Here is a 72,089-nt window from a genome sequence, read left to right on the forward strand (position 1 = left end):
TGCCTGAGGCACCATCAGAGTTAATGGGAGCCCCAAATATCCCTCATAGTCTTGGTACCATCAACGGACTCTGCCTAGTCACACTCTACTGCATGGATAAACACCTATCCACTACACACCTCGTACTCTGCCACTTGCCCTTAAAAACCCTGACGATCCTGCTTAACCAGGCATGATAAGCAATATAGGTGCATCTAACACCACTAGCTAAGTTGGCAGGTTGCTTCATGGATCCCTTCAAATAATCAAGGAAAGTTGTGACTAGGGAAGGAGAATGCAAGAAATTGTAGGCCACCCCTGCTAGTCGCCACACTAGAGCCATCCTTGGGCATCCGAAGAGAACGTGCTCTACTGATTCCTCAACCTCCGAACATCCATCACAATAATGGGTAAGACTCAACCCCCTTCTACAAGCACCTCCTTAGTCGGCAGCCTACCCCAAATCACCCTCCAAAGGAACAAAGCAACCCAAGGGTGGATTTAGAGCTTCCATAGCCAGCTTCCATTAGTCGATCACAACGTTGTGACTCTGTACATCACCCTAAGATCAGTGCCCCTCACCTTGGATCAGCAGGTCGAGACACATATGCTTCTATCCAGTCCACCCAACCTCGAAATCGGCATAGCAAGGATCCTCTCCATCGATGCTCCCCAAAGAGTTGCTAAATCGTAGCTTCGTCCCAACTCCTCTCACCTGGTCTCAGGAGGTCACACACCTTGAGACCCAAGTTGTCGAGCTGATCATAGTGGGCCAAAGATGCAAAGGCAGGTCTGAAATCCAGGTATCTGAATATCAATCGATTGACCATCGCCGATCACCCATCTAATGTGAGGCAGCACCTTCAGGACATGAGAACACATATCACGCTAGATGGAGTAATAGTGCCGATCTATCTGAAAGTCTGACGCTCTAATCTAGTTGCCATACTTAGGCTCGAGCACACCATCAGGGCACACCATAATCCCTCAGGCTCGAGCAGGTACTGGGCCACATGTCTAGCTGCCAATGCCTCCCTACTCACCAGTAGAGAACGGATACCCAAGCCTCCACTGCTCCGAGGTTGACAAAGAACCTCCCAAGAACAAGACATGAACACCTCTTCTCCCATCTCGCATGCCCTAGATGTCCCTAAACATCAGCTCCAGTCTTAGTACTGGGCACAAGAGTATTGGCCAAAAGATGCACTGAAACAGAGCTAAGAACAGATCTCACCAACCTCACTCTACCCATCAAGGATAAGGCACTCACCTACCATCCCTCTAGATCCAGCCTCTTGCATATATTCTGCTCCACCTCACCACAATCCGTCCTCCAAAGCCACTTTCCTGTAATGGAACTCCCAGATATCTGCAACAGCCAACCCGCTTGCTCTCCATACATCTTTTCTACCTAGAAAAATGAACGTGCATGGTTTTGTTGCTTAACTCAATATTCCTTTCTTACATCCAGAAAATATTCTCTTTATCCATGCATCTTCTTTTTTTTTTCCTAAAAACATGAAATCTATGCAAAATTTTCTTTGCGCAATATTAAACGTACGTTAATTCTTTTATGATGGTAAACTCCAATGTTGAAAGAATCTACTATAGCAAAAGCGGAGTTCAGTTAACTTAAAGCCGCGAGAACATGCTGCAGAGCCTTGACTTCCAATTTTGTTGAACAATATTAATTATCTCAATTTTCAAGTTGTCATTATCTCACTAATCACAATTATCAAAAGAGATCATGCCAATAAAGATAACGATGTAGATTAATTAGTGGAACGGAATGATTAGAATGCGACCACCATCTCATTTTGCTTGGTTACAGACTCCATTGAGGAGCCTCGTAAAGTTTGGTGCTGAACTGACGTCTCCGAATGATAGATAAGGCCTGCGAACCTCCTTCGAGTCTCTTCCGTCTTCTATGCTCAATTTGGAGGAGATTGGCACGAGGGCGGAGGATGTCGACAGCTCTACGATGGAGTCCTCTATCGTCAAGCGTCAAAATTGGCGTTTTCTAGCAAGTGGGTGTTTTGGGCATGGACTTTGGGAGGCAGAGGGTATGGGCAAGAGAAATGGACCCAAATGGCATGCGGTATCCGCTCTTAATGCTCCGTCTTAAGAGTAATTGGCGTTTCCTAGCAAGTGGGTGTTTTGGGCAGGGACTTCCGGGCGGGAGAGAATACGGACAAGAGCAACGGACACAAATGGCATACAATACCATCACTATTATTGCTCCATCTCAGAGCGGCCCACGCAAAGCGTGAAATGGCTTTCGTACTACTGGTGCAACGAAGCACCGTAAGTGGTCCGGCATCGCCTTACCTTTTTTTTCTTCTTTTTTTTTTCTCCAATAAATGGTTAACCATACGCGCGCGCAAAGAGAGAGCTGGAGGCCGCTTGGGCGGGCCTCCGTCATGCCCGGTATGTTTTACGGGCCAGTTTCATTATCCTAGAGGGGAACTTGCCATGGTCATCAGCTAGTTCTGGGAGGGCCAAGGGATAATGGTTGCATCTATCCTTTGCTTCGAGACATGTGAGCATTGGTGAGGGACGGAGAGGCCTTCCAGACCAACCATGTTTTCCGTGAAGCCAATGGACAGCGGACTAGGTGACTGATTATGTAGCCAGTCACTCTGGCAGTACCCTATAGGCTGGAGATGAGGAGCTGCCTGTGGCACTCTAATGTATTTTGTCTTTTTATTTTATTTGGTATGACCATACTCATCAAGTATGATCCACCTGCCTTAGCAAAAAGAAGAAAGAAAAAAAAAAGAGAGAGCCTATAATACAATCTAGCATTTCTCCACATAAATCTAATCAAATAATGATTGGATGAGAAGAATTCGATATCGATGATCTGAGTTATTGGATGTAATACATTGTCTCTAAATTGCTTAAATACTAAAATTATATGATTTAAAGACCTCCGATATATGTATCAGGTGATAAAAAAATGTATACCATTTCATAAAATTTGGACTATTCAAAATATGCTGAAAATCTCCAAATTATATAATTTTTGATATTTAATAATTTAAATATAGTAGATCACATTCAAGGGCTCAGGCCATTAATTTGGACTTCCATTATCCAATGACGACCAAACCGAGTATAAGTGCATATCCACTCAAATATATGCTAGGCAATGTTGCTCTTTTTTTTTTTTTTTTGGAGAAAAAAGGAGGAAGAACCACACGAAGCTGCTGCTAATTCGGCTGCAAAGATTCGCCAACTAATATCTTCACAGCCAAGTGCAACCAATTCTTTTCCAATTTTATTCCAATTGTAAATCATGAAACACTTTCTTGGGAGATACCGGCTGCACGTCATACTTCGAAAAAAAAGAAAAAAAGAAAAGAGAGAAAAAAAAAAGCTGACCGGCTCGGATGAAATTATCTGCTGTACAGGAAATTGATCATCCAATGGTGCACCATCCAACTACCCATTCCTCTAAAAATAATTATCAGAAGTTGACTCCATGAAAGAATACTAATCCTGTACGAGCTCCAAGATAAGAACACAAAATAATGGTAGATTCCATCTCTTTCATGTGAAAAATCCAGTCTAACATGTCAATATTAAGTGACGATGATTGGACATAGAATAGAAGCCACCTTCTGGACTCTGGAGGGTATTCTGGTAGCGACTGCTGATGCTGAACGTATGGTACATGATTGTGGTTGCTATGGGCCAAATACAGAGTCATATGAGAGACAGCATTGAGGAAGTTTCCGAGTTGCAAGCTTGACATTGATGTGGTGGTCTAAGTTTGATCAGAGGACAAGTGCACCACCTGGTCTTGATCAATCCAGCCTCGGTGGGACATTTTTAGCCCTTTGTATGACAAACAGGCGAGTGGTTGTAGTCTCATTTTCAGTGTTTAAATGAAATAATTTTGCAAAGCCATCATTAGGCTAATAGTATTTTGGGTATTGTCCAACTTATAAGGATGATTTTTAAAAAAAATAAAAATAAAATTTAGTTGAGAGTTTTTCTTTAAGACATTTTAAAGAAGTAGGGGCGAAGTTTGGGAAAGGATCCATTAAAAAGGGTTGAATTGTGGTTTCTGCACTAGGTTTTCCTTTGTCAGATGGGATTTGAATATTTTTCGGATGGAAAAGCAATGGCCTTTAGGTTAGAAAATAATTTGTTTGGCTATGTCTGAATGGGAGCTCGTCTTTATTTCGATGCTAGACTGAAGCAATTGTGCTATTTGGATTTATAATCAAAAGTATGGTGAAGGACATTCATAAAGGCCCATTAAATTTTGTTGCAACAATTTATTAGCTTGAATTGGAGATGGTGCCATATCCAGCAAATAAGGGATTTGCATTATAAACTAAAAGATGCTCACATATTTGACCTAAAAGAGCTACTCTTTCACTATGTGAAGCATTATAATTTCAAAGCTCTAATAATCGCAAATCATACGATTATTTTAGATTTTTTTTAAAATGCTAAGGTCCTGTTTGGAAACGATTAGGGTTGTTAACGAGCCGAGCCGAGCCCGAGCCTCTGCAGGCTCGGCTCAGCTCGTTTCATAAAATTTTAGGCTCGGGCTCGCTTGGCACAGCCCGACTCGGGCTTGAGCTCGTAAGGCTCGTTTGCCCCAGCCCGAGCTCGAGCCCGCCCCATCCCCATCCCCATCCCCATCCCTGTCAGGCATCGTCGGTTCGTCAGAGGAGTTCGTCGGAGGTGAGAAGAACGAAGGAAAGAAAGAAAGAAAAAAAAGAAGAAGAGAAGAAAGAAGGGGACAACCGCGAGCATCGCCGGCACAGGCGTCGGCCGTGGGCACGGCCGCGGGCGCCGCAGGCTCGGCCACGGGGGAGAGACTGAAATCTAAGGTGTAGGGGGAGCCTCGGCGCGGGAACTGCCGGATGGGGCTCGGGGGTTGGGGCGGCGGCGCTTGGTACCTTCCTCGCCGGAGGTGGCGGCATCGGGGGCGGAGAAAGGAAAAGAGGCGTAGGAAGGGTGCCCGGCCGGAGATGATGCGGAACTTCTTGCAGAGGCGGCGGAGCTTCTCGGAGAGCTGGGATCGAGTGTACGGTGGCGGCGGCGTCGTCGTCCTCGTCGTCGGAGGGGATGTTGGGGAGGGGGGCATCAGCTTGGGGCTTGGGGCGAGGAGAACGAAGCCGTGGCCCGTAGAGGTGGGGGTGGAGCCGGAGGTGGGGTTGGGAAGATTTGGGAGAAACCGAGAAGAAAGGAAAAAAAGAAAAGGAAAAGAAAGAGGAGGGAATGGTTAAAGGGTTGGTTCGGGTTAACGGGTTGAGTCTGAACCCGAACCGATCCAATTTGTTTTAAAGAAATTAAATGGATTTGGGTTAGTTCGGGTTAGGTATGATCTAAATCTAACTGGGTTCAATCAGATTGGAATTTAAATTGATTAAGCCTAATAAAATTTAATTGGATTGAGTACAAGTTTAATTGGAACCTAATTAAATTGTTAATTGAACTGAGCTCTCATTTGGGTTCGTGAGCTGCTCGTGCTTGAGCTCGGGCTCAGACTCGGTTTTAAACGGACCTCATTTTGGGCTCGGGCTCGAGCTCGTTTGACTAACGAGCCGAGCTCAAGCCGAGTTTTTACCGAGCCGGGCCCGAGCCAAGCTCGAGCAGCTCGGCCCGTTGACAGCTCTAGGAACGATCCACCAGATCCGATAGCATCGAGAGGAAAAGAGAGTACCAGAAGGGGAGAGAAGGAAGATAGCAAGAGAAATGATCGGGAAAAAAAAAAATCTATGAGGATTGGGGCACTGGATGATTCCAAACAGAGCCCAACTCTATTTAGTATGCAAGATGGATTGGAGGAATGTTAAATAGGGAAGAAAGAATGGATAAGAGAGACAGGATGGAAAAAGATTCCTTCCTTTATTTGTTATAGGAATGAGACGAAAGATGGATAATATTTGAATAACATTTTTATTAAACTATTCTTTGATAAAAAAATATTATTAGGCCAACATATAAACTTATAATCTTTATAATTTATAATTACATAAAAAAATATATAAATATTTAATTTTAGTTTAATTAAATTAAATAATTTTATACATTAATTATATATAAATTTATTTATTTATATATTAATTATATAAATAACTAATTAATTTATAATTTAATTTAAAAAGTTAGTTAATTGTATATAAATACTTAACTAAAAATAATGAATATAAATCGAAAAATAGAAGACCATTCTACTTATCCACTTATAATTATAAAAACTGTATTTTAAAATTAAAAAAATAATTAGTAATAAGATTTAATAGTATAGAGTTACTAGTATAGGTAAAATAAAAAGATAGGGCATAAGCCTCTTGTCACCTAAAAGACAAAAAAAAAAAAAAAATTAGAACTTTGTCAAAATAATAATAATAATAATAATAATAATAATAATAATGAGAAAATTTTGTCAAAGTAAAAACTCATCCTTACATGTTCCATTTATCCTTAATTTGGAGGATACAAATTAGTAGATCGGTCGATAAAAATTTCCACTGTTCTTAAATTTTTTAAACCAAACAGACGATAAAAATTATCCATTCTTCCAACTTCATCCATCCCTCTCATGACCCAATCAAAGCCAAACACAAGATATATGTGCTCATGAACTGCTCCATGATGAGAGAGATGCTTCATATTCTCTCTCTCAAAGTCATGTGGGCAATAGGAATCCAGATGGGCTGGGTCAAGACTGGACTGGCATAGACCGAAAGCTGTCCGATGGCAAGAGCAATAGGGACGTTATGTGGATTTATTGGTACAACATCTGAAGACATCTTTGAAGGTTATTGTCTATACCCTATATTAAGAAGGCTACATAAAAATAAGAACACAATGGTAAAGAAAAACCTATCATTCTTTTCATTTTCTTCGAACCAGAACGAGATAATATTACAGCTACCTTATTTCTGTACAACCCAAACCATCAATAAAATGTCTGGGCTGCTCTTTCCTTAGACTTTCTAAATAACACATTGGGCTTCACCTCATTAGGGTTAACCCGGTCAGTCCCTGTAGTCCTAAGTTCTGCTGTCAACTTTGTACACTGCTTAACCGAGTCAGGGTACAAAAAGGAAGGGCTCATGTTGCCCTCCAAAAACCCTTCTCTGCTGTCCTGACGCTTCCTATCCTCAATCCTCACAACCTCCACCCGGTTTGCCTCCCATCCTGAAGAACTGAGAGTCGATGTGGAATCGCTGCTTCTCAGGGTACTTGAAGGAGAGTAATTGAAGCCATCCGAGTCCTCGGAAGATCTTAAAGGACTGTTCCAACCAATCCGGTCAGACTCTCCAAATAAGTATTCAGAGTACTCATCAGTACTGATCGAGTCCCTTGTGCTCTCAGTGCTACCAGACCCCTCAGACGAGCAGCTGAAAAGGGAAGAACTGTCGCTGGACGAATCTATTTTGGGAGGACGGATTCTTTCATCAAACAGATCATATGGTTGAAAATTGGCAGCATCATCCATGGACCGCTGTGAGTGAAACAGGCTCCTCCGATGTGCAATTGACGAACTGCGTTGTAAGTACATGGAATTGGGTTTGATCTTCATTTCCTTGATCTTTTTTTTCTGTAGTTGCTCATGGGACAGTGCTTTCCTTATTGAACTTGGAGCACGAGGTGAGCACCTGATTAAGGAGTGAATTTGGTAATGTTTAGAATAGAGAAACCCAAATGATTAGAGAGTGGCTCTCCTCAGATGTACTTTACCTCGCATAAAGAAGCATGTATGCGCCTTTTGACAAGACTCTTTCAAGCTCCACAGGTTTCACCTAAACATAACATAAATAGATATTCAGGCACCTTCTTGTTTGTGTATGTAAATGAGCAAACAATCATATTAATTCAATCACGTGGCTTGTTCCTTATCTTTTCTTTTTCTTTAAGTCACAAAGGTTCCCAGATTATAAATATTAACTGCAATAGAAATATCACAGCAGTAAATGAACCCTGTTTTCATACTACATCAATGGACATCAATTGTGAATAGCCTTGCAGCAAATGGCGAGAGATAAACTCTTTATTGATGGAACAATTCCAGTTAGGTAAAAATCATTAACTGTAATTTACCGATTTTATCATTTTAGGTAAAAATATTTAATGAAATAAACTAGAAAGAAAAAGACAATAAAACTGACGACCAAACTAATGAATGCAAAGTTTGGCCGAAGTAGCTCCACCTATAAATAACAAATCATATGCAATCTCTACACCATAACAGAATAACTGTGGCACTAGATTTCTCAGAAAGAAAATTTTAGAATACGTAGCATACCGTGCTGTCATCAGTCTTGTACCACTTGCCCTGCGTAGCCCTCACATAACACACATAGTGACCAGAAAAAGAAGCATTCATGATATCCAGATGAACAACCACCGCATAGAGCCTATAAACAGGGGACTTGTCATCTGTTCCACTCATATAACGAGCTAAATCCAGGTACTCAGGGAACCGGATAGATTTGTTGAGCTTGCCAAATTTACCAGACTGTATAACATAGGAAGGAATGGACCAAAAATTGAATTAGTTGTTATTGACAAAGTTGTGTTCCAATTTAACTCATTCAGAAAATACAACAAAGATAACCTATAACCAGCTGCAAGGTTAATTTGATACATACATAATTGAGCTTTTTAATAATTACCTGAAAACGTTTCAATGCAATAGTAAGGATGTTAGGAGCCTCCAATATCGTCAATTTCTTTTTTGCTCGCTCATATGATTTACACCTGCCAAAGAACACGTGCAATATGGTAAAAGATTGTAAATAAAGATCACAAAACTTAGGGAGAGAAAATGTTATCATAGCAGATCATCACCATGAAGAGCATGCTAAAAACACACATCAAGGAGTTGTATATAAAGGTCTATTGAGAACATGAAAGAAGCAGCCAATCACAAATAAAGCACAAAAGTCCCTGTTTAATCAATATAAATACCTTCAGACGTCACTATAACAGTGTTAAAAGCTGCAGACATGAGATACATTATTCACCATAATGGAACAAATTCAGTAATGCTCTATATGAATCAGGTCATTTTTAAGTAATGAGCCAAAAAAGAAAGTTGGTAGCTATGAGATATCAGATACCAAAAGATCAGCTTGTGTTCAACACAGAAACTAAATGTGTAGCCAGGCAAAATGAGAACATAAGATCAGACGGAGGAAGCTACAGTTCCAAACCCTATAGGACACTACTGAGGTTGGTGAAACATATGACACATCCAAACTAATGAACAAAAAAAGTAAAAGATAATCTAAGTGGAGATCTCTTAGGAATAAAAACCAATGCACCTGTCACACTGGTACTTGTTCTCTCCATCCAAAATCTCAGTAGCTGTAAAACGAGAAAGTGCTTCTTCAAGGGTACCAATGTCCCCATTTATTTCGACAGTAAGATCCATCATTCGTTCACAACGCTCAGATTTTCCTTGACATCTCATGCACCTTATCTGCATTTACCAGTCATTATCATTTCACGAGTTGTCTCACTAGCAACAGATTTCTTATATGGTATTCATAAATGAACCATAACAAAAATAAAATAAGAAAATCTAGGATAACATTACCTTTGACCGCAGGTAACCACCAAAAATTAGTTGTATAAGTGTTGTCTCTTCAACTAATGGGCCAGTTACATTTGTCCCAGCTTCCTTGAGGCATGCAGATTGCATTGCTTCAATAGCATACCTGCCAAAACATATCACTAAACTTATGCTCCTGAATGCCTTTGATAACACCGACAAGGAAAACAAATCATATCTCAGCATTGCATTAAGTCCATCTTCCCAACCAAATAAATTGAATACATGGAAAGTAATCATGCGGAGCGGGCAACCAAAACACACAGTCTTTGTATGATTTACAGCACCAATGTGTTTTTTTCCCCATTTTCCCCTTCTTTTTTGGGGTTTTTTTCGATGAATACTCTTCTAAAAATTCAAATTTGCGTGAATACCCTTTTAAAATTTATATTTATTTATGTATCCTCATAAAACATTATTTTTGTATAAATGCCCCTAATATAATGGTTCTTCTAACACTGTTAATAAAAACCATATTTATTTTAATTAAAATAAAATAAAATTTTGAAGTTACTTTTTTGTCCCCATCGCAAGCGTCTTATAAATGTTTCGTTTTGTACACTACCCATTAAGAGTATTTTGGTCATTTTAATTTGAAACCGTTAATTTTTAATAGCGTTAGATGGTGTGGGTTCATATGCAAAAACAAGAATAAAAAAAAGATAGAAAAGCAAAACAAGTGTTTTACGAAGGTATACATACAAATATCAATTTTGGGAGGGTATTTATACACAATTCAATATTTAGAAGGGTATTCATATAAAAAACCCTTTTTTGGGGGCGGTTGAACTTTCTGTTGTTTTGATGGAAAAAAATAGAAACTCCTTGTAATGGGTGGGTCTCTAACTGTTACACATATTCAGAACATCATTTTTGTTGATCCTATTATGTAGAGCTGGTCTCAGCAATAGAGTCAAATTTAATTTTAAAAATCATTTAAGAATTTCCAATTTGGTAGATATTTCTCATCTCAGAAATCCTTGACAAAGGCAGACACATGGAGAACATTGGTATCAGCAAGCCTTCAACAAATAGAAAGATACCACCTGCCGGGATTCCTTTGCTGTTAGTATGTGTTTTGAAAGTTGTATTGAGCCATCAGAGGCCAAAGCATAATTAAAAAGTGGTGCCTCATCAAAGATCAAACAAATGGAACGGGAAAGAAAGCCACAAACTCATTCAAGGCACAGATAAAATTTTTAAAATTGGAAGATCTTGGCCATCACCGTGGCTGAGACCAAGATCCAGGATTTTCTTGTTCAATATGAAAACTAGGGCTTAAAAACGAAGGTTTAAGATCTTCAAAGATCTCGGCCAAATATTTCAGGGATATAGAAGATAAAATCTCAGCAATAGAACAAATTTGGGCTTAATTACAATTTGAAGATATCAATTTGTATAAGTAGTAATTGAGGAATTAATTTAAAATGGGTTAGGAAATCTCAGCCAATATGTTAATACCACATAGACTGATGTTTTGGGTTATATCAAATTATATTGGCTGATATATATGGATCAAGATATCAATTATATCGAATCAGTGAGTGCATGTATTGATACAAAACTGACCTCTCCGCTGAGATATCTGCTTAGATCAAACCATAGACAGCCACAAAATATTCCTTGACTAAGGAAAAATTGTATAATAAGGTGAAAAGAAAGTAGAAATGTCAAAGATAGAAATATGTTAGTAATAGAATAAAGGATCAATGAAATACAATTAAAAAAATCTAAATGGAATGAAAAACTACCATCAAAACTTTTAAAAGAAGGGAGAAATATCTTCCATCATTACATAAATCACATGGCAGGGGCACATAGGGCAATAACAGATCTCAGTAAGCAGGGCACTTTAACGAACAATGTCGAAAAGGAAGGGAAATATCAAAGGTAACACAGATAGCAGTCGTGAGAAAGGATATGTAAAAGTTAGAAATTATATCAGGAAAACCCTGAATTACAAAGCTTCACAAATGAGAACTCATAAAGACGACCTCAACTAGTTGGGACAAGGCTTTGACGGTTATGGGTACAGTTACATACTATTATCTCTCAACCCATTTCTAAAGACTGTCCTAGATAAGACCATCAAGTTTTGGATTTTACAAGAGAATATCCCATCAGTAGTAAATACTTGAGCCTCAATTCATACGGTTATACTAGTATCTCTCAACCCATTTCTAAAGATTGCCCAGGATAAGGGGATCAGATTTTAAGTTTCACAGGGGACAATCTCAACATCAATAAATACTGTAGTCTCAATAGAACACCATTTTCAAGACAATGTGAGCCAAAGATACTTCTATGGCTCTAGTATCATTTGTTCATCACAGATTAAACATTCCATGATCAAGCATGACCGAGCATTCCATGAAACTCCAAATCCCTCGAGATATTAGATTAATTTAGGCACCAAACCACTGCATTTCCTTAACTCCATCAGGTATCCTCATTGATACATCCCTCTACCAATGTAATGTAGCAGGTGGTCAAACTTTATCGGCATTAACATGGTAAAGGCATTCCATTTGTATTGCCAAACTTTATTGGCACTTCTCTGAAGGTAAACCTAGGCACATGCCAAATTGCTAAAAATCCTCAAAATCACCTCTCCAGAATGAAAAAAAAATGGTTACCTTCCTAATTCAGTCTCCGCCTATAAATCTAGATATAATCACCTTCCTCAATGGTTTTTCACTCTGTTTTGCATTCACATCGGCCAGCCTGCTGGGTAACAGTATTATATTTCTGTAAGCAATGTTACATGTTTGACATCTTTGCCACCCAAATCCCGCCTGCCATTTCTAGATTGCAGACAACTAGTCATCTCACTCGAGTGGAAAAAGCAGAGCCTTAAACCCCTTCTAGGTCCCTTTAACCCCTTTATAGCATGATCTTAAAATAGGAAAGAGACAACTAGAGGTTGGCAATAACTAATTAAATAATCTGTCATTGATTACTCCACAAATTATTTTTCCTATGTATCTATTAAACATTTATCAAATAGAGAATTCTATACTGCCCATATTCATATAACATTCAAGTCATGTATCATGTCAAATAATTATTATTAAGTTTGATATTTATATCATATGATATGAAACAAAGTTTTCAATTAAAAAACAATAGCACTTCACCTTAAAAATTCATGGGCATCTTCTTCTCTTCCATGACCAAAATTACTACCAATGTTGCTTAAATGAGAAAGAATTCCAGCAGGGGACAAAGGAGATTTTCCTTGCTTTGCCATCATCAATAGTCTTTCAAGTTCACAGACAAAGCACCACTCTGTCTTTGGACCTAAGAACAAATTAAATAAAATGAAAGATTAGCCATTTTAATATTAAAACTAAAAATAGAATATCAAAGAATAAATCAGGTGAAAAAAAATATACATGTTTTTGAATGAAGTCCTTCAAGAAGATATGCAGCAAGGGGCCGCGTAAATGCCAAGCACTGGAGCACAGCATTTGCATAACAGCTGCAGTAAATATGAACAAACATCTAAGAAAATAAACTACATTGATCATATTTTTGATATAAATAGGGCCTTATAAACAGACCACAGCATTTATCTTGAGCCAATCATATCGCAATGTCATGGCTTATAAATTAAAATTAAAAGCAATGAATAGAATCCTAGATAATGCATTATTGACCACATCATTGAAGAATTGGTCATGCCGCTTATGTCCAGCTTTGGACAAGAGATGAAGGTACTAAGGTAAAATGATTTAAACAAGGAAATGTATGACCCTACAGCCATCCATAGTGCATGACAAGGTACTTTCACATTGTCATTCTAAGGGAATTTGTTAGATCTTTTTAAATATATTGAGAAAATGACTCCATCTTCTTGTGGATACCAGTTTCTGATATGCAAGAATCTTGCTATATGCAGAAGAACAGTATAATATATTTGAATGAAAATTGATGGCACACAAGCTTTAGGGTTTAACCAAGTTAAACAAAACATGAGGGTAGAAGACAAGGAAGAATGTACCAATAAAATAAATAAATTACATTTATTAGACAACAAACATTATCTGCCTAATTAGTTGGTCATTAAAACCAGAAGTATTGGTGACTAGATTAGATTAGTTTCAATCTAAATGGAACATAGACAGTGATAAGAACATTAGAAGACTAAAGCTAATCCGCATCAGCACACACACGTTCATTCTAAAAAAAAGTTTTGTACGGCAGCAAAATCCTTTACCTGTTGCCACAGTTAGTAAGACCACAAGGGCGCAGTTCCACTTTGTCACAGTTGTAAAGTCTGATGAAGAGATCATATGGGAAAAGCATCTGAACAAATAAAATACACATGCAATAAATCTCACCAAAATCCAGAATAAGCAACTAAACCCATAATGTATGTACAGATATGCAGGAATGCGAACTAATACCATTAAGATTTATTTGATAGATTGCTTACCACTTCTGATGGATAATGCCTTGAAACTTTTGGAGCTGTAAACTGCTTAACAACTCTCTTCATGGATGTTGTCAGACCATTTGGCATAGATCCTCTACTCTCGGATGATCTAATAGGAATTGTTGGTGCATTATCAACCTTCAAGGATTTAACAGTTCCAATTGTGTGGACACAACCATCAGAAGATGATTGAACAGCAGAAGAAGCAGATTTAAACGATTTTGTACTCGTAGATTTCTGCAACATCCCATAGCTCCTCCTGCTGGCAATACAACTTGAATTTTCAGTGCCCACGGTCTGCATTTCCTTATGCTCGAATTTAGCTGTTCCTTCTGATGAAGCAGCTCTGTGCAAAGAATCTTCATTTCTAGAACTCGTACTAAAGGGATCATTCTTCCCAGGGAACTTAGACAGTTGTGAAGAAGATTCAACATCTAGCTCAACACATTCATCCTCTGGACATGCATGAGAATAGGATAAATTATCTTTTCCAGCACCATGATCTACATTCATATCACCTTCAACAGTGGCACTAGAACATGGAGTTATGCCTGAATGAGCACTAGGCTTGCACTCAATGCTTTCAGTTTTACTTGCGGATACACTCTGCTTTGAGTTACTCGAGCAAGGAACACTACTTTCAGGAATGCTTGCACTGGCAAGTTCAGCAGGCGAAGCTTTGGTAAAATTCATGTTACTAACATCAACTGCTACTTTGAAGCTAGGAGAAGTATCATGAGTTGAAGATACACCTAGTTTAGCACTATGGGATAGAAGTGGTTCCTCGCTGGTAGAACCATCATCAGAGGTTTCCGTACTTCCAGAAAATGTCGAGCAGCTAGGTGCTGATGAGGAAAAAGAATCAGAAGTGTGTTCAGTTTCAGATGCATCCACAGCAGGTTTGTCCTCAGGCTTGTCTTCAGTAAGAATGTTACTACAGCAGTTGGATTCAGATGATGGTCTCTTTGGGGAAGTCTCAGCTGCTTTAGCATGTGGCTGTTCTTCAAATTCCAAACTGTTGCCAGATTCAATGGATTGTTCAACTGGTACTTCTTTCAGATCAGAAATGTTTGTTCGGCCATCGTACTTATCTTCAATACATGGAGGACGGCATTCTTCCTTGTGGCCTTGTCTCCAGTGAACAATTTGACATTTGCCAGAGCTGCAACAATGAAAAAAAGAAGGTTGAACTAGGAGCTTGTCGATAAGATAATGCATAGCATGGTGGTTAATTGTAGAACACATTTAATAACATCACACAGGCAGGAGGGTAGAAATTTATCATACTATGTCATGACAAGGGAATTTTGACTTTCTCGAACATTCTGCAAAGACAATCCATCTAATTTTTATTCCCAGATTGGCATTAGGCTTTGATCCAAAATTTTATAAAAAGTAACTTTTGAATGGCATATCTGTGATGAATACTGAAGAGGTATCCTTTTCTCATCCATCTTTCTTTCACATGCTGACAGCTCCCAACACAACTCATCTCCTTGACAATAGAATCCAATTAGAGCAATTATTTCCTTTTCTTGACATATTCTGTTTTTCTATCATATCCTTGGTACGACTCATTGCTGAACCTAACAAGGCAAGTGTATCACCTACATCATGATCCAAGCAAGAATTTGGCATCCAAGACTCCAATTCCAAGCTTCTATGTTAAAAGCCAGGATTGTCAATTGGTCTCTGTGCAGTTCAAGAATGCCTTGAGCTCTAGTCAAAATAAGCTCAAATCAAGCTCAATTCTATGTTAGCCAAGCTTGATCACAATGATAGGCTTGAAAGTCATATCAAGCCAAACCTAAGAGGTTGCAAAGTCAGTAAAGTAAATTATATATATAGATACATGCATACATACATACATCTACTGAATCATTGGTTAAAGCTTGATTCATTGATTCATCTTAGTTAATTATATATATATATCAGCATATAATTAACTGATGGATTGATTCAGTAGATGCCTCTGATACAGTTGTATTTAACCAATGAATCAAGCTTCAACCAAGCTTTATGTACTATGCTTGATTGGAGCTTGAGCTAAGTTTAGACCGAGCTCAACTCTAGCTACATTCAAACTCAATACTAATAAAGGTTATCAGCATGCATTCAAACACTACTAGAATGGGGTAGTTCCATTGGTATTGTACCATACTTATGTGAAATTGGCACCAGTATGGGTGCCAGTACAACGAAACCATCCATACCAATACATATTGTTGTACTAGCATGTACCAACCCATAAAGGTCCATATTGATGGTACAATACCGACCGTACCAGTTGGTAGAGATAACCTTCCATTCTTTTGATGTTAGTTTTAGTACACACTATCGGTATTGGTACCATCCAATACCATACTATTCTTATGGAAAAATAATGGGGCTCAGTCACCAGTATTCAAAACCTTGGTTATCAAGACAATCATAATAGGCTTGAGTTGACCTTAGTTCGAAATTAGGCTTAATCAAATAAGAAACCAGCCAATTTTGATCTCAATTTTCAAGATCGAAATTAATTCAAGCTAGGCTTCCCCAAACATAGGCTTGATCAAACTTGGCTTGATTACAACTTTATCTCAATTTTCAAGCTCGAAATTAATTCAAGCTGAGCTTCACCAAACCTACGCTTGATCAGACTCAGCTTGATTACAATTTGTATGTATGTACATACCAGTGCCTATTGGTCCATAATGATGCATACCACCAATACCATACCAACCATGTATGTTGGTATCGATGGTTTTGCATTTATTTTAATATTGTTAGTTTCATAGCGTAATCTTGGTGCCAATATCTACCATTCTGATGGAAAAATGGTATAGCATTCGGTACCAATTTATAGCTTATTGATTGGATTGTCTCTTAATCAACACCATCACTCCCTCTCTTTCCGAAATTAACCCTCCCTCTCTTGCTATATATACATATACATATATATTATAATTCACACCATTCTCCCCCTCAATCTTTCCAAAATTAAATTCATTTAATATCTCTCATCCATACACCATCCCTACACTTGTTAGTCCACCCATCACTCCTTACCTCAACAAGGATACCTATTACTTTGTTCTATACTTATATCTATATTATTCTAATTAATTTTCCCTTATTTTCTTTGCTTTATAAACAATTTTATATATTGATTTTTTTCATTTATTTGTTAGTTATTAATATAATTTTAAATTTATATTTATATTTTTTATCATTTTTCTTCAACGTTTATTGCACATGCTTGATTGCTAGTGATGTTTAATTGGAAGATAAATCTGCTCTTTTCTCATAAACCCAATGACCAAATGAACCCTTACCACCAACTCCATATTAAGAACAAAAATAGTTAATTAGTTAAACTTACCTAGTCTACAAGTAGGACAAGCAATTCAGGGATGAGTTGGTGTTATCCTTGATTGGTATTGTTAATTCAGATGGGATACCACAGGATAAATCATTTTTGTTTGGAAATTTTTTCATTCACACCTCATGATTACATTGTACAATAATATAACAGACATTAAAAAGCAGAAATACCCTCCCTTTGTCATTAATTTTGCTAATAAAGGGTCGCTTTGGTCATTTTAATAATGCGGGTGGGATAAAACATGGGGATAACCCGATTCGATGGTAACTAAGAAACATTGAACCTTAGTTATCCCTGATTTTTGTCCAGGATCAATGCTTCAATATATTTTTGTAGTGCTAGCGCATTTATCTTGGGGATAAGATAGAATGATTGCCTTATCCCACCCCATAATTGACTTTCAAACTAGGCCTAGGCAGCTGGAATCGTCTACTAAGTAGCCAGACCCAAACCTACTCCTCTTTCCTCCTCTTTCCATTTTTCGACCCACTTCTTGATGTTTTGCGTCATCTTAAATTGGGTTTCTTCTATCAATACCACATTTTAATTAAAATTGGTCTTACATTACACCAAATGCATCATTACGCATCACTAGTGTTATGCTGGTGTAGTGCAACATTAGCATCACGTATGTATGGCTAGTATTTTCCTAATAGATTGGGAAAAAGTTTGTTAAACAGTGGATGAAATCAGACTTGAAAGGCTTTCATGTATAGATTATTGATGATTGGCATTCCCATTTGATTTTACTTTATATTATTTTCATAATTTAATTGATACATTCGCAACATCCAATTGAGTATTTTCTTTTGGAGGAAAATATTTCCTTCAGATTGAGAACGGAACATACATATGGACTCACTAGCATAGCATAGGCATGGAGGAGAGATTCTCCACCTACCACATCTCAATTTGTCATATCGGAGTTCTATATCTAGAAAATATATGGCTGTAAGTCACATTAGGACATTAAATAGATTGAACTGGATTCCCATCCTAGTTTTTTATTTCTCTAGGACTCTCTTGGTGGAATGGCAGTAAGTGCGCAAGGCCTCTTTTCTTATGGTATTGGTGCCAAGCTTCCATGTGAGATGCCAAAGAATGATTGATGGCCAATGGTCATAAGAATTTGCTTAACATATAGTATTAAATATTGAATTTCTTTAAAACCTTACATTATGCATTTCTTTCAATGATATGACAACATACAAACTCATTATCATATAGTTAATTAAGATGTTTTCTAGGTGCCTCCATATCATATACTATTCGAGAAGTCACCTTCTTGTTTGTGTCTCCAAATTCACTCCCAAGCAAATCGGGTTGCATCAGGAGTTGACTTACCCTAAGTCTAATTCACAGTTAAATTAGGTTAAAAAATTGAACCCAAACATAATCCACTTCCATGCTAATCAGATAAGCTTGGTTCAGTATTTGTTTTATCAGTTCATTGCATTTTTCAGGTCAATCAGGTCAAAAATAATTCAAGCACAACCATAACAAACATGTATGAACTTGCTATTTAATTATATCATAAACATATAATGCAAAAAAAAAAAGCAACATATAGACATTATCAACAACCTATGCTACATAAAGTTTGCTTGATAACTACATAAATTATAATGAGCACCACAAGTTAATGACAACTACTCCAATTAAAAAAATATTACTAAAACAAAATTACTTTATTATATTCAGGGAGGGATCTAAAATATATAGGTCCCCGATTTTCATCAGTTCGAGTTGATTAGGGTCCGAATTGGAACTTAGTTATGCAAATCAAATCCGTATTCAACAGGTGATATTGCTTAATCCAACTCTAACCCAAATAACTTGGGGTTAATTTTGGATTGGTTCTAGATCAAAGCCAGATCCATACAAACCACTTGGAGCCCCACTAATACCTAGTTCTATAATTTACACATCCACATCCAAGACTTTGTATAAAATAAATGGTATATAGAGAAGAACATATGTAGGGGTGGAAATGAACTGGGCTGAGCCACGTAATAGGCTGTTTAGGGTTGACTTATTAGTCATTATATAAAAGGGTAATGGGGCTCAAGCCAAGCTTGATGCATGTGTTCAAGCTCGATTCGTCAATTGAACTGAGCCTAAATGAGTTTTTTATCAAGTCAAGCTAAACTCCTATTAATTTTTGCAAGCCTAAGGTATTCAAGCTCGACTGGTTTATAAGCCCAGCTTTAAAAAGCATTTGAGCTTGGCCAGTTTCCTAGCCAAACCAAGTCCAAGATATTCATGAACTGTTTGGTTGATCAGCTAATGAAAAGAGTGGGAATTACCGAAAAGCAATGAGTTCATAACACGAAATGTTAGCTGAAGACATACATAGCTATAAAATTACTGGAGCATGACTTTGGTCAGCTAGCATTTTTTGATTTGTAAAATAGGAGCCTCAATATGTACCCATCAAACTGTGATTGCAACCTCCATTTTGTTGCACAATCAGACATTATATTTGAATTTTTCTATCTTATCATGAGCAATCTTATTTCTACAAACATAGAAATGATACCAAATTTCAAAGGGACCAAAAATGGACCACAGAGTTCTTATTGTGGACAAAGAACTTTTATGTTTTAGGTAACATAGCCTTAAGAATTACAGTACATTACAAGTTGAATATTCATTTGTTTTTCTTTATCATAAGTGGTAAATAGCTCTAATTCAACAAAAAAAAAAAAGCAAAAGAATTTCACCACTTAATCAACTAATCAAGGTAAAATTTCTCATAGAAAAACAAAAGGAAATAGCAAAAACATATACAACGTTGATTGGATGAAGTCTCACAAAATACAGGAGAAAAGGAGAAAGGTAAAGGGAAGGGAAGAGAGGAGAATATCAACATGAAAATCTCAAATCAAGGCCAACAATGCCCTATACTCTATTTATGTTAAGCAGATAAATAAATTTAAATGAGCTATCCCAACCCCACTAAACTGCATGATAAAGTGTTTCAAATAAATATTGGCATAATTGTTGGGGGAAAGAAGGTCCTTGGCTACCAGAATTGTTCACCTTTCCATTTGAAGGACTGAATATCAGCCCTCCCAAAAACTCAATAGCACAAGTCCTAAATGAAATACAACACAACAGAACATAGGTGGCAGCCACCTCTTATTTCACACATAACAAGCATTTGCCATAAATGTTTATCCCTTTCAAGAGAATGCGCAGATACCAAAGCACACTATCATGTGTGCAAATAAGTAGCCAAAGGGTCGTGACTCAAAAAAATGTCCACTCTTTCATTTGCTCTCTAGAGTCCAAACATGCATAGTTTATTTCAGCCAGAAAAATCAAGGAGCATATGATGACTCAAGGACGAGAAAAGTTAATGTGAGCAATTTAACTTGTCTTTTTTATTCAGAAAAATTATAGAAATTAAGGTATGCTGTGCCAGTACCTGAACCCGTACCAGTTGCTCAACGGTACTGTATAGTACGATACCGAGCCATTCCGTTCCGAAACCGTACCGACACAACCGGAGCTAGTGAGGGAGGGGGAGGGGGATAGGGAGAAGGAAAGAGGAAGCGAGAGAGAGGGAGGGAAGGAGGGAGAGGGAGGAAGGGAGGGAGGGAGAGAGAGAGAGAGAGAGAGGGAGGGAGGGAGAGCTTTCAAGTCCCCTCTCCTTCAGTCACATGAAAATCGGGTTGGAGCCCCTATTTCATTAAAGAGAGAGAGGGAGGGCAAGGGAGAGAGAGAGACAAGTGCCGAGAGGGAGAGGGAGAGAGAAGGCTCCGCCCCTGCTACCATGCGGCTGGAGAGGGGGCTTGAAAGCCCTCTCCCTCCTCCCGGCCTCTCTCTCCCCCTCCCTTCCTCTCTCTCCCCCCTCCTCTCTCCCTCTTTTTTCCTCTTGCTCCTCTCTTTTCTCTGTTTCGCTGGATTTCTCGAATTGAGGGACAGAATTATGCTAGTCCACCCCCCATATAGCACTGTACATCCCGATCTGGATGGTTTAGGTGGTACAACATTCCATGCTTGAAACACTTTATTGAATGCTTGTATCCATAGTTGGTGATTAAGCTAAAGACATGCTTTTCTATGTGCCCTTCCTTGGATAAATCAAGATGGAAACGCAATGAAAGGAATGCTTGAAGAAACACTGAGACCAATCACTTCTTTCATTGACTCTTTTCCATATGATCAATAAATTTGTAAATTTTTATTACCTCTCTTTTTGCATCATATTTTTATTTTAATATAGGGGCCATTGCTAGGCGCATAAGCGCAGTGCTGAATGTTCAAGTCCTAGGATGACAACTTTATTAAGAAAACCAAAAGTTAGGTATGTCCCCAAATCACTCCTCCCATGACTCTAGATTGCTAGGACCATAACTAGGTAATGGCCCTATTTTTTATTTTAATATCAGCATTATTAATTAAGAAATATGCACTTTGAAACAAAAACATTACCTTCAAAAAAAGAAATTGGCTGTGACAAAGCCCTTATTGATTTAAAGAGGAGGCTTGTAAATTATGACTTGATAAAATTACTGTTTTGTTCACAATTATCCACTTACTAAGCACGATCGTAAGTAGATTGTTGACTGACTGAGATAAATCATGAACAATCTAAACTGTTGGCGTTTATATGATACCTCAAGTTAGTTTATGCCAATAATACACTTCTCCTACTCCTTATGATTAACAATTATCCTTACCAAATCAAAAGACTTCCTAGGGTATTCCGATACATCATAACTTCTAGCATAAATAAATGAAGCAGAAAAAAAACATGAGAGACTTGGATTGCATATGCAAGGTAGTAATCCTAAAAAGTGACAGAGAGCCACGCAACTAAGAAAAGCTCAAATAGATAAATGTCACACTTCATAGAACATTAAATTTAATGGAATTTTCACAACATAGTTACTAGCAAATTAGTTCTATCAAGGAACTAACAAAAAGGATCCTATTGTTATTGGGCTACAAGTAATTTAGTTTGATCAAAGCAAGGTCGGATGAACCACCCAGTTCGGCCCATACCAAGCTGACCCAGTCAAGGACTGAGTCGGTTCGCCTAATAAAATCAAGTCTGGCACCAAAGTGGCCAGAACGAATCTCGAACCAATTAGAACCGGGCGTGAACCGGCCAGAACAGGGCGGTTCCATTCGAACTCGATGCGAAGCAGACCGGACCAAGTCGGCCCGATTCAGAACCGAGCCCCTTCTTCCTTTCCTTCTTTTGTTAAAAGAAGAGATTGAAAAGGCCCGAGGCAGCTCAGAGCATCTTACAGGTCAGATTTTAATATCGGCTTATTCAAATGAGCCCCTTCAACGAGAGATCCAAGAGTACTTATAACCCAGAACACATTCCTTATAGGATAAACATAGAAAACTATAACGCTGCTTGGCTAGAAAGATGGGTTGATGTGCCTCCTGACTATGCTAATGATCCGAATATCTGCGAGAAGCATCGCCACTCGACAAAATTTTAGATATTCGTATGTACGTTGTACTTTAAATATATATAATTGATTGTATTATTTTATATTTTTCACCTTACTAGTTGATTTTAGCATATTTCATATCGTTTTTTGTAGCATGCAATATCTCATTAATTATACTAGATTTTGTATCATTTGAAAACAATAAGATGCATCTTTAGATTAAATCAGGATCATACAAACATCAAAAATATATTAAAAAAATACATCAAATTAGATTTAAAATCATTGAAAAAATTAAAAAAGATTGATTACCAATTAATTAAACTTGAAAAACTTTAAAAAAATTAAAAATCTGTACGCCTAAGAGTACCGTGTGTCAGTACAGTACTGAACCAGTACCGTATCAACCCGCCTGCCGACCTGTATGGATTCTGGTACTGGTTCGGCGGGCCTTGGATCAAAGAATGCAATAATTTCATCATAATTGTTAGAATGATTGTGAGTCGAAAGAAGCATACCCAAAGCAGGTGCAGACCTCAATGTAGGAAGTTAAATGCATAAAAAGACAAACAACCAAAAACTAGATTTCAAGCTCATTCACCATGGATAAATAAGAAGCCAATAGTCATACTCTAGTTAAAAGGATTGTTTCCACGAGAAAGGGACCATTGCATTAAACAGCATCATGAAATCTTCTGCTGTAGTGTATTGGCTGTCTTAAACTCAAAATTTGTCCGTTCAACTGGAGCATATAATGTTAAGTTTCCGATCCCCAAAAATCTCATATGGTATTCTCGAAAACTCAGTTTTTGCTTCATCTTCTCAATTCATAGCAATGCAACTTGCCTAATACCAAACAGTTGTTTGGTTTATTGTCATCTCATCGCATCTCAGCAATTGCCTTATTCTGCTAATATGCTGGGTAGAGCTGACTTTTATCTCAGACTCCAGAACACTGGTCATAAGTATTGCTGTCTACTCAAAAATAAAAAGCAAAATTTCTAGTAATAAGGACAGCAGAATTTCTATTAACAATTAATAACATCATCAACCCAAATTTGGCTCTACCATGCAATTCTGTGATAACAAAAGGGGGTATACTTTTAGATCCATGAACCAATTTCCCAGAAACCAAGAATCCTCAATTGCGCGAATCGAACACTGTAACCCTAATTCCACCCCATTAACATCCCCAATTCGTGGAACCACATATAAATCCACCATACAAGAGCCCAATTTCACCAGCAGGTAGATAAAATTCCAGAAAATCAACAGAATAAACAAAAGAAACGAGAAGATTTTGTGCCCACTGACCAGTATCTGACGGCTTTGCACCGAGAGCACCTCGTCGTGGTGGGGCTGAAGCAAACTGCACACACCGGCCTCGCCGGCGCCCCTACGGCGGTCGATTCTGCCGCATAAGCAAGCACGGCCTCCATCTCCGCCCTCTCGGCCTCCTCTGCCGCGAGGAACACCAACCGCCGGACCTCCTCCTGCCTCGCCACCGCGAGCCGCCATCTCCGCCGCACCACCAGGGCCAGCACCGGCCCCGACGACGAGGACGAGCACCAGCGCCGCCCCGGTGAGCCCTAGATCCCCACGTAGGGCATTTATCCGGCGCCCCTCGCCGGCCCACAGCTCCCGTTCCCCGCCCTCCTCTCCGCGGGAGTCCTACTCATATATCCGCCCCCGTCGGCTTCGCATCCAGCGGCCCTCGATCGGACCTACCAGATCCCGACGGTGGTGATCCCTCTGCAGTGGGTGCAGATACACGATTAGGCGGTGTCGATATCGCCGAAGAGGAGAGGAGGGGAGAGCAGACAGGAAAAGGAGAGGAAGAATAAAAACAGAGCATAACGCTTGCCTTGGTAGTGACGGAGAGCAAAAGGGGCTGAAATCAGATCTGCTGCTCCTTAAGAATTTATTTATTATCCTGTACTCTTAATAAGACAAATATTAGGACCTACGAAACAATTGGAGTCCTTCATTTTAGGAAAGGAGGTCGACGTTTTGGAAATTCCGGAGGAGCAGCGGAAGCGGGCCCGGCGTGCGGGGAGGGGTAGAGGTGGGGAAAGGAATTTTCGCTAAAAAAGCCTAGCAGACCCAACCTTTGAACCAAAAGGGTTCTGATACCACGTGTCATTAATTCAAACTGGTTCCGGGAACGCTTGGAGAAATTGTGGTGACTAGCTGGGAGTCGTAGCATTAATGGAAATTTTACGGCTTCGACCAGCGTGAAATCTTCGCAAGCTCGATATTCCGAGGCCGCTCTTCGCGGGTTCCGTCTCCCACCGGCTCCGACCAGGATGGGGAGCGCACCTATCACAGCCGTCCGATCCGTGTTTTGATTTTGATTACGACCGGATGACATAATCTAACCACTTGTCCTTCGAACCAAACTGCGACTTTTCCTGTACAACTGTCCCGCATAAATACGTGTCTATGAGGAGTTCACGTAGCCCACGTACTCGCTTCGGCTGACGTCCGGCGAAGCGATGCGCCCGTTTATAATGCACCCTCCGTGGATGGTGGGAACACGTTAGGAGGCCAATGCGCCGAACGATACAGCGTGTAATGGAATCTGGATGGCACTAGCTTAGTTTGGTCCTGCGGAACATGGGAATAGGAGCCGACGTCCGTACATGGCGGTTCCGTGATCTTAAGGGGCACGTGGTGAGACACGGTTGGGTCATGGCGGCAAAGCACACGTGTTTTGGCACGTGACATGACTCGGAACACGAGTGCGGAGACACGTGATGCGGTCTGTACTCTGGGGAGGCTCGGTGTCCGGAATTGTCAGGCGTATCCCCACTACATGTCAAAGTTTACGTGGGGTTGGTTTATTCCCATTAGCTCCAATCCAAATCATTCAATATGACCTACTGAATTTGAATTACCTTACAAATTAAAAAATTATAATTTAAAATCCATAATCTAAACATTAAATAGTTCAAAAATTAAATAATTTAAATTATATTAAATTACATATATATATATATATTATTTTATACATATATTAGGAATTTTTGAAGGTTATAATATTTCATTTTTAAACAATATCATATTCAACGGTTTGGATCATTTATATATAATCTCTTTTTTTATAAAATATAGATTTAATCGGATCTAAGTAGAAATTTACTTGAGTATGGCCAAATTCGGCTTTGAGCCCAATTTACCATGCATTTAAGGTTGTGCGGCAAGTTTGGATGAATGCTTTTATAGATGACAAAGGTAGAAAACGGTTGTGAGTATGGCTTCCTAAATTAATATATTTTGCTACTTTCATAATTTGGAGGAACTTCTATGATTGCACTAGATGATACTTTATTGTCCAAATAATTTTTTGAGAAAAATTAACCACTCAATTTGGCTATATGGATTCCTTTTTGTTTAAAACAAATTGGCACATCCATCATTGCCATGAAATGTGCCCTTTAAATAGACTGATTTTCACAATCTTAGTCGCATTGTCAAATTACCATGTTGATTTAACAATTCAGCTGCTACATTTTTTTTACATGCTTGTTCCGTATCCTATCATCAATTCAAGGTTCTAGATACAAGTTTACCCATTTTATTTTTCTTTAATATATTGCTAATCTCAGCCAGCAACTTAAAAAAATAATTTTTAATAATAGTAATAACTATAACAAGATATATTTATAAATTTAAATAAATAATAACCTCATACAACGACAGCCACTGTAATTATATATTTTTTTGCTTTGTTATTTGATAGTTAAACATTTATTGTTAAATATTTCATACATGTGTATATGTCTATATACATGTATATATATCCGTGCATGTATGTGTATACACATAGGTCTGTATGATATAGTATTTAAGTATAAAATATTATTTCTAAAATATAAAATTTCTAATTTTTTTTGTGTGTGTGTATCATAGGATATTACCATATGGAACTATAATTAGCTAACAAAGGCCAGGTTTTTTAAAGAAAAGCTATTCTACTGACCCCAACTTTGTCCAAGTTGTTGAATTAGTTGGAGCTAATTTAACATTTTAGACGTCTAGATTTGGAGGATTTGATGGAAGGGGAATAAAGCACTATCATCGTTGCAGTTAATGGAGACAAGCCTGCAAATATCTTTTACGACTTGATGCTATACTCAGGCTAATTTATTACTTATTATATTTATATATGGACGTACTCCCTTCCCACGGAAACAAAAGTTGTAATACTGTTGAGATAATATAATTAGAAAAAGTTGTTTCTAAAGTTTCTAATCCAACAATCCGTCTATTGTTAAGTTACTGTAGCCTCTTACATTTTTAAAATAATTATTGTACACCTTAGCAAGCTTCACCTCTGCATAATTATCGAAGTTCGAGTTGAAAATTGTTCTTTTCTTTTCGAGTCGGTCCTTTTTTCCTTATTTTTTATTAATCTTATGAAAATGCATGGTGAAGTTTGTGAGTCAAAATTTCGGCCAGTAGCTTAGCTAGATGAGAAGAATATTTGCAAACTTATGGTATGGATGGTCTGAAAACGTAATAGAAATGTAGCCAACCAAAAAGAAGTCCAAGTATGCAACTATAAGATGGATCCAGCTACTAATTCTTGATGCCCATTTTGAAGGTCAAAAAGTTAGCTCAAGGGTTCAACTCCGCATGGTCCCTAAAGGATTCTCCTAATATCAGACGGAACATCTAGCCATGAGAAATTTCTGCAAATTTCAAAGTCATTAAAGATTTGTAGTGTAGAATTGAAATTTGACCTTTCATGTTTCAATGTCACATCATGCACAAGCGTGCTATCTTGAGAACGACTAATCGGCCATTTTATCTTTAAAACTTGTCCACATTTGGAAAAAATCAACAGGTCACCTATTAGACAATGCTAATTTGGTGTTAGAAGATAAGGTTCTCTCATCCACATCATCTTGATGAGTGGGTTATAAGTAATGCTTTCTGTATCCGCATTAGAGTTGATAAGATAAATTGAGTTCAAATCAGGTCAATAAGTAAGCTTCAAACTCATATCCAAACTCGATTATTGATCGGATTTGAGTTTTTCCGAGTTTCAATTTAGTACATGATTTTAATGGGCCTACTAGCAAAAGCTTAACAATTTTAGGGAGAGCTCTTATCACAGTAGGCTGCAGTACATGCAGCATCAAAGGAGTTATGAGAAGTGAATGGTGGGTTTAGAAAAAAAATTGAACTTAAATTTCTACTTATTTTTACTTTCATTGGAACAAAATTAAAATCTAAACATAGGTTGAGATTTTGGAATGAAATAGCAACAAGCGTGAGTTAAGGAGAGCATGTACGAAAAAAAAAAGTAAATTCGAATATGAAAAAAAAAGAATTTTTTTTGCATATATACCCTCTAAAATATATAAAATTATATAAATACCATCGTAAAATTATAATTTACATGCATACCATTATTAAAATACTTATTTTGCATGTATATCTTCTTTTACTTTTTTTTATATACGTACCTGATGGGGGGGCAAAATGGATCGTCCAGCCACAACTAAAAGGCCGCCCAGTTTCGGCCCAATAAATGTCAACGCCAATCGGCTGATCTTCACTTCAGCCCAGAGTCAGCTCGACTTCGGGACTCCGCTAAAAGCTCCACCAACTTCAGATATTCGCCGACTCCCCCTGACCAAGTTCGGGGTGCCTCCAGTATTCGCGACCCGCCCCGACCAAGCTCGGGGTGCCTACCCCAATAGTACGCCCCCCGACCATCGAGCTCGGGGCGCTCCACCGAGCACACCTCAGAATCCAAGAAGCCGAGCTACTCTCAGCACCCGTCAAGCCGACCTCGTCAAAACACATGGATGCGACCTTTTAACGATCCCGGCCTCGCTAGCGACCGACCCATGTGCGCGCCTACGCCATCTACGTGGCCGTACATCACAACACTATCATGCCACGTCTCCATAGCCGGCCTTCCAAAGTCAGACGACACCTTGACTACTTTGGCCATACTATGCTGTGACTGTCAATACCCTACCATTCTCAAGAACGAACAATACTACACGCCACCAACCAGCCTGAGCTGCACGCCATCCGGCTCAAGAGCCACGCCTCCTCATGATGAGGGCCGACAGTGCCTCTGCCACCCGGGCCTCTCCACTGGGACTATAAATAGATTGGTCAGGTAACTTCTAAGGAATTTTTTAGCGGGACCAAATTTACCCACTCTAACTTGATTGTCGGAGGGCCCTCATCGGAAACACTGGTGAGGCTTTGTGCAAGTCCACGGCCGTCGTGCAGGAGGTGGCTTTCGTCTTCTCCTTCCAACTCCACCGGCGTGGTCACCCTCGGGCCAAATTTGAACCACAACAGTACCCATACTATCTAACACCATTAAAAAATAAATGATTTAAAATTAAAATGACTAAAATACCACTTACAAGTAGACCTGCAAAAAGAAAATTTTATATGGATATACATGCAAATAGCAACTTTGCATGGGTACTCGTACAATTACACATATTAGAAGGGTATACACTTTTTTGAAAAAATCAAAAAAAATATCAAAATCCAATAAATCATATACTTTTACAAATCCAATAAATTATGTTAATATCAACTCTTATAGAATAAGATCATATTGCTTTTACCAAATTTTCGCCTAAAAAACAAATAACAACTTAGCATCTATAAATCGCTAAAAAATATTTTAGTAATATAAGCATCATATAATTAATTTAAATTCGATATGCTTTAATCTTTTTAAAATAATGAAGAATATGTAAGATGACATAGATTCAATAATAATAATTATATCAAAATCAAATGAAGAATAGTATTACCAAAATGATTACCGAATATTCTAATTTGACTGATCAAGACCTTTAAAAAAAATTGATAATGTGTCTCGATATTTTTTTTGACTCATCGATCCAACTGAATTATAAAAGACTTGGTAAATTTCAACCAAGTTTACTTTTTTAAATAGATTTTTAGAATGTATACTCTTCTAAATATAAGAAATTGCACGAATATCCTCATAAAGTTCTATTTGCGTGTATACCCATATAACTTTTTTTTGCATATCTGCCTATAAAGATATTTCAGTCATTTTAATTTTAAGCCATTTATTTTTTAACGACGTTAAATGATATGTGTGCAAAAAAAGAAGAAGAAGGATATACATGTAAATAGTAATTTTATGAGGGTATTTATATAAATTGTATATTTAGGTAGGTGTACATGTAAAAAATTTCAAAAAAATCATGTAGCTAAAAAATTATATATATATATATATATATATATATAATATATATATATATATATATATAGTTTGTTTTATGATATTTGACTACATATATAGAATTCAAATTTGATGAAATAAAATCATAAAAACTTAATTTGGATCCATATTTAATTGTTGTAAAATAATCATATTAGATTATCTGATTTTTAAATGTCATTACACCCCTAGTTTATGGTATTCCAATTGTCGTTTATTCTTTTCCCCATTTTGTCTCCTATCCAGATTCCGGAGAAGGCGGCTTAGGTTTTAGGAATGTATACGGCAACCAGCTGCGAGAGGGAAAGAGATATATGGCTAATCTGACGGAAAAGTAATCATGTTACAACAATAAATACAACGACCTCTTGTCTGACCGTGACCATGCAAGCATTCTTTGAATAAATTTTATACATAACTCCAAGACCAACAAAGCAACGTGCACTTCACGTATCTTTCTTACTGAATCATAAATTAGTCATCTTATTCCTTCTCAAAGGTAAGAATGAGAGATTTTTAGGAGGTATATATGTTCTAGACTCCTAGATAAGCGAGGTCCCTAAGATTCTTTAGCCCATCTCGTCTAAATCTGTGACAAGGGCTACAAATAAATCAAACGGAGCTAAAATGGTTTGTGGACTTGGATTAGACTTGTATAAAGAGTGTATACTATATGTATTCAAACTTGACTTACGAGGTTAAGCTAGAACAGTTAAATTTATTTGTTTTTGAGAAAACTTGAGCTTATAATTATGTTTGCAAGACAACTGATCTTCAGTTTTGAATCTTGATCCATTAACTTGTTGAGCCCTGAGAGAGAGCTTGGCTTTGACATAGTTTTCCAATTTCATAGAATCGGACATCCAAATAATAAGCCAAGATCAAGTTCTTTTTAACAATTATCTCAAGGTGAACTTCGACGACAATGTTGGCGAAGGAGGTGTACTGGAGGTTGGGCTTCGTCATCAGGGATTGCAGGGGCTAGACTGGTTACGACAGGGGATTGGTGGATTTTCGACACGTTTGTGGTCTGTGCTGAACTCAATGCTGCTTGGAAGGAGTTACCTATGCGAGGCAGATACTAGGAGTGGATTGTATTATGCTCGAGGGAGACTCGGCCACGATGATTGAATGGATACGAGGCCGAGGTCTCGACGCGAGTTCGAGCCTGCTGCTACGCGATGTTCGCAGACTTTTAGACAATGATGGTCTATCGTGGGCCACACATGTCTACAAGGAGAGGAATAGCGTGAATGACTAGGTGACCTCATTTGCGCCACCATTCTGAAGACTTCCTGGGCGACCATGCGTCAGTGCCTCATTTCTTGTGTTATCTTCTTTTTCTGATTTATTGGCTGCACCCATGCCCAACGAGTGTGAGCTGCCGTTGTATAAAAAAAAAAAATTGTTCACTATTGATAACTTATTTAATGGATTTATCAAGCCAAAAGCCAAAGGTTGAGAGAATATCAACCTCCTTTTCTTGTTGTCGGAGTAAATTAAATAAAGAACTTACAGTTGGTGATTCACTTTCATTAGCGAATTATGTCATTGCTAATTTGAAAATCCCACCTTGTCTAATGCTCTACGGAAAATGTTTTGGGATGCTGAAAGTGACATGTGGGGCTCTACAGAAATTGATAGAACAGAAATAACTAGGACTGCAGGGTTTTACATGCATTGCTTGTACAAAGCACTAGCAACTGGTAAGTTAATAATCTAAGTGACGAGCACAAGTATATTTGTTTCCTGCTTGAGGTATTTAATGTTTATTGGGTTTGCTTTGGTACCTATAGATAATTCTTAAATTTTAGACAACACTCAATCTCAATCCTAGCTTAGACTAAAGAAAGGAATAATGGATATTATGCACATATACCAGCTAAACTAGTTACTAATTTTAATTACCTTTTGAATCAGGATACATGAGTGTTGGAAAAATACTGTCCCAGAAAATTTTAAATCTATAATACTCTACTTCAACAAATAATAGGCAGAAATAGGCTTACAGAAAATAAATAGAGAAAGTAAAAAATGGAACCCGAGATGCTGAGCGTGGTATGTTGGTCACTTTCCTTGAAGTAGATTTCGCCGCCTTACAGTGCACTAGGCTTGGATGGCGTTCTACTCCTGAGATACAACAGCCTCTCGCACTGTTCCTTCTGCCTCAATGATTTGCACGGATCAAAGAAGCTTTCGAACCTAGAATCAGTATGCAGCAAGCCCGTTGATTGAAAGAAAAACAGCAAAACCGGGAGAATAGAAGTTCTCTGTTTTCAATTATATATAATCCTGTCTAATCCGAAGAGGTCTATTTATAGACTTCTTCGGGACAGACGCGACCCAAAAACCGATCCAACGGTCAAAACCGGTAAGAAAGTTTGAAAAACACTGGGAGTATGGCCAGCGGATGCGAGGTTGGTTGCGAAGAGGTGCTAACGAGGAAGCGACGTGGCTCCTCATGCTATGGGTGCGAGGCACGGCCCACGCACCTCTTGGCTCATCGTACCCGTTGTCCGACCTCGGCTCCTCTGGCTCATCACAGCTGTGGTCCGACCTCGGCCTCGGCTCTTCGCGCTTTAGTTGAGGTGGGTCGGACGAGCACAGGCGCACAGAACCTCGGACGAGCAGGGGCAGGGCCCAGCGAGCACAAGCACATGCGCAAAGAACCTTCGCTCGGACAAGCACAGGCACAGCTCGGCTGCAGAGAACCTCGGCTCGGACAAGCTCGACTGCAGAGAACCTCGGCTCGGACAAGCACAGGCCCAGCTCGCTGCAGAGAACCTCGGCTCGACAAGCACAGGCCCAACGAGCATAAGAGAACCGAGCTCGGCTCGGACAAGGAGGGAACATCCCAACGAGCACAAGAAAACCAAGCTTTACGTAATAGAAATAAAAAGGAGGGAATGGGAATCGAACCTGTTATCTCATCCCCACCCAAACAACACACCAACCACCAAGCCAAACTCCCTTATTAACATATATGTATAATATATATATTTTAAGTATGAAAACTTTAATCATTATTTAATAAAAATCTAACATTCCCCCACCTGATTAAAATGTTTTCAAAACTTATAAAATAAAAAATAGTCAAACCGGGCTTGTTTATGTCACGACTTCAATAAAGGTAGCTTGCGGCTTTGAACCTTTACCTAGTGAAAGTATATTTTCATCTGAAAGGTATAGTGGTAGCTAAAAAGCTTTGAACCAAATCCTTTGGTTCAGATTTCTATATACTTCACCCATGACAAATGCAAATACGGGTTCATTATAGGTGGTGCTTTTTCTGGCCTTATGCACCAATATCTCATTTCATGAGTGCTCTAGGGTTAAACCCTTATTCCCATAGACTGCGGCCACACAGTCACACTCACATAGGTGAGTCCCCAAATGTGCTCGCAGCACACCTTGCCATAGTCTCGGACTCATTCAGAGTTTTAAACTCTTCCGTATACCTCTGCTGTATTTAGCACTCATATCACAGGGAGAGACTAAATGACATAAAGTCATTTATTATAGTGCTAACTAATCATTAAACAACTTGTTTTTCCCGTTGAACCTTTCGTCTTGGGATCTCCAGTCAGAATAGGTTGGGTTGCCATTGTCAATGATTCCTTATGGGTTTCAATCCCATCCCTTTGATTTCTATGACTTTGCTTCTAGCCAGTCCTTTAGTTAAAGGATCTGCTAGGTTATCTTTAGATCCAACAAATTCCAAAGTTATGATACCATTTTTAATTAGGTATCTAATAGTCTTATGTCTCACACTAATGTGTCTTCTGTTTCTCTTGTTATACTCAGTATTTCTACAAGTATTAATTGCAGCTTCATTATCACATAACAAAGAGATAGCAGGTATAGGCTTTCCATAATAGGTATTTCAGACATAAGATTCTTAAACCATTCTGCTTCTTGACTTGCAGAATCTAAGGCTACAATCTCAGCCTCCATAGTGGATCTTGTGATCACAGTTTGTTTGGATGATCTCAAGCAACAGCTGCACCACCAACATGAATATGTATCTGTTACGGGGGAACTAAGCCCCATGCTCCACGTGACCGGCACGCGTGCCCATGAAGACTACGGCTGTCCTTTGATCCAGCAATCCGACCCGAGTCGGACATCTTCGGCTCCACAGCCCGACTCGAGTCGGCTGCCCTTCGATCCAGCAGTCCGGCCCCGAGTCGGACATCTTCGGCTTCGCAGCCCGACCCCGAGTCGGCTGCCCCTTAATCTAGCAATCCGACCCCAAGTCGGATATCCTCAGCACCGCAGCCCGACCCCGAGTCGGCTGCCCCCTGATCCAGCACTCCGACCCCGAGTCGGAGATCTCTTGATAACGACAGGCTGCTTCCCAGAGGCACGCCGAGGCCTCCTGCTCCACTACTCCCTGCAACGGCTGTATCCGATGCTGTTCCACGATCTCCTGTATCAGCCGTACAAAGCGGAACTCCACTACGCCTTGTCATGGCCGTACCAGCGCTGCTCCACGACGCCCTGTAACGGCCATGTCAGTGGCCACTCCATCGCGCCCCACGATGGCAAACCCCCCTGAGAGACCCCCCAGCCAGGTATATATGCGGCTGGGGGGAGAAGGGGGGGTAAGCAATATCTTCCAGAGCACTCTCTTGCTTGCTATTATCATCTCTCTTCCTCCTCCAATCTCCTCTGACTTGATCGTCGGAGGGCCCCCACTACCCCAGTGGTGGTGCGAGGCTGGCTTGCAGGTTTCCCGGTGGAAGGTGGAGCACAATCAACATCACCAAGGCAGCTCAGACGGAATCCCGTTCACACCGCTGTGCCAATCGTTCTCGGTTTGGACCACCAGCAACAGTTGGCGCTAGAAGGAGGGCCGAATCTTAGAGCGATCGTAATGGCACGCGAGGTGGTCGTGGAGCTTCCAATGCCCCGGTCGCGGGCCTCTCGCGCCTCCGGCCGGGAGGCCGCTGCGTCTCCAACACATTCTCAGCAACACTCCACCGTTCCACCCCCGATTCAGATGGTCGAAGCCGCTCAGTTCGACCAGTTAGCCCAGCAGGTCCGCACCCTCGCGGAGGCGGTGCAGAACCTGCAGGGTGTGATGTCTCGAGCGCCGCAGCGGGCCCAGGAGCCGCTGCTCCCTGAGCGCTCACCTGTCCTCCTTAACCCGCGCTCCTTCCTCTCCCATGGGGAGGAGCGCCGGCCGAGAGAAGATTCTCGAGCACGGTCCATTCTGCCGGACCGTCCCACCGAAGCTGCGCGGGGTACGAGAGCGGGCCCGGGCGCGTTCCCAGACCCCCCAGTCCTCAAGGAACCCGCGCTCCAGTCGGTCCCCTCTCGGTGCTCCTTGTCTCCCACCCATCGGTCGCCTCCCTGGACCGGCGGGTGGACGATCTCCACCGACAACTCCAGGTCCTGAAGGGCCACTCTAAAGATCCCTTCGCCGACTTGGAGATCTCCTCCCAACCGCGCTTGCCTCGAGGATCCTGCGGACCCCAAATTCGCCGGGATTCAAAATGCCGGCGATCGAGCCCTATGACGGGGCGGCGGACCCGCGGGATCACGTGGAGAGTTTCAGGACTCTTATGCTCCTCCATGGAGCATCAGATCCCCTCCTCTGCAAGGCCTTCCCGGCGACCCTCCGTGGCCCAGCCAGGGCGTGGTTCGCCGGCCTGGAGGCTGACTCTATCCAGTCCTTTGACCAGTTCACTCGCCTCTTCATCAGCCATTTCGCCGTCAGTAGCCGGCGGCGATTGGTTTCCGACTCCCTCTTGATGTCCGGCAAAACGAGGGAGAAAGCCTGCGGGATTACCTTACCCACTTCAACAAGGCTACATTGGAGGTCCGGAACCTGAGCCAGGAGGTGGCTCTCTCAGCCCTGAAGCGTGGCTTCCGGAAGGGCAGACTCACCTTCTCCCTGGACAAACGCCTGCCGCGGAGCTTTCCGGAGCTGTTGTCTCGGGCGAACCAGTATGCAGACGCCGAGGAGGCAGCCGCCCACCGGAACAAGGAGGCCGCCGAGGCCCCTCTAAAGCTCGGGAAGAAAAGGCGAAAAGAGGCACCCCAGAGGAGGAGCCCGACGCCTCAACGTCGGCGCAGAAGCCCGTCGCCGGCGAGGAACCACGGCGCCCTACGCCCTCGTTCTCCGCCCCGACGTTTCAACCGGTACACTCCTCTCCTGACTCCCCGGCCCAGATCCTCATGGAAATCAAGGGCGAGAGGACCTCCCGGTCCCGAGACAGATGAAGAAGATCCCTGGTAGGAGGCCCTCTCGGGCGTACTGTGAGTACCACCGAGACCACGGCCACGACACCGAAGACTGCTTCCAGCTTCGGGACAAGATCGAGGCTCTCATCCGCCGAGGGCGTCTCGGTCGATATGTAAACGACCGACGTCCCCCGCAGACCCGCGTTCGGCCGACCCGGCCCCTCAGGAGCCTCGAGAGCAGAATCGACCCGTCGCGGGCGTAATCCACACCATCACTGGGGGCTGCTCTCGGCCCGTGAGAAACGCAGGGGGCTCGTGGAAGCATCAGGGTGGCCGTCGCGAAGAGGCAGCGGGTCGGAAATGTAATCACCTTTTGTGATGAGGATGTAAAGGGGGTTCAGACCCCCCATGATGATGCCATGGTGATCTCCCTCACTATGGCGAACTATGATGTAAGGCGTGTTCTTGTGGATAGTGGAAGCTCAGCTGATATTTTGTTTTACGAGGCCTTCCAAAAGATGAGCTTGTCCCGACAAGTGTTGCTCAAAACATCCACCCCCCTCATAGGATTCACTGGGACGCTATCTCGGCCGAAGGTGTCATTGAGCTGCCTGTGACTGCGGGCTGCACCCGCAGAAGCCACGGTGCGGCTCGGGTTCTTGGTCGTCCGTGTTCCCTCGGCCTACAACGCTATCCTCGGACGACCCGGACTGAACGCCCTTCGCGCGGTAGTCTCTACATACCATTTTTAATGCGGTTCCCCACGGCGGCCGGGATTGGAGAGGTCCGAGGTGACCAACCGACCGCGCGGCAATGTTTCCTAGCAACTCTCAAAGGAAGAAGCCCGTGGAGGCCCTAAGCGTCGAGTCCCTTGACGCCAGAGACGAGGTGGCTTTGCGGCACGGGGAGCCGGCCGAGGGTGTGATCGAAGTTCCCCTTGAAGAGGGTCGCCCGGACCGTACGGTCCGGGTTGGTGCCAACCTCGACTCGGAAGCTCGGCTCAGGTTAGTGGAATTCCTCCGAGCCAATGCTGATGTATTTGCCTGGTCGGCGGCCGATGTACCTGGGATCGACCCGGAGGTCATTTCTCACGCCCTCAACGTCGACCCGACCCACCGACCAGTAAAGCAGAAGAAGAGACACTGTGCCCCGGATCGGATCCGGGTGGTCGACCAGGAGGTAGACAAACTCTTGGATGCCAGGCTAACCCGATGATCATCCCGGGAGCAGACTAGCCTGAAGCCCCGACCGGTCGCCTCGGCTTGCGCCAGCCTTGGCCGACCAACGAGCGGAATTTTCCGAGGCTCGGCCCTTGGATGCCAGGCTAACCCGATGATCATCCCGGGAGCAGACTAGCCTGAAGCCCGACCGGTCGCCTCGGCCGACCAACGAGCGGAATCTCCCGAGGCTCGGCCCTTGGATACCAGGCTAACCCGATGATCATCCCGGGAGCAGACTAGCCTGAAGCCCCGACCGGTCGCCTCGGCTTGCGCCAGCCTTGGCCGACCAACGAGCGGAATTTCCCGAGGCTCGGCCCTTGGATGCCAGGCTAACCCGATGATCATCCCGAGAGCAGACTAGCCTGAAGCCCCGACCGGTCGCCTTGGCTTGCGCCAGCCTCGGCCGACCAACGAGCGGAATCTCACGAGGCTCGGCCCTCGGATGCCAGGCTAACCCGATGACCATCCCGGACCAGACTAGCCTGAAGCCCCGACCGGTCGCCTCGGCTTGCGCCAGCCTTGGCCGACCGACGAGCGGAATTTCCTGAGGCCTAACCCTCGGATGCCTGGCTTAGTGCCGGAGGAATTTCCTGAGGCCTAATCCTCGGATGCCTGGCTTAGTGCCGGAAAATTTCCTGAGGCCTAACCCTCGGATGCCTGGCTTAGTGCCGGAAGAATTTCCTGAGGCCTAACCCTCGGATGCCTGGCTTAGTGCCGGAAGAATTTCCTGAGGCCTAACCCTCGGATGCCTGGCTTAGCGCCGGAAGAATTTCCTGAGGCCTAACCCTCGGACGCCTGGCTTAGCGCCGGAAGAATTTCCTGAGGCCTAACCCTCGGACGCCTGGCTTACCGCCGGAAGAATTTCCTGAGGCCTAACCCTCGGACGCCTGGCTTAGCGCCGGAAGAATTTCCTGAGGCCTAACCCTCGGATGCCTGGCTTAGCGCCGGAAGAATTTCCTGAGGCCTAACCCTCGGACGCCTGGCTTAGCGCCGGAAGAATTTCCTGAGGCCTAACCCTCGGATTCCTGGCTTAGGGCCGGAAGAACTTCGAGAGTCAGGAGTCGGCAAGACGCTGCCAAGAGTTAAAAAGAAAAAAAAGAGGAAGACGGACGGGGAGGGCCCCGGTTAAATAGGCGGAAAGGCGGGTGATGCCTCGATGACGCCAGAGGACGTCTGGCCGCCGAAGGGTCGCTCGCGCCCAAAGGCGAATCGACACCATTAAGGAAGGATGTCCGCCGAAATCCTCAGACTGCCAGGTCAGCAACAACCGCCATACGCCATAAAGAAGGCGGGAAGCTCGAAGCGCGCACGCCTCTCCGAGGGATGGCGGCAATCTCGAAGCATCACTCCCTTCACCCGTTCCCCTTCTGGTTCCAGGCTCGGAAGTGGGGGGCTACTGTTACGGGGAACTAAGCCGCCATGCTCCACGTGACCGGCACGCGCGCCCATGAAGACTACGGCTGTCCTTTGATCCAGCAATCCGACCCCGAGTCGGACATCTTCGGCTCCACAGCCCGACCTCGAGTCGGCTGCCCTTCGATCCAGCAGTCCGGCCCCGAGTCGGACATCTTCGGCTTCGCAGCCCGACCCCGAGTCGGCTGCCCCTTAATCTAGCAATCCGACCCCAAGTCGGATATCCTCAGCACCGCAGCCCGACCCCGAGTCGGCTGCCCCCTGATCCAGCACTCCGACCCCGAGTCGGAGATCTCTTGATAACGACAGGCTGCTTCCCAGAGGCACGCCGAGGCCTCCTGCTCCACTACTCCCTGCAACGGCTGTATCCGATGCTGTTCCACGATCTCCTGTATCAGCCGTACAAAGCGGAACTCCACTACCCCTGTCATGGCCGTACCCAGCGCTGCTCCACGACGCCCTGTAACGGCCATGTCAGTGGCCACTCCATCGCGCCCCACGATGGCAAACCCCCCTGAGAGACCCCCCAGCCAGGTATATATGCGGCTGGGGGAGAAGGGGGGGTAAGCAATATCTTCTAGAGCACTCTCTTGCTTGCTATTATCATCTCTCTTCCTCCTCCAATCTCCTCTGACTTGATCGTCGGAGGGCCCCCACTACCCCAGTGGTGGTGCGAGGCTGGCTTGCAGGTTTCCCGGTGGAAGGTGGAGCACAATCAACATCAACCAAGGCAGCTCAGACGGAATTCCGTTCACACCGCTTGCCAATCGTTCAACCATAGTGGATCTTGTGATCACAGTTTGTTTGGATGATCTCCAAGCAACAGCTGCACCATCCAACATGAATATGTATCCACTAGTTCCTTTTCGGTTCACTGAATCAGTGATCCAACTAGCATCACTGCATCCTTCAAGTACAGTGGGAAATCTTGAGTAATGTAAACCATAATACATGGTACCTCTCAAGTATCTAAGTACTCTATCCAGTGCTTCCCAGTGACTAAGACTAGGGCAACTATTAAACCTACTGAGCTTTCCTATAACATAAGAAATGTCAGGTCTATTTGTATTTGCAAACATACATCAGTGTCCCAATAATTTGAGCATATTTCTCTTGGGGCCACTGGATCACCTTTATTGCACTTCAAGTTCAAACCATGCTCATAAGGTGTACTCACTGGTTTACAGTTGTACTTATCAAATTTCTTCAATATTTTCTCAATATATTGATTGATCAAAGATTATACATCAGGTATTCTGGTAATCCTGTTACCAAGAATTACCTCTGCCTGACCTAAATCTTTCATATCAAAATTATTAGATAAGAAAGTTTTGATATCATCACCATATTCATATCATACCAAAAATTAAAATATCATCAATATAAACACAAGATAATACATGAATCATTTCTAACTTGAATATAAGCACTTATCTGATTCATTTGCTTTAAAGCCATAAGAAACAATTATTTTATCAAATTTCCTATGCCATTGCTTAGGAGCTTGTTTTAAACCATAGAGGGATTTGACTAACCTACAAACTTTTCTTTCCTGTCCTTGAGCCACATATCCCTCTGGCTGATTCATATAGATCTCTTCCTCTAAATCACCATGAAGGAAGCAGTCTTGACATCCATTGATGAATTATCAAATTAATGGATTGAAGCCAGTGCAATTAAAGTACGAATTGTGGTTATCCTAGTCACAGGAGAATATGTATCAAAGTAGTCAATACCCTCTTTCTGAGAAAAGCTTTAGCAACTAATCTTGCTTTATATTTTCAATAGAACCATCAGGTCTTAATTTCTTCTTAAATATCCATTTACAACCTATAGCCTTACTACCAGGTGGTAAGTCAGTTAAAAACCATTTTATTAGTCATAAGTGAATTCATTTCACTATTAATAGCTTCCTTCCAAAACATAGAATCTAATGAGTTCATAGCATCTTTATAAGTTTTAGGATCATCTTCAACCATAAAAGTATAGAAATCAGATCCAAAATCTTTCTTTTTCCTAATTCTTTTCCCTTTACCAAGTTCAAATATCATTAAGTTCATTTTCATTTTCATTATTAGAATAATTAGAGAATTAGATGCGAACTACAAGATGCATCATTAGATCAAATGCTTTTCTATTTATCCTTAAATGGAAAAATGTCTTCAAAGAAAGAACATTTAGATCAATATATAGTCTTATCTATGCCATTAATATCAGAACTAATGACTAAGAACCTATAAGTAACGCTATTAAGAGAATAACCAAGAAACACAGCATCAAAAGTATTAGGTCCTAATTCTTTTCTTGATTAAAGGAATATTAACCTAGCCAAACAACCCCAAACTTTTACAAAATTTAGGTTAGGTTTCTTCCTTTCCAAAGTTCATAAGAGATTTATTAGAACCTTTAAATAGAACCCTATTAAGCAAAAACATGCAGAAAGCATTGCTTCCCCCCACCAAACCTCAGGTAAACCTGAGTTGCAAGCAAAGATCTTACCATATCATGCAAGTCCTATTTTTCCTTTCAGCCACTCCATTAGACTGAGGTGAATAGAGGTTAACTTCATGTAAATTCTATTAACTCTACAGAGAATTCATTCAAGTCATTAGAGGTGTATTCTCCTCCTCTATCTGACCTGAGAATCTTTATTCTCTTGTCAAGTTGATTTCTACTAAATATTTGTAAGTCTGAACATCTCAAATGCTTTCATCTTTAGATTTCATTAAATAAACTTGACAATACTAGAATAATCATCTATGAAGGTAATGAAATACCTTCTACCCCCTTTAGTCAAAGTTTCTATTTAGATCACATACATCTGAATGTATTAATTCTAATAAAGTTGAATTTCTATTTACTATTTTAAATTGGTTTTCTAGGTTGTTTAGATTGAACACAAATTGCACCTTTCTTTTCATAATAACATAGGCATAAACAGCTAATCATTCTTTTATAGTATTATTATTCACATGTCCTAATCTAGCATGCCAAAGAGATGAAGAACATATTGAAAGCACAATTTTATTATTATTATCAGAAGAAAAATCCAAAGATACATTATTTATTACATACAAGCCATCACACTCATAGCCTTTGCCTACAAATGTTCCATTCTTTGTTATAATCACTTTCTTAGATTGAAATAACAAAGAATAACCACTCCTATTTAAAAGAGATCCACTGATCAGATTCCTCCTTCCATCGGGCACATGGTACACATTAAATAGTGTAAGCACATTTCCAGACGTAAGCCTTAGAAGTACTTTTCCAGTTCCAAGCACTCGTGCCGAGGTGGAGTTCCCCATAGTTACTGTTAGGCCACTCCGGACCTGATAAGTAGTAAAAAGGGTATGATCAGTACACATATGAACATTCGCACCTGTATCCACTAACCAATCGGTAGAGCAAATTGCCAAATTTAATTCTGGACTTAAAGTTACATACCGATCATCAGTACTAGTAGGACCAATACTGGATAGCACCATGTTGGTTTGTGGATTTGCAGGTTGAGAAGGCGCATGTTCATAGTTCTGATACTTCTTCTTCTTCATCCGGCATACTCGAGCCATATGACCGAGTTTCCCACAATTGTAGCAAATCGGCTTCCGATCATTCTTATTGATATGATGTTTTGGCTTCATAGGTTTTCTTTTGTTTCTAGGTCCACCCTTTTCAAATTTGGAGTTCTTGAACTTATGGGTCTTATTCTGGCCTTCTACAAAGTTCACCTTGGTTAGAAGCTCAGGATTCATGAGTTGCTCATTATCTTTCTCAAGGTGTTGTTCTTGGATCCTAATGGCAGACAATAGAGTTTTCATTGTCATATCCTCGGTTTTATGTTTCAGGGATAACCCAAAGTCTTTCCAAGAAGGTGGGAGCTTGTCAATGGTACAAGCAACTTGAAGGCTCTCAGTTATTCCCATTCCCCTTAAGCCTAATTCATGATAAATCACTGTTAACTCATGGGCTTGATCAACTACGGGCTTGGTGTCAACCATCTTATAAGACAGGAATTGACTAGCAGCATACTTGTCCATTCCGGCATCTTGGATACCATATTTCTTATTAAGATCATCCCAAATCTCCTTGGAGGTTTTAAAAGTGCAGTAGACATCAAAAAGGGGATCAGTAAGATAGGACAGAATCCTTCCCCTACACAGGTAGTCTTTCTTCTTAAATTCCTCCAAATTACAAGTTCTAGCTGGTTCATTCTCTTCCTCATTTGGAGGAGAGTCAAAGATTATGGAAAATAACCCAAGTGTGGTTAAGAAGATTTCCATCTTCTGTCTCCAACGCTTAAAGTTATTTCCATTAAATTTTTCAGGAGGAACCGGGTCACTTGCATTGGCCATTGGGGTAACTCTAAGTACTAGCCTATTATATGTAGGAGAAATCTACTTCAAGAATGTTGGGAATATACTGTCCCAGAAAATTTTAAATCTATAATACTCTACTTCAACAATAATAGGCAGAAATAGGCTTACAGAAAATAAATAGAGAAAGTGGAAAAATGGAACCCGAATGCTGAGCTGGTATGTTGGTCACTTTCCTTGAAGTAGATTTCGCCGCCTTACAGTGCACTAGGCTTGGATGGCTTCTACTCCTGAGATACAACAGCCTCTCGCACTGTTCCTTCTGCCTCAATGATTTGCACGGATCAAAGAAGCTTTCGAACCCAGAATCATATGCAGCAAGCCCGTTGATGAAAGAAAAACAGCAAAACCGGAGAATAGAAGTTCTCTGTTTTCAATATATATATATCCTGTCTAATCCGAAGAGGTCTATTTATAGACTTCTTCGGACAGACGCGACCCAAAACCGATCCAACGGTCAAAACCGTAAGAAAGTTTGAAAAAACACTGGAGTATGGCCAGCAGATGCGAGGTGGTGCGAAGAGGTGCTAACGAGAAGCGACGTGGCTCCTCGTGCTATGGTGCGAGGCACGGCCCACGCACCTCTGGCTCATCGTACCCGTTGTCCGACCTCGGCTCCTCTGGGCTCATCACACCTGTGGTCCGACCTCGGCCTCGGCTCTTCGCGCTTCAGTTGAGGTGGGTCGGACGACACAGCGCACAGAACCTCAGACGAGCAGGGCAGAGCCCAGCGAGCACAAGCACATGCGCAAAGAACCTTCGCTCGGACAAGCACAGGCACAGCTCGGCTGCAGAGAACCTCAGCTCGGACAAGCTCGACTGCAGAGAACCTCGGCTCGGACAAGCACAGGCCCAGCTCGGCTGCAGAGAACCTCGGCTCGGACAAGCACAGGCCCAACGAGCATAAGAGAACCGAGCTCGGCTCGGACAAGGAGGAACATCCCAACGAGCACAAGAAACCAAGCTTTACGTAATAGAAATAAAAAGGTGGGAATGGGAATCGAACCTGTTATCTCATCCCCAGCCAAACAACACACCAACCACCAAGCCAAACTCCCTTATTAACATATATGGTATAATATATATATTTTAAGTATGAAAACTTTTAATCATTATTTAATAAAAATCTAACAATGAGAGGGCAATGACTCTCCTCATAGGCTCCTTCTCACCTCTTAATCCCTTCTGTTTAAAGTGGTTTATTGAAGTGTGAGGATGATAGTGTTATTTTGATGATTAACAAGCAATTATCTAGAGTATGTTATAAGTTAAATCGATACTTCATTATAAGTCTATTACTCTCAGTATATTTGGATAAATTGATATAGATACATTTCATTGTTTATTGAATGAATCTAACCTTAATGCAGCAAGTGTGGATGAGTCGACCCAAAGGATGATTGGGTCGACCCCGGCACATCAAGAAAGCATTTGGCACACTTCTGCAAAAATGGCACAAATAAACAGTGAGTTGGGTCGACCCAAGGAAAGCATGAGTCGACCCAAACATCAAGATCCTCAAACAGAAGACAGAAAATGGTTCTCTGGATTTACTGAGAGGGTCGACCCAAGATATAGTTGAGTCGACCCAAGCTTGAGTCGACCCAAACCCTGAGAGGGTCGACCCAAAGGCAAGACAGAACAGAAGACAGAAAAGGTTCTCTGGAAACCCTGTTAGGGTCGACCCAAGAAGAAGTTGAGTCGACCCAACTGAACCTTGAGTCGACCCAAAGAAAGGTTGGGTCGACCCAAGTGAAGGAAGGTTGAATTTCAAGTTTCTGTGGATTCTGAGAGGGTCGACCCAAGGAATGTTTGAGTCGACCCAAGTGAAAGTTGGGTCGACCCAAGGACAGGTTGAGCCGACCCAAACACGGGCAGAAGCATAACGGCTAGTTCTGCAGATGTACTTTTTGTCCTTCCAACAGTGAGTAACGGCTAGTTTTTGAATTCTAACCATTGGGGCTTGTCCAATGGAGATAGGAAACTATTAAAGGGCACTATTCATCAGATAGAACATCTTTTCCAAAGAATATCAAAGAGTACACAAGAAAGAGAAAGTGCCTTAATCTTCTTCATCCAAGTGCTTCATTCAAGAATCAAAGGAAAGTGGTTGAGCAGATTCAAAGAGTCATCAAGAGCTCCATCCACCCTTAAAGAGAAAGCATCCTTGACAAAGAAGAGAGAAGTCACTTCAAGCGATAAATACTTTCTAAACTCTTCTTTGTTGATTATATTGTTTCATATGCTCATCTAGGAGTTTAAATCTTCTTCCATTATTTGTTAAACTACTTGTAAAGGTTGGTTGGTTAGCCCGCAAAACCAACGGAATAGGTTGATTGGTGAACCCGGAAAACCAATTGTAAAGGTTCGTTGGCGAGCCCGAAAAACCAACATAGGTTCGTTGGTGAGCCCGTAAAACCAACATAGGTTTTTGGTGAACTCGGAAAACCAAAGTGTAAAGGTTTTTGGATTGTGAGCCCGGAAAACAATCCAACTGTAATCCGCGGGATTATAGTGAATTCCCAAGGGGTCGCTTGGGGAGTGGACGTAGGTGCTAAGGAGAGCACCGAACCACTATATTTCTTGTTGTTTGTATTGTGAGTTGTTTAAGTTTATTAACTCATCATTTAACACAAGTAAGATAATTAAAATTAAAAGAAACCAATTCACCCCCCCTCCCCCCCTCTTGGCTTGTCACCTTGGGCAACAAAGTGATAGAGCATTTCTTTTTTCTTTTCCACAATCATTTGCAATTGAGCTATGCCACACCTAATCTAAAGTTGTAATACCTAGTCCAGCTAATAAAAACTAGACTTGTCCATTTGATTGGCCCAAATATAAGAGTTAGAGTAGAAGATGGAAAAAAATGGAGACAAAACCCTATTCAACTTGGAGTAGGAAAAAGACTTCTTCTCTATCCCAATTTTCTACGGAAGCTAGGAAATCTAGCCCCCATCAGCTATTTAAAGATCCCACACCCCCTTCTCCTCACCGTCAATTTGGAGGGCATTTATGCAAATTTCAATATTGAGAAGGGTATTTATGCAAAAATCTAAGGATTTTTTTCCGTGTATACCCTCTTAAATATATGAAATTGCATGAATACCTTCCAAAATTGCTATTTGCATGTATAACCTTATAAATATTTCTTTTTGTATGTTTACTTATTAATGGTATTTTTATTATTTCAATCTTAAACTGCTAACATCTTAACGATGTTAGATAGCCTGGGTATACACACACACAAAAAAGAAGAAGGGTATACATACAAAATAAGTGTTTGATGAGGGTATATATGCAAATATTAATTTTAATAGAGTATTCATGCAAGTTCCAATATTTAGGAGAGTATGTAAGTAAAAAACCCTTTTTAATATTATAAAACAGTATCATTAAAAAATCACCATCATCATCATCATCGTTATTATGTCTTGCTAACTATTCTAGAGCCTTTTATTGATGGACTAAGATATCCTCAACTTGTCTAGTATTGTACTGTTGTAAGAGCAAGAAATACATATGCATATGATTTTTCCATACAAATATCAACAAGATCTTTGTTTTTTTTTTCTCTTTCTTTTTTTACTTTGCGTGTTTGTGGGTGTGTGTGTTCTGTGTCTGAAGTTTAAGTTTTACATGCTTTGACAATATAGGTCTTTAAAACTAAACAGCACATATTATACTAGATTTAGCTTAATGATCTCATTCATAAAATTAGTTATTGAATTTTGTTTGGTTGGCCCTTTTGCTACGAGTTGTACATAATTATGCATACGAAAAGTATATCTGAAAGTATTAAAATGGATTATATACAAAAAGTTATGCGGAAGCATTAATAAAAGTTAATTATAGTCTTCACTAAATCACATTAATCAAGGCGAATGGTGGAATCTATTGAAGGCGACTATAATCAAGCTGATCATTTGGATGGCCATGATAGACTTTTTCCAAGCAGTGAATGGTGGGTTGCCCTTGTAGTCACTCACTCTTTGCTTAGAAATCTGATATTCTAGATTTGATTTTTGGATGGTGTATCCTAAAAATCTGGTTCTAGGTAATTGTAGCGCATGTAAGTCTTCATTCATTTCTCTTGAAAAAAAAGAGAAAAAAAGTTTATTGTGAATTTCAGGTCAAGCTAGCGTGAGCAGTTGGTACCGGTTCTGCATGCAAAGGTGGTCTTTAGTTGTCCTATGACCAAGTTTCAAAATTTCCAAACATTTCAGGCGCAGCACTTGTGGACATTTGATGCAATAAAAATCTAGTCAATAGAACATCAATAAACCAAGGCAAGCCTTGGACCGCTAAGGTTCAAATTTGAATAAAGTTGGACTGTCAACGTATAGACTTTAATGTATTTTTTGATAAAATAAGCTTGAAAAAGCTACATATTAAGTTTGAGCTTCTACTTATTTATGTAGGCGCAGCTTGCTTAAAGTCTGGCTTTATGAGTTCTAAATGAGATGTATGCTTGGCTAATGAAGTGGAACCAATTACTGAATCAAGACCAAGCTGTTCACGAGTAACTATGTTATCATGGTAGAAAAAAACAACTCTATACCTAATAGAACAATATATGGTTGGCGTAATTCATGGAATCAAATCGATACACGTTGGTGCTGTAATATAAAAGTCCAGCACTCTAGTGACACATGGTAATCATGCAATCTTTTGTTATTATTGCTGAGCCTTAAAGCATTTCATTTTCCCTACTCACTGGGATATGTTGTTCTTAATTTGCAGTCGCATTGTGGAGAAAAGGATTCAAAACCTCCCATGGGAAAGTCTTGACTGTCACATGGTTTCAGAGGTAGGGGTTATCCGACAGATATCTTGTTTTACTAAAGAGTTTTTTTGCATATATGTCCTTCTAAATATTAGAATTTATGTGAATATCCTTTCAAAATTGATATTTTCATGTATACCTTCAAACACTTGTTTTGTATGTATACCCTTCTTTTTTTTATATATACATATATACCAATCCCATCCAACGCTGTTAAGAAGTTAGCGGTTTAACATTGAAATGACGAAAATACCATTAATAGGCAAACATGTAAAAAGAAACGTTTATAAGGGTACACATGCAAATATCAATTTTGGATGGTATTCATACAGTTTCATATATTTATGAGGGTATATATGCAAAAAAATTCTTAATTTTTTGCATAAATACCTTTCTAAATATTGTAATTTACACGAATGCCCTCCAAATTGATATTGATGTGCATGCCCTCATAAAATACTATTTTTGTATAAATACCTTTGATATAGCGATTCGGCTAACGTGATTAGCCAAATCATATTTGTTTAAATTAAAAATTAATTAAAATTATAAAAGTATCTTTTTATTCGTGAAGCAGGTAACAAATTAACAGGTCTCACTGGAAACTAATATTTCTATCTCTTTTGAAAAAAATTTCGTTCTCTCTCGACCCACTCTTTCACTTCTCTATTTGGAATCAAAACCTTTCTCTTAACTCCCTTCCCCACCATAGACAACCACTTATTGTATTCTTTTTTACATGAAGATGGTCTGATTCTGCTTATAGTTTTATGAATTATTTAAAAAAAATATTGTGAGAGATTTGCAACATTTATTTTTTAGTATATGAGATTTGCAATGTTTATCTTTTAGAGTTCAAAAAATTTTTCATGTGTAGGCCAGGGGCTGATTTAAAATTACTGTGACAAGATAGGCTCTATACACTAGATATTTTCTTCTTCTAGAAAATTGAAGCTCCAAAGAAAAGTAGTTTAAGATAGACAACGTAAGGGTGGCCTTCTACTACATGGCCGTGGAGGTTGTTAATAAATCTGAAGGGTTTAAAGTTATCCAATGATTTTACCACGATGCTTGATGTTGTTCTTCCACCCATGAGCATAACGATAGTAAGAAAGCTTGATCAACGCAATCTATCGTGTGCCTTTAAAAGTTCTAATTCTTTTTTATATTCTAATAAATGTCCTCATATATGCATCTATAACAATAAATATTATAAGCTATGTTTCGATGAAATAAGATATAATGGTTGTTATAAATGAAGAAGAATAAAATAGAATAATTTCATGATTAGTGAAAAAACTTTCATAACTCTTTTTGTTATCTAATTGTCGAATCAATCTTTTTCTTAAGCAATATTTTTAGAAAAATATGTCTCTTAAAATAGGTTGAAATAGAAAAAAATAAAATTAGAATTTTTTTATGTAAACCCTTCTAAATATGTAAAATTGCATGAATACCCTCACAAAGTATTATATATATATATCCTTATAAATATTTCTTTTTGCACATCTATCCATTAAGGATATTTTAATTATTTTTAATTTTAAATTGCTAATTTTTTTAACGACGTTAGATGGAGTGGGCATATATACAAGAAAAGAGAAAATAAAGAGTATACACACAAAACAAGTATTTTATATAGCTATACAGGCAAATATCAATTTTGAAAGGATATTCATGCAAATTTTAATATTTAGGTGGATATGCACACAATAAACTCTTTACTAAATTATCCAGAATACCTTTATTTAGATTCGTTCCCTTGGGGTTATTGTTATAAATGAATAATTCCATAACTTTGACTAGTTCCCTTTCCCTTATGATGGAAGCAGCAATTATTTTACTAGATTGAAATTATAAACCAATAGTTTCAAGGACATAATACAGTGGAGAAGAACCTTATTAATTTACATCCAAAGCCTTCCATATTCACAGCGAAGGCAACCAATGAGCTAACTAAAATTATTATGTATGTTATACTAGACTTGAATCTAGTTTAATTAGCCACCTCTTTTGTACCCCCACCTCAAAAAAAAAAGAGCAAAATAGTTATACTATTTTGCAAAATCACAATCCCATACGTTTTTATATGATATGATTTGAAAAGAATATGAAAGTTAGACTCTAGAATAAAAATAGAAATCAATGAGTCTCATTCCAACCATTTGACTGAAGGGAGTTTTATTTTCATGTCAATTCTAGAAAGAAATGAAAATGTTTCGATCTTCTAAAATCTAATTCTAAATATTTTTAGTATTCAAATTTTATCTCGATTTCGATTTCGATTTCGATTTCGATCACAAACCAAAATATTTTTATTTTAATTTATTTTGATTTAAATTTTTATTTATTCTATGACTGAAGGAACCAAAAGCTGGTTAAAGCTATTATTCCACTTGCGAATTGGCCGTTGTGTAGGTGGCCGGAGTACAATGCACATAGCAAACGCCGAAACTGCTTACAACGGCGACCGTGTTCACGGGTCTGAAACCAGATGGCCGTCGTAGCTGATAACAGCATTATATCTATCAGGCACGTGTAAAGCGATCAACGGGTGAGCTATTGGTCAACCTTCGGTGGCTTGAATCTCGACTCTTTTCAGTGGTTGTGCAGTGCGGTGCTCCGAGGGATGGTGACTTGCTGCATGATTACACGTACTAAACCAAACCCCACAAAAAATAAGAACAAATGACATGTTACTTTGGACTCATTTAGGTTGCAATAAAAAAAATCAAAAAATTATTTAATTTATTGTTTAAAAAATGAGAAAGTAGTATTTTTATAGGTGTTGACTTTGAATGACTGATTTTGATGATATAAAATGGTTGAGTTAAAAGTCGACTAACCTATTGCTTGAATTTAATTGATTAATTTCAGAAAGTAAGAAAAAAGCTTTTAGCCACTCTAAAGTGAAGATCATATATCTGAAGCTCCATATCAAGAAGCTGAACTTTAACACGTAATAAAAACATTCCTTGGAAACTTACATACAAGCACAGAAAGTTTTTTCTTAAGCTACCTCAAGAGTTGACCTCAAGTTTGTAATAAGTCGACTCCGACACACTATCGCTGACAGATACACTTCCATGAGCCGACTCCAGAAGATTATTAGTCGACCCAGAACAATCTCAAAAGACAGACAGAAAGCTAAGAAATTCATCACATTAACGAGTCAACCCATTAAGTACTTGAGCCGACTCCAGTATAACAAGAGTCAACCCTAGATAAAAGTGAGTCGACTTGAGAATGGCCAAAAAAAAAAGTGAGAGAGATGAGAAAATCATTGCATTAGCGAGTTAACCCATAGAATTCACGAGCCGACTAGTCAAACTAGAGTTGACTTAGAACAGACGAGTCGGCCCCAGAATAGCTATAGTAGAAAGACAAAGAATGATGAAACTTAGTCCGTTGAAGGTTCGACTCCTGTCATCTAACGAGTCGATTCCTGAATTAAGAAAGCCGACTCCATAAGTGCCATAGAAGAAAGATAGAGCTCAATAACAATAGAAGCAAGCTCGAAATGGCTCCTGAAGATCATGAGATAACTCCTAAAAATCTCAAGTCGACCCTAGAAAATAGGGAGTCGACCTCTCTGCGCCTGACAATATAACGGCTAGTTTTTATGTGAATCAGAATAGATGTTTTCATCTTATAATAGCTCTATTAACTGTTTAACAGCTAGAAAGTGTTCCAACTTTGTTTAAAGAGTATAAATGCATAGAAATATTAAAGAAAAACAAGAGCTCAAGCACTACAAAGAAAATCTACTAAGAGCAAAAAATGAAAATGAAAAAGAAAAGAGCCTCAAAGAGAAAATCATTCAAAAGCATTTAGTGTGAGTTGAATGATCATATCTTCTGCATCAGAAAGTTGGTGAAGTGCTTTCAAGAGCATTCAAAACAAATCAACAGAGTCACCATTTATTGCTTTCGTAGTCATTGTTTAGGAGCTGTACTTTTTTTGCTTAAATTTTCTAATTTTTGTTGTAACAAGTTTTAAAGATTGAAACTTGGGAAAAAAATCCATTCAACCTTGAATTGAATTGTGTTGAGCCTATGATAGGCTCGAGAAAGATTTTGGTTGATTGCCTGAAAAATCAATTAGGTTGATTGTGAATCTAGAAAATAATTAATTGTAAGTTTTGGTTGCTTGACCTAGAAAAATCAACTGTGTTTGGTTATAAACCTGAAAAATAACTGAGTTGTTATCTGGGTTATAGATTATAGTAAAATTCTCAAGAAAAAAGTCTTGAAGAGTAGACATAAGTACAAAATTAGCACCGAACCACTAAAATCTTTTGTGTTTGCATTGCCTAATCTATTTGCTTTTATCTTCAGCATATTTACTTATCAGCTATCTGGTAAAGTTTATTTTCTTCTATCTAGTATTTAATTCCACTTCACTTAGTAAACATTTTCGAAAAACTTAAATCATCCCCTTCTTGGATTACATAGCTGGGCAACAAGTGGCATCAAAGCCTAATACTCAAGCCACTCATTGACCTAACCGTCAAGAGTTAAAAATCTATGGTAGCTCTTGTTAGAACCTCTCTAGTTGAGGGACAATCCATAAATAGACCTCCACTTTTCAATTGCTTAAATTTTACTTATTGGAAAGTATGCATGCGCATTTTTATTCAAGCACTGGATTATGACATGTGGAGTATCATAGTTAATGGACCTCACACACCCACAAAGATAATTGTTGGTGTGTCTCTTTCCAAACCCAAAAAGGAATGAGATGAGTTGGATAAAAAAATGGCAAAGCTGAATGCTAAGGCCATGAATATTTGGTATTGCTCATTAGAAGCTAATGAATTTAATCGCATGTCTACTTCCTCTTATGCTAAAGAAATCTAGGATAGTTTGAAAGTAACTCATGAAGGCACTAACCAAGTTAAAGAAACTAAAATCATATGCTTGTATATAATTATGAGTTATTTAAAATGGAGACCTGTGAGTCTATTTATGATATATTTACTCGTTTTACAAATATCATTAATGATCTTAAGAGTTTTGGTAAATCATATTCTAATAGTGATTTAGTGAGAAAGATTTCAAGTCATTATCGAGAGCTTGAGAGGCCAAAATCACTATTATTCAGGAAGCCAAAAATCGCAACATCCTTTCTTTAGAATAAATGTTGGGTTCCTTAATGACTCATGGGCTATCAACGAAATAGAATCTAGAAGAAGATGAGCCAAGAAAGAGGAGAATCATCGCTCTCAAGTTGACTACTCAAGAAGAAGAAGAGAGCAAGGAACCCGTCAATACATAAGGAGATGAGGAAATAGCCTTAATAACAAGGATATTCAGAAGATTAATGAGAAGATGAAGACAAAAAAAAAGCCTTTGAGTAAGGGGGAACCAAGCAAAAAAAAAAAAAGAAGAAGAGCAGCCACTATTATGCCATGAATATAAGAAACCAGGACATTTTAGAGCGGATTGCCAATTGCTAAAGAAAACTCTGAAACAACCTAGAAAGCAAATAATGGTCGCTACTTGGAGTGACAACGGCAAATCAAGCTTAGAAGAAGAAACCCAAGGAGCAGCAAACCTATGCCTCATGGCTCATAAGGATGAGATAAGTTCTGAACCTCTAAATGACTTTAGTTTTGATGAACTTCAGCATGCCTTTTTATGATTTATTAGATGAACTTAAAATGCTTAGTCAGAAGAATAAAGAGCTAAGCTAAAAAATCAAAATATGATACATGAAAATAAAAATATTTTAAAAGCAAAACAAACTTTACTGCAAGAAAATCAGAACTTAAGTGAAGAGAAAAAAAATTAAAACCTTTTGTTGATAAATTTACTTTGAGCTTTAAAAAATTAGTATGATTTTTGATAGCCAACAAGCTATTTTTAATAAAGTTGGACTTGGTTATAACCCTCTGTTAAAATAGAAATATTTGAAAAAAAATGTTATCAAATCATCAAACAATCAATCAAGAAAAATGACTTGTTATAACTGTGGTAAACTAGCCACAAATTTGTTACTAGTAATTACCAAGCAAATAGCTTATATGGTAAAGTTGTTGTTAAGAAAATATGGGTTCGAAAAAGAACCATAATTGCTAACTTGCAAGGACCTAAGAGAGCTTGGGTATTTAAAATGAAACTTAAATTCTGTGATGCAGGTGTGTCTAACAGCCCATGGAGCAAATAAAAAATGGTATTTGGATAGTGGGTGCTCTAGATACATGACAATAGATGAATCACAATTCATTGTTCTTAAAGAAAAGGAGGGATGGTCACTTTTGGTGACAACAACAAAGAAAAGATCATTAAAGTTGGTAAAATTTGTATCACTCCCTCTTGATTTATTAAAAATATTTTGTTAGTTGATAGTCTAAGACATAATCTTTTAAGTATAAGTCAATTATGTGAAAAATATTCTAAAGTCACTTTTGAATCTTTTATATGCTTTATGTCTAGTCCCAATGATTATGGCATTAAGTTTATAAGGTGTAGGCATGGTAATGACCATTTATTTATGAAAAATATGCAATGCTTGGTAGCTATGAATGCCAAAATCAGGGAGACTAGTTGCCTATGGCATCGTAGATTAGCTCATACAAGCATGGACCTCATTTCTAAATTAGCTAGAAAAGATCTAGTTATAGGTCTACCAAAATTATACTTCAAAAAAGATAAAATCTATGATGCATGTCAACTACCAAAACAACTAGAGCTTTCTTTAAATATTAAAACATGGTTTCAACCTCTAGACCTTTAGAACTATTGTATATAGATTTCTTTGGGCCATCACTAATAGTTTTCTTTAAGTATCTGGATTTATTTTTTTACTTAGGTAAGTTCTTTTAGGTCTCCATGTAGCACGTATATGCATAATGAAATGTGGTACATGGAGTTGTTGATAGCTTGTTGTATTTAACATCACTTTGTTGTATTTGCTTTGATTTTTAGGATTAAATTTTCTTTTTTATTTTGACAATCAATTATGATAATATTATTGTTTTGCAAGAATCACACATCTTACCTTGTTCTACTAAATAAATGTTTCTATTATGTTCTAGTGTTAAAATTAAGATTCACTGAACGGATACCGAAGGTCATACTAGCCGATTATCAGTTTTGTATGGTATTAGAATGTACTAGACTGAGCCGCGGTATATTGGAGATGAAGGATCGGAAGAAGAGGAGAGGAGAGAGGGAGAAACCCTAACCCTCACCCTAGAAGAAGGAGAAATAGGGGGGAGAGAAGATGAAGGGTAGAAAGAGGGAGAGGGAGATGAAGGAGAGGGAGGGAGGGAGATAGAGGCTTAGTGGTTAGAATGCCTGGAGGGGAATGGCATCGGTGTCGACATTGATTGAGGGCACCAATGTCAATCGATGGTGATGTCATTCGCATCAACATTGATCGAGGACGATGATGTTGGCTTCGGAAGCCGAGGGCAATGGCATCAGCTAGGATTTCAGAAAAGGAGGGAGAGGGAGAGATAGATCTAACCTTTGTTGGGTGTTTTTAATTTATAGCGAGCCAAACCATTTTGATTGGCCGAACCGCCTTAGTTTCTGTCCAGTTTGGTTTAGTACGCATTGAATCGCTCGACTTGGGATGGTTCACATAACTTGGTTGAAATAAATTGATAAGATTTCATCCCCTTTGATCTAGATAATTTTATTTTTTTTTTGGACATGAAGAGATAAAGAAGCTATGACAATTGAAAGTCTAGGCCCATTGAGGCACAAAAATGGAGGGTAAGTTGAAACTTGATGTCGAATATGTTCCTCAATATAAATTTCTATTTGTTAGAAAGTTATCTTATGACATGATTGTAAATAAGTAGAATATGATATTTATTATATAACTACAATATATTATAATATAGTAGTTACATCTTAATAAGCATTAATAGTATTAAAGAAATAACTATTACAGTAATTATTAATAGTATTTAAGATTTCCATAAGGATATAACAAAGAGGTATATGTATCACTTGTAATTACCATCCTACAATATATATCATGAGCAAACCATAAAGGTATTGGCTATAGAGAGTCCCAATAATCAACAATGACTCCGCAAAAAAAGACTTTAGTTGTATATGAATAATAGATAGGAGTGAAGTGAGGAACATATGCACAATTTCATCATAGGTTTTTGCTCCATATCAGTATGATTGCATGCAATGTTTTTGTTGGGGGGAAAAAGTGTCGCCACGCTTTGGTGAACAGACCCCTCCGAGCAGGGGCCAGCCGAGCAGACCCCTTCGAGCAGGGGCCGACCGAGCAGACCCCTCGAGCAGGGGTCGACCGAGCAGACCCCCCGAGCAGGGGCCCACTGAGCAGACTTCCTCCGGCTTGGGGACACAGTCTTACCAACCTGAGGACGCCTGAGTTGCACACTAAGGTTACGTCCACCCGCAGCACGGCCGTGCAGACAATTAATGTGTAAGGGTCGTGCAGACACCCGGTTCACTCAACAGTCAAAGCGCATGGCCCTTGCAGGCCCCTGGGCTTACTCAACAATTAAAGCGTATGGTTTCCGTCGCCTACGGACATCGAGTCTCTCACGGCAAATCCGCATGCCTACAAATGATGGCGACTCCGCAACGACAGGCTCCGGCCTAATCTCCTACCATGATAGCATTGACTTACATGAACAAGCATTGATAACCAATTGTACGACAACCAATTTGCTCTGTCACATCACAGGTAGCCTGATCCTCCCTATAAAAGGGGAATTCCTCCACTTAGGAGGGGGGTTCTTTTTTCCGTCTCACTCTTTCTTTCCTCATACAGACCCTTGACTGACTTAGCCATCGGAGGGCCGGCGCCGGAGAGCCGGCCACCGGCTTCTTGCAGGCTTCCAGGAGAACGCCGCCCACCGACGCGCGCTACCAGGCAACGGAGCTCTCTTCTCCAGCCAGCGGCCGCCCCCGGGTCCAATTTCCAGCAATAGTTGGCGCTAGAGGAAGGGACCGAGTCGCGACCATGAAGCTGAGAAGCAAGGAAGCTTCCAATGCCTTCGACGTCCTCCATCTAGCCCTGGACACTCTGTCCAGAACTCGCCACCTCCGGCCGATTCAACTCCCCAAGTTCGGCCAGAGCAGTTTGATGCCCTGGTGCAGCAGGTTCAGGCCTTGGCCGCCGTTGTCCAAGGCCTGCAACTAGGGGCATCCCAACGGCACCACTCCCTCCGGCCCCAGTTCAGCCGGCGCCTCCTGCAAGCGGATTGCCCCTCCCAGGCCAAGATCCCCGTGCTCAGGCCTCCCCTGGGGAGAACACCCGGTGAGGGGTCCTGGTGACTGGCACAACCATCAGAAGCCGAGTCGTCCAGGGCAACCCGCGCCAGAGCGGACCGCTGCGGCGTCCCCCTGAGTGATGAGCTCGACAAGAAAGTTGAGAAGCTGGAGCGCCAGATTGAGGCGCTCCGCGCCGGGAGGTCGGACGTGATGGTGACTTCGAATTCACCACGAGGTCCCTTCTCCCAGCAAATTGAAGATGAGCAATCCCGCCAAGGTTCAAATGCCTCAGGTGGAGCCTTACAACGGCAGGACCGACCCCCTTGACCACTTGGAAAGCTATCGGGCCTTAATGGCCTGCAGGGAGCCTCGGAGGCTATGCTTTGCAGAGCCTTCCAGGAACACTCCGAGGAGCAGCCGGCTTTGGTTTACCGGGCTGAAGCCAGCACGTCTCCTCCTTTCGAACAGCTCGGCAGGCAGTTCGCCAGCAATTTTGCTGCCAGCCGACCCAGTGGCGGACCTCCGACTCCCTCATCGACATAAAACAAAAGGAGGGAGAGTCTCTCAGGGAATATTTGGACGCGGTTCACCGCCGCAACATGGGAAGTCCGGGAGCTTGACCAGTTGCATGTCGGCGCTGAGGCTGAAGACGGAGGCCCGGTCTTATCGATTCCTTTCTCTATCGGAAGAAGAATTTTCCTGCTGACCTCACTGGAATGCTGGTTCGGGCGCGGAAATACGCAAAGGCGAGGAAGCTGTCGCCTCCAGGCGGGGCGGAGCCGAGCAGGCCTAAAAAGCAAAAGAGGCGCCAGGAGCGAGGCCACCAGAAGCCCGTCCCCGCGAGCCGCCAAGAATCCGCCTCGTCTGAAGAGTCCGCCCCGATTGCGGGGACCCTTCGTCAGAGGTCTCCGCCTCGCCAAGGTCTCCACCGCGATCCCGCATACCCAACGAAAGGTACGAAAATTACACTCCCTTACTGCTCCTCGGATCGAGATCCTCATGGAGATAGAAGGCGGGGACTATTTCCGGCCCCGCGCCCAAGACGGGATTCCGGGGCCTGGCGCAACCCCCGAAAGTACTGCCGCTTCACCGGGACCACGACATGATACGGAGGACTGCTTCCAGCTCCGGGACGAGATTAAAGCATCATCCGCCGAGGAGTGCTTGACCAGTTCGTACGAAACGGCCCGCAGAAAGGCGGCGGGGAATCCCACCAGCCCGAAAATCCAGCCAACAGGCCCATCGCTGGCAATCAATACCATCCAAGGCGGAGTCTCGGTTGGAGGAGCCGAAGGAAGGAACCACTCCGAAGCGCTTGCGCGCCTCGGAGACTATCTCATTTTCGGATGAGGACTTGGAGGGAGTTGAAACTCCCCATGAGACGCTGTGGTCGTCTCTATGGTTGTGAATAGGTTTGATGTAAAACGTGTCTTAATTGATAATGGGAGCTCGCGAATGTTTTTGTACTTTGACGCCTACTCTAGAATGGGGATGGAACAGCAGCAATTGCGAAGGATGCACCCGCTGGTCGGATTCACTGGAAATCAGTCCGTGGAGGGCGAGGTTGATGATTCTGGTCAGTCAGGGCTCGCCCCACGAGAAAGTATACGTGAGGATCGGTTTCTTCGTGGTGCGTCTGCCTCCCGGCTTATATGCATCGCATCCTGCCCAACACCGAGACGCGACCAGAGGGCTCAATGCACTTCAAGTCGAAGTCTCGCCACGCCACCTACTCTAATGCGATTCCCCACCAGCCAAGAATCGGCGAAGTCCGTGGGGACCAGGCGGTAGCAAGATGATGCTACATGGCGACCCATGAGGCGAAGCAACCAGCCAGGGAGCCGGTTCGACAACGGACGACAAGCTTTCGGCCGAGACCTTAGAGGCGCGGGTCGGCCCTCAAAATAATCGGGTGGAGCCCGGTGAGCTGCTCATTCAAATTCCCCTGCGAGAAAATTTTTCTGAGTTAACCGTGCAGGTCGGCTCCGGCCTTGATGCTCGCGAAAGGAATCGCCTCATCAGCTTCCTGCGGAACAACATGGATGTCTTCGCCTGGTCGCCTGCAAATATGCCAGGGATAGACCCGGAGGTCGCGGTCCACAGGCTTCAAGTAAAGCCCTGCAAACCTGTGCGTTAAAAGAAGCGAAGTGCCGTCCCAGAGCGACAACGGGCGATAGCTGAGGAAGTCGACAAACTCCTCAAGGCTGGCTTCATCCGGGGAAATATCCTATCCAGAGTGGCTCACCAATGTGGTCCTTGTCAAAAAGGCCAGCGGGAAATGGCGCATGTGCGTGGACTACACCGACCTGAACAAGGCCTGCCCAAATGACAGCTTTCCGCTTCCTAGCATCGACCGACTCGTGAACTCCACCTCGGGACACGAGCTACTGACGTTTATGGGACGCCTTCTTCGGGTACAACCAGATCCGGATGGCGCAGGAGGATGAGAAAAAGACGGCCTTCATCACCGACGGAGGTACCTATTGTTATAAAGTAATGCCCTTCGGGCTTAAAGAATGCTGGAGCAACTTATCAGAGGCTGGTCAGCCGGATTTTCAAAGACCAAATAGGTCGAAACATGGAGGTCTACGTTGACGACATGTTGGTGAAAAGCAAAATGGCGCAAGATCATGTGACCGACCCTCAGTGAAGCATTCTCCACACTACGAAGGTACCGAATGAAGCTCAATTCGGCCAAGTGTGCGTTCGAAGTCACCTCGGGCAAGTTCCTTGGCTTCGTAATTACACAGCGAGGAATCGAGGCCAATCCTGAAAAGATCCGAGCACTTCAAGAAATGACGCCCCCGAGAACAGTCAAGGAAGTGCAAGGCTTATGGGCCGAGTTGCAGCTCTCGAAAGATTCGTCTCTCGATCGGCCGAGCGCTGCCTTCCGTTCTTTGCGGCCCTCAAGAAGCCAAAAGACTTTTTATGGTCGGCCGAATGTCAGCAAGCCTTCGAGGAGCTCAAGTGTCTTCTTGCCTCTCCTCCGCTGCTCACGAAGCCTCAGCAGGGCGAGCTCCTCTACTTGTACTTAGCTGTTTCTCCTGTAGCGGTGAGCTCGGTCCTGGTTCGGGAGGAGAGCAAGCTCCAGAAGCCGGTATATTACACAAGCCGGGTCTTGAGGGATGCTGAGACCCGATACTCCAAGCTGGAGAAGACCGCCTATGCCTTGGTCGTCTCAGCCCGGAGGCTCCGGCCCTATTTTCAAGCTCACACGGTGGCCGTGCTGACCGACCAACCGGTGAAGCAGATCCTGCAGCGATCAGATCGCGCCGGATAGGTTACCAAGTGGGCTATCGAGCTTGAAAAGTTTGACCCCGAGTATCGGCCCAGGCCGGCGATCAAGGCACAGGCACTCGCCGACTTTATAGTCGAGTGCACCGTGCCGGACGAGCCCGAGCCCGGGCTAGCGCCGGTGGAGCAGACCCCGAGCCCGACTTGGACCCTGCATGTCGATGGCTCTTCGAACTCGGGGGGTAGCGGAGCGGGCCTCATCCTCACCAGTCCAGATGGAGTGGCCGGGCTCAAGTTGGCCAGGGAGCTAGGAGTGAGGGACCTAAGGGCCTTCAGTGATTTCCAGCTGATTGTGAACCAAATCCTGGGCGACTTCGAGGCCAGAGAACCCACGATGCAGGAGTATCTTCGGAAAGTGCGGGATCTTACTTCGACTCTGAGCTCCTTCCGCATCCAACACATCGCCAGGACAGGGAACCTCAGAGCAGACCAACTATCAAAGCTGGCGTCTTCTCGCATGAGCGAGCTCCCAAAAGCAGCGGCACTGGAGTACCTCCAAAAACCCAGCATGGAGGAGCCCGAGCCAGCCCTTTGCATTGAAGTTGAGCCAAGCTGGATGGACGAGCTCATCAGCTACTTGCGGGATGAGGTCCTCCCCGGCGATGAACGGGAGGCTTGCCGAGTCAAGCGTTTGGCTGCTCGGTACGTACTATATGAAGGTAAGCTTTATCGAAGATCCTTTACCTCTCCCCTCCTCAGGTGCCTTCGCCCGACAGAGGCGGATTATGCGATGCGCGAAGTCCACGAGGGGATTTGTAGAAATCATCTGGGGGGACGAGCGTTAGCGCACAAGATTCTGCGCCAAGGATACTACTGGCCGACACTCTAGAAGGATACCCTGGACTTCGTTCGGAGATGTGACCGATGCCAGAGGAACGCCAATATCCAACGACGGCCCTCGGCCCCGCTGACCTCGATCAGCTCCCCTTGGCCATTCGCCCAATGGGAAATTGACATCTTGGGACCGTTCCCTCTGGCAACCGGGCAAAGAAAATTCCTAGTTGTCTCCATCGACTATTTCACTAAATGGGTGGAGGCCGAGCCAGTTGCCCGGATCACCGAGCAAAAGATGCGAGACTTCGTTTGGAAGTCGATAATTTGTAGATTCGGACTCCCCCGCGTCCTCATATCAGACAACGGTCGCCAGTTCGATAACACCCGCTTCAGAGAATTTTGCTCCGAGCTTGGCATCGATCACCGCTTTACCTCGGTCGCGCATCCCCAGATGAATGGAGAAACCGAGGTAACGAATCGTACTATTTTGCAGGGGTTCAAGGCCAGACTCGACCGGTCCAAGGAACAGTGGGTCGAAGACCTGTACAACATCCTGTGGGCTTATCGGACTACGTTCCGTGTGCCCACCGGTGAAACTCCTTTCAATCTGACGTACGGGACAGAGGCTGTCATTCCGCTGGAGATCGGACTCCCTTCTCCACGGGTAGAGTATTTTGACAACAGCACCAGCTCCTCACAGCTCAGAGGTAACCTGGACCTGATCGAGGAGACAAGGGAAGCCGCCCGAGTTCGCATGGCGAGGTACCAGCAAAAGACAGCGCAATACTACAACGCTAAAGTCAAAGTTAAATTCTTCAAAGCAGGCGACCTCGTCCATAGAAGAGCTGAGGCCTCCCAGCCGGCTGAGCAAGGGAAGCTGGCTCCGAACTGGGAGGGATCCTACCGAGTCGCGCGAGTCCAACGACCCGGGCGTACAAACTGGAGTCTCTCGGCGGGACCCCCATCCCACGAAGTTGAAGTTCCGAAAATCTCCGGGTGTATTACCAATAGAACCCCAAGGGGTTCTCCGCTTCAAGCATAAATCTCACCTTTCTACAATGACTTGCTCACAATTGCTTAATTGTGCTGAACTTCTCCTGATATCTAAATGCTAACTCCCAGACGACCCAGCTCAGCTCGTATATACGACCCTGCTCGGATACAGCTTGAACCGAGATGCCGGACGCCTCGGCAAAAATTTGGAGCGCCGATATCGAGCTCGGCTCGATCTCCATCGGCCATCGAGCTCGGCTCGATCTCCATCGATCATCGAGCTCGGCTCGATCTCCATCGGCCATCGAGCTCGGCTCGATCTCCATCGATCATCGAGCTCGGCTCGATCTCCATCGGCCATCGAGCTCGGCATGCCCCGATCCCTCGGGATGACGGGAGTATCCTCGCGGTCTCCACCAACCATCGAGCTCGGCTCGATCTCCATCGGCCATCGAGCTCGGCTCGATCTCCATCGATCATCGAGCGCGGCTCGATCTCCACCAGCCATCGAGCTCGGCTCGATCTCCATCGATTATCGAGCGCGGCTCGGTCTCCACCAACCATCGAGCTCGGCTCGATCTCCATCGGCCATCGAGCTCGGCTCGATCTCCATCGATCATCGAGCGCGGCTCGATCTCCACCAGCCATCGAGCTCGGCTCGATCTCCATCGATCATCGAGCGCGGCTCGATCTCCACCAACCATCGAGCTCGACTCGATCTCCATCTGTCGAGCTCGGCTCGATCTCCATCAAATACCTCGACTACGGTCGGGGTGCCCCGATCCCTCGGAATGACGGGAGTACCCTCGCAATCTCCGCCAGTTATCGAGCTCAACCCGATCACCAGCCATCGGGCCCGGCTCGATTTTCGCCGACCCTCGGTGCCTGGTTCCGGTGCCTGACCCAAGTCGCGATTCGAGCGTCTCGAAGCCAGCGGTAACTCCGTGTATGAGCTCAAAGAGCTACGACCCCACGCTTTGGATTAAGCTCGGGGCCGTCCACCACGAAGAACAGTTCGCAGCACGGGGCATATAGGCCCGAAAAGGTACGCTTTGATTGGCGTTTGCCTTGCTTGATATGCGTGTTCCATTCATCCTTATGTCGGACACTTCTAATGGAAAGCACGCCAGCCAATATTGGGGTCCTCCGCCGAGTCGACTACGAACTGAAATCTAGTCGAACGCGCCTACTTGAGCCCTAGGTCGGTTTTTCGGCCGCTCGGCAAAATTTAATCCCGAGCTCGGGGGGTGCGATTTAAGCTACAAGCTAGCTACCTAATACGATTAGAGCACGGCGCCCCGCAGCTGGGGCCCCGAGCTCTACGGCCGTGAAACTGACTCAGATCTAAGAGCTCGACAAGCTCGGGCGTTTCTTCGGTCTGAAGTGCCTTAGCAACTCGGGAGTCCGAGCAGCAAAGCCTCGGAGAAACATTAGCTAGAAAATGGGCTAGAGTTGGAAGAGCGAAAATTAAAGAATATTTTCATTCAAAAAGCCCGAGGGCCAAGTACAAAACTAAGTCTCGACCGTGCGGTAGACACGGCCGACCTCATGTTACAAAAGGAAAAGCTCAAAGCTAAGAGGCGGCTGTCGCGGCGTCTCCGGCCGAGATCTCCCCGGGCTCGACTTCAACGCCCTCGGCTTCGGCCCCCTCGGCAGTAGTCCCGGGCTCGCCGCCTTCAGGGCCTCTAGGCGCAACCTCGGGAATGGCTCCCCGAGCAGCCTCTTCCGCGGAGGCCTCCGGAACTGCCCCTCCGGTCGCCTCGGCTGGCTCCGCCCCGAGGCCCTCAACTCCGGCTCCGGGTTGAAGCAGATTGAGATCAAAGTCGGGGCAGAGCCGGCGCAGTTGATTACGGAAGTCGGTGAACCCTTGAATAAGGCCGTTCACGGCTTCCTCCTCAAGCAGCTCCTGGAACTCTTCCGATTCTCGGAAGAGCTGGACGGCGTTCTGGGCTCGCTCCTGGGCCTCCTTTTCCCGAGCTCCGAGCTGAGTTTGGAGCTCCTCGACCTTGAGCTCCGCGCCCTTTATTGCCTGCTCGTGGACAGCGAGCAGGGACCGCGCCTCGGCTAGGCGAGCCTCGGCGGCCCGCAGCTCTGATCTCGTCAGAGCGTGGGCGGCCTTCTCTTCATCAAGCGCCATCGATAGGATCTTGACTTCGTCCTCGGTGGCGCCTACTCTGAGCAAGAGCTCCTTCTCGTGGCGCTCGAACTCCGCCAGTTTCCGATCGGCCTCCTCCAGAGCCATGAACTCCGATGGGCCCGCTCTTTGTAATCCGCCCCAAGCGTGATCAGCGTCTCGACCTCGTGAAGATGCTGCGATCAAGGCAGAAATTAGATTGAGAATAGAATTGGAGCACCAGAGTTAAAGATGTAGGAAATAAGTAAAAAAAAAAAAAAACTTACCCGAACAGCGGAGAGGCGGGCCGACTCCAAAAATTGGTTCAGGCTCATGGCCTGAATCTTCGACCTATCGGCTGGAGGAGTGCGACGCGGAAGAGTTGCCGCGCCGTCTCAATATTCTCGAGGGCTGAGTCGCCCTCGGACACCGTCCACTCTACAACATAGGACCGTTTTTCTTGTTGGCCCTCGCTTTCCGGCGGGTCGGGGAGGCTGGGCCTCGTCGCCCCCGGGGAAGGCGGCCTCGCAGCCCCTTGGCTGCTGCCCGGCTCGGATGCCGAGCCCTCGGGTTGGATGGAAGGACGACCAGGGATCTGTGAGAGCGGTGCCGGGCACGCGAGCGCTGTGGTTGCCCCCCCCCCGAGCTTCCGGGCTCCGAGCTCGGACCACCCCTCCTGGCAGCTTCAGAGGGGCCGACTTGGGGAGCGGAGACCTTTGCCGCTTTCTTCTTTGGCTCGAGCGGCTCTCCTCCGAGCTCTACAGCCCTCTTTCGGAACCGGGCATACAGAACTTCGCTCTTCGTTACCATTTTCGCGATGTCTGCAAGGACGAGCAAGATAAGAAACGCAAAAAAAAAAAAAAAAGAGAAGAGAGGGAGGGCTTCCTGCTGTTACCCTTACCCTTAGGACGTGCCGAGCTCAGGCCTACATTCACCAAAGCGTCCTCGCTTATGAGGCCGCTTAGGAGGATACCGTCCCCGAGGCTGCGAACGGCGTCAAGGACCCCTTGCTCGCGCGCAGAAAGCTTAGGGATTTTGTTGACAGCCCTGAGTCGGCTCGGCCTCCACCTAGGGTCAAACCCCCACGTTCGCTTGGAACCCAAAAAGAAAAATTTCTTCTTCCAATCGTGAATGGACGACGGGGCGCCCTGGAAGAGTGGCCGACCCGCCCGAAGGGCGACATAAAGCCACTCTCCATCTTTCGGATTCGACTTCAACATAAAAAGTCGCCGGAAAACATTCACGGAGGTCGGAATCCCGTACGCCAAGCATAGCGACAGGAATCCGACGATCGTCCTCCATGCGTTCGGAGCGAGTTGCGCCGGGATCAGCTGGTACTCCGTGAGCAACTCATTCACGAACCCATAGAAGGGAAACCATAGACCGGCCCAGAGTGCCTCCAGGTACACTCCGATCCGGCCTACTGGGGGGTTCGTTACTCGATCCCCCAAGCCAGCGGGTTCTAATCGGAACCCTCGCCGAGGAAAGAACCACTCCTCACCATCTCAACTTCAGCCTCGCTCATGACGGACCCGACTTCATTCGCACCAGAACCCATTGGAAAAGAGAGGAGGAAGAAAGAGGGGGACTCCGAATGAACGAAAAAGACCTGTGGGAGGTTCGCCGGAGATCGGTTACTTCGGGTTGAGAAGAAAATGGAAAGAAGATGGAGGCAGTAGGAAGAAGACGAAGGATATATATATATACCCTACCGACGGCCCAGATCGGTGAAGCGGAGCGCTGCTCCCCGCTCGGATCACAACACGCGTCAACCCTAAGAGTTAAGGGCGCCGCATTTAATCCAAACCGACACTTCGAATACGGGAGCGTCGCGTCGGATCGTGTGGTCTCATCATGAGCCCACGACGCGAGGACGCTTCGAAAAACGAAAAGGGGGATGATAAAACGTCTCTGGAGAAAGAGGCGCTGCCCATTAAAAGCGTCTCGAAACGCGCAAAAATTCAAAATCCCCTAAACCACATTAATACTACTTCCTGTGCTCGAACTTCCGAACAGCTCGAGCTCGAAAGTCGGGGGGTAGTGTTGGGGGGAAAAAGTGTCGCCACGCTTTGGTGAACAGACCCCTCCGAGCAGGGGCCGACCGAGCAGACCCCCCGAGCAGGGGCCACTGAGCATACTTCCTCCGGCTTGGGGACACAGTCTTACCAACCTGAGGACGCCTGAGTTGCACACTAAGGTTACGTCCACCCGCAGCACGGCCGTGCAGACAATTAATGTGTAAGGGTCGTGCAGACACCCGGTTCACTCAACAGTCAAAGCGCATGGCCCTTGCAGGCCCCTGGGCTTACTCAACAATTAAAGCGTATGGTTTCCGTCGCCTATGGACATCGAGTCTCTCACGGCAAATCCGCATGCCTACAAATGATGGCGACTCCGCAACGACAGGCTCCGGCCTAATCTCCTACCATGATAGCATTGACTTACATGAACAAGCATTGATAACCAATTGTACGACAACCAATTTGCTCTGTCACATCACAGGTAGCCTGATCCTCCCTATAAAAGGGGAATTCCTCCACTTAAGAGGGGGGTTCTTTTTTCCATCTCACTCTTTCTTTCCTCATACAGACCCTTGACTGACTTAGCCATCGGAGGGCCGGCGCCGGAGAGCCCGGCCACCGGCTTCTTGCAGGCCTCCAGGAGAACGCCGCCCACCGACGCGCCGCTATCCAGGCAGCGGAGCTCCTCTTCTCCAGCCAGCGGCCGCCCCCGGGTCCAATTTCCAGCAACAGTTTTCATTCTCAGTATCGATTCATTGATAAGTACCATGTTTTTTGGTATAATATGGCATATATGCTCCCATATTGACAGATGGTATATTATTTGAGTTGGCAATTCACACCCATATGATGTGTTGGTATTGGATATACTGAGGCCCCAATACCGTATTGATACCCTATTGGGTCAGTGTGGGACACCCCATCCCTGTTGAATTCTTAAAATGCTGATTGTAAATCTATGATTTGATGTTGAAGCATTAATATCAACTTGAAATTTGTGGGATCTGACAAATGCCATTGGCCTGTTATATAATTGGGTTCTGTAAGTTCTTAGTTCTCATATGAGGTCAAAATTTTCAACCTCACCTTCGGCTTAGTTGCCATTGTAGGTATCTTATATCTTGACCATCCATACAAAACCATCTGTCATTCTTCCGTATTATTGGCTACCTTCTCCCACATTCTTTTCTTAAGTGAAAGATGGATTCTTGGGTGCCTAGAGGTGTTGAAGACTTGAAGTACTTGATCAGGGCTCATGATTGCGTAGATCCATAAAATTTTAACTCAGCTTACGCTTAGTTTGGTTCTCTTATGTTGTGTAGTTAGCCTTCGGTGTGACATTTGTTGTGATCCAAGAGGTTGAGTTTGAAGTAGAGCTACCCATTATTCCATTTTTAACAATTAGTGAGTTCACATGCTTTACTATCGATATGCTTGGACAATGACAGTTGATTAGAGCTGCGATAAGTGGGTTTTCATTTCCTCAGCTAAGATGATATGGAAATCATGATGTACTTGTGTACAAAATTGAGCATGTCTGCAATGTTTTGCGTACAAACTCTATGGATTCTGTGAAAGAGAGAGATGCACAATTATTTGAGAAAAGTTTCTGATCAAGTGAATATATTGCAACTGTGGCAGCTGGTGAGGAATTCATTTTGGCTGTTGAGGGCTCTGGGAAGGCTGTTGAATCGAGTCAGACTACAGCTAAATTCTGCATGTAGTTTGTTTTATTTTTAAGCCCTCCAGCAGTCTATTTGTTGGGTTTAGCATCATGGTATTTGCATTGATGGTCTGATTACATTGGCACTTATCAAAGAGGTAAACGCCTCATCAGCTAAGCAAACTTACTTTAATGGTGGGTACTTGGAAATATTTATGAGGTACTTTCCATGGATAAAGCTGACGGTAACATTATAAACAATGACACCCTGAAGGTGATGATTTGGATAATTGGTGAATCTAAAGCCCTGCAACATTGGCCATTGTTGTTTGTCTGTGTTAAGATTATCTTATGAGCAGGGCATGTTATAGTTGATACTTCCCAATAAACCTTCATGTAGCAGTGATTTAGTCAACTCATTCTGCTTGTCCTAGTGATGCTGCTTGTTTGCGGCAATTAGCCCCCTTTGCATCCAATCTTGTAAGGGGTCTGAATGTTCCCTCATATGTAATTCAATGAAGTTTCTCCAAATTTTCAACCAAAAGGCAAATCTTATCAATTCTATACTTCCACAAAATCTGCCCCGTGACAAATATTTTACATAAATATCTTAAGTTTGTCAGTTAACTAGATTCTGATAAATTGTTGACTGAATGTTCATTAAAGCTCCTTAAGGTTTAAAAGATCTCCAATGACCATTCCATGGTATCTAATAATAACAATTTTTTAGACCAGAAGTAGCATCAGCAAATTAAAAATAGTAATCTTCCAGAGAAATGAGTCAGCAGTAGTTCAAAGGTCAGAAGGAAACAATAAACAGACCATGGACAATTGAAGTAAGCTCTGCTCTTTTTGTCGATTAAAAATACTGATATTAGTTAGCCATCACCAAGAAACAAAGCAAGTTTTAGACATAATATAACCTCACCTAAATCATCCTTGCTCTTAATGTATCGTGTCAATCAATATGATCTAGTTCTTAATTGAATTCATTGTTGCTTCTTCCCTGAGATGGATTTCTGATTTTTTGAGTAGAGCAGTGTTTTCATATCGAAGTTTAACTGCTTTGGGCACAGCTTGATAGCTTTTCTCATTTATCTTTTCATAATTCAAGTTTTGATTACTTCATGCTTTTGGTTCAGTGGACCATGTATCCAATTTTATTCTTGAAATTAGTCTTGATTCCAAATCTGAACTCAACCAAACCTGCAAATCTGGACGCCAAAATCCTGATTAATCTCTCATAAATTACCATGCCATGGTTGGAAGCGCTTAAATGAGCTTCTGTTTGTCATCTTGCTGGTGTTTCTGTCCAGTTTTTTCTTATCAAATATTTTGTGATTCTGCTTTAAGTTCTTATTATTGACTGAAACATCATTAGCGCTTTCATTCATCTGCACTCTCTACATGCGTAAGTTCTTGTTTCCAAACAGATGTGATGATGCTACGCCTCTTTAATTTAAGCTGATGGATTCGAAATCTATTGGTACTTGGTAGTGAAAAATTGTAGTAGTTTTTCACATAGCAATTTGCAAATTATAGTCATCAGTTTTTCAGTAAGACTTAGGTTTTAGTTGGCCTTGCCCTCAAAATGAAGTAGAAGCGCCAGCACGTTATATGAGCTTATTTCTTCTTTAATTTGATTGCATGTGCTGCATGATAAATAGCGAATTAGAATTCATTTTGTGCTGCACCAGAAGCCAACCTCGAGTTGCCAAATTAATTTCAAGTGCCAATAGTGTCTCTGAGTTGTCCTATTTCTTTGTTTTATTTCCTCCTCCACCGTTCCAGAGCTCCTGTACTTAAATTTTTTTTATGTCTTTAATAATTTTTTTATTCATAAACACCCTTCTAAAAATTTAAATTTACGTGAATACCTTCTAAAAATTTATATTTATTTCTGTACCCTCATAAAACACTATTTTTACACAAATACCCTTAATATAACAGTTCTTCTAACACTATTAATAAAAATCATATTTATTTTAATTAAAAATAAAATAAAATTTTGAAATTACTTTTTTATCCTCAATTACGATCGTCTTATAAATATTTATTTTTTTTGCATATATCCATTAAGAATATTTTAGTCATTTTAATTTGAAACCGTTAATTTTTTAATGGCGTTAGATGGCGTGGATACATATGTAAAAATAAGAATAAAAAAAAATAAAATAGCAAACAAATGTTTTATGAGGGTATACATGCAAATATTAATTTGTGAATGGTGTTTATATAAAATTTGATATTTAAAAGGATATTCGTGTAAAAAAAAATGTCTCATAAAACGTGGACCCGAAAACGACTCTTTAGAGTGAGAAACTCTGAGGAGAGAGAAAGGTCTGTCAAACCTAACGGCTCTCTTCGCTGGTGGTCGGAGAGCTCTACTGCTGCCCGGTGTTCGGCGGAGATCGAGGCGGGCTTGGTGTTTGTTTGCCCTTGTTTTTGTTTGTTGTTTCAGGAGTTCCAATGGCCCGGAAGAAGGGGAAGCAACCGATGGTTGGGTCGACGGGCTCGGTAGGGGAGCAAGCGTCGGGGTCGTCGACGGTGGAAGGCAAGGATCCGACGGAGCTGCCCGCAACGCCGATGACGAGGACGTGGGCGGAGGTTGCAGCTCAAGAAAAAGGTACGAACTTGGGGTGAAAGGGGAGCGACCCGTTAGCCGGGTGCGGCCTGGACCGTGGGTTACTCACCGGCTGACGGAGACGGAGGTGGCTCGTTTGAGCCAACACTTCTCGTCGGTCTTCGAGCTCCCGGAGGAGCCCATCGAGGCTGCCCGCCGGGAGTGGGAAGGACTAGCGTTGGTTGGCCGGAGCCTCCGCCGGCGGGTGCCGGTCGAGTGGGTGGCCAAGGATGTGGCCGCCCGGCTGAAGAAAACAGGGGAGGTGGCGGCGGTTTTCCTAGTCGAAGACCACTTTGCGCTACGGTTCCGGTCGCCGAAGGTCCGGGACCGCGCCCTGTTGGAGGGGCCTTGGGTGGTGGCGGGGCAACTTTTAGCCATGGAGCCGTGGACGCCGAATTTTCTACCCAGGGAAAATCCGGTAAAGACGGTGATGGTCTGGGTTCGGCTACCCGGGCTTCCTCCAGAGTATTGGTCGACCTCGACCATTCTGAAAATCGCTGCCAAGGCAGGGCGGCCGTTGGCAGTGGACGAAGTCATAGAGGGGCGCCGAGCCATGGGTTTTGCGCGTGTCAAGGTGGCGATTGACGCCTCCGATCCCCTCCTCCCAGGAATCCGGATACTTGGGAGGACAAAGGCTCTCTGGCAGCCGTTCGTCTTCGAAAGTATCTCGGATCTCTGCGTGCGGTGCGGTAGAATCGGACACCTAGAGCTAGGGTGCCGGTTTGGGGTTCCGGCGCCGACGGGAGTGAGCCTACCGGGGAGGAGGTTCCCGGGCCGATCTATGGCCCGTGGTTGGTGACATCCCGTGCCTGGCAGCCGCGGGAGAAAGCGCCGCCGCAGTCGGGGAAGGCGACGGAGCCCTCCAGTGGGTTGCCCCCTTCTCGGCCGTCCTCGCCGGTCGCTTCGCCCAGGCCTCCGGTGTCCCCGCCGGACCTAGAAGGTTGGCAAAAGCCAACCAAAGTGGCCCGTCGCCACTCCCCGCCGGTGGTGGTAGGGGCCCTGGCTTCCGGTGGGCAGGAAAGGGGCTTCCGAGTTGACACGGTCGGCGACACGATCGTGGAACGTGTTGACTCGGCAACGGAGGGGTGTAGGACTGGGCCGCCTGGGGTTCGGGCCGACCAGTTGGATCAGGCCGGGCCGAGCGCTGGGTTGGTGGGCCAGCACAAGGACCAGTCTAAGAAGCGGCCTAGAAATGCTAGGCTGCTACTGGATGTGGGCCGCCTCCCTGGCCGGGGACGGGCGGGCCCCAAGGGAGACCGCGGGGCACGTGAGCCCCGCGTGATGCACGCGGTGAACCGCGCGACGGGTTCCCAGGCCCGTCGCGGGGTGGTCAGCGCGTGGCCCAATTTGGCTGGGCCACGTGCAGAGGCCTCTTGGAAGGCCCC

General features: G+C 42.7%; 1 protein-coding gene across 1 annotated transcript; it reads right to left on the reverse strand.

Annotated features, from left to right (window-relative positions):
• Window positions 1-6,817: 6,817 nt before the first annotated feature.
• Window positions 6,818-24,640, reverse strand: LOC103716161 (ubiquitin carboxyl-terminal hydrolase 18-like). Its single transcript, XM_008804048.3, has 11 exons — window positions 24,105-24,640; window positions 14,007-15,168; window positions 13,788-13,876; window positions 12,964-13,049; window positions 12,706-12,868; window positions 9,554-9,674; window positions 9,279-9,436; window positions 8,628-8,712; window positions 8,258-8,470; window positions 7,693-7,754; window positions 6,818-7,610 (listed from the first exon to the last, which is right to left on the reverse strand). The coding sequence occupies exons 1-11, from the start codon at window positions 24,227-24,229 to the stop codon at window positions 6,908-6,910; spliced, it is 2,967 nt and encodes a 988-aa protein (XP_008802270.2). The 5' UTR covers window positions 24,230-24,640; the 3' UTR covers window positions 6,818-6,907.
• Between the last annotated feature and the right edge of the window lie 47,449 nt (window positions 24,641-72,089).

This window comes from Phoenix dactylifera, chromosome 6 (assembly GCF_009389715.1).
Source record: "Phoenix dactylifera cultivar Barhee BC4 chromosome 6, palm_55x_up_171113_PBpolish2nd_filt_p, whole genome shotgun sequence".
Lineage (NCBI taxonomy): Eukaryota > Viridiplantae > Streptophyta > Magnoliopsida > Arecales > Arecaceae > Phoenix > Phoenix dactylifera.

Bases quoted from the DNA above. Each gene is read 5' to 3' on its own strand.
- LOC103716161 (XM_008804048.3), bottom strand. From the start codon at position 24,229: ATGGAGGCCGTGCTTGCTTATGCGGCAGAATCGACCGCCGTAGGGGCG. The intron at 8,471-8,627 runs GTAATTATTAAA...TATGTTATACAG, and splicing joins TTGCATTGAAACGTTTTCAG to TCTGGTAAATTTGGCAAGCT. The intron at 7,755-8,257 runs GTATGCTACGTA...TGTTATGTTTAG, and splicing joins ACAAGACTGATGACAGCACG to GTGAAACCTGTGGAGCTTGA.